This window comes from Lissotriton helveticus, chromosome 4_1, assembly GCF_964261635.1.
Source record: "Lissotriton helveticus chromosome 4_1, aLisHel1.1, whole genome shotgun sequence".
In the NCBI taxonomy this organism is placed as follows: Eukaryota; Metazoa; Chordata; class Amphibia; order Caudata; family Salamandridae; genus Lissotriton; species Lissotriton helveticus.
In genome coordinates this window covers 1,575,381,286-1,575,453,374 of record NC_136063.1, presented here as the reverse complement: position 1 = coordinate 1,575,453,374, position 72,089 = coordinate 1,575,381,286, and the positions used below count along the sequence as shown (strand labels likewise).

Here is a 72,089-nt window from a genome sequence, read left to right as displayed (position 1 = left end):
AGCTGGAGTCCCCTGGAGGTTCCTTGCTTGTCTGTGTAATGCAAACAGAAAATGGCAATATTGGAGAGTTAAAGTAAGCATGGTTCATGAGGAGTCAGAGGGCAGAGAAAAGGCTGGCAGACTGGTGTACCATTTAGAGGCAATCTTGCATCAGTCCCATAACTCATATAACCAGGCAGCTAATTAGCTATATCTGCCAGGGTAATCACCCAAACAACAGAACAGTTTAGATGTGCCCATCATGTGACATGTCCAGACCCCAATCCCTTAATTAGAATTTGCCACTTGAGCAACTGGTCTGCACTTTTCTTATCCACACACCTGTCTACAGTTCACAGGGATAGGTCTATTTGAGACTTCTTGTTTGCTGTAGAAGTAGATAGGCTTTGGTCCTTCTTCTGGCTGTTGTCAATAGTGTTTTAAGATTTCATCCAAAAGGAGACTGACCTGTTGAATAATAAAATGAAAAGAAATTGAATATTAGTCTGGTCTAGGTAACCCTAACCCTGAGTGGTCTCAAAAGAACCTAGAGATGATGGACTTAAGCTATCAAAAAGACAACTAAGTGAAGAAAACTATTGCAGTGACATGTAGAAGACGAGCATTGATCCAAAATGATCACCCAAATACTACACCTCGATTTTAGTTTATTCATTGGTGCACATTACCTATTCCAAGAGTGGTGTCCATTTCCCTCTTTGTCTCTCTTTCCCATGGAAACAATGCACAACACGACACAGTCTTATGGCAGACCAGCATGGAAATGAAATGTTAGGTAAGGAATAGGGTCGGGAGGCATCTTATTATTCTTATTTAATGGAGGCTTCTATTGTGGACTTATACTAGTGCTCATTTCAAAGTCTACAGTGGAACTGAAGGTCAAATTATCCTTTCTTACCCCTCACCGCTCAGTCAACCCTGGCAAAATATTTACTGTGTCTAATTTAATTATCAGTGCCATACACTCTGGTTCATTTAAGTTTATTTACAATAGCTCCCTGGGGTAAATCATAAAACGAATGTGTGGGGACCCCCCCCACCCTCCACTAATAAAACTAAATTTTAAAATAAGGCCGGTAAATGGGGTTCCAGGGGCTGAAATCGACCCAGGGCAGAAATAGGTCTGGGGAGGGGGCAGGCACAGCACCACTCTCCAAATAAAAATATATTTTTAAAAAATGCAGGGCCCAGGGGAAGTTGTTGGAGGCCCGCCCCCTGTCTGAAACACTCTGCATAACTGGTTGGGGGATGAAGTCCCTTTGGCTGCTGAGAGTTCTTGGGGGCCAATAACCCCTCCTATTACCTCCAGCAAGTCCCACACAGCGGGATTGCTGCAAGCTCATCCGAGGCCACACCCCCTCTCTCCACCATCTACAAATGCACAACCGGGCGCACTACTGGTTGGGGGATGGAGTCCTTTGGATGCTGATGCTCCTTGGGGGTCAAGAACCACTGGTGTTACCTCCAGTAGGTTCCACACAATAGGTTTGCTAAGATTTTGTCGGCGGTCTCACATCCTTTCTCTACCACACTTTTGTGTTTACACTTTAAATTCAAGTTTATTTTATCTTACATGGCATTTTGAATTCTGTCCCTAATTTCATCTTAATTTGATTCAAAAAGATTGCTAATATATATTATGAAATACATTTCCCAAAGGATGACGTGGACAAATTCTGCAAGTATTTCTTTCATGGTTATCCCTGTGTGACCTTTTTAAGGGAGTTTGTGCACATTGCTGTCATAATGAGGCCGTGACGAAGACCCGGCCGGGTTAAAAAGCTTTGCCAATAAAGTTATTTGAAACTGATATGCGGTGTGCAGGCTGCTGATCTTGTAATCTTTCGATATTCGCCTTCTCTGGTATTTCAAGTGGGGATCCACACTGACTATCCTGCGCTGTCCCCCTTGGTGGAAGCGGCCGGTTATATGTGGAGAATTTGATATATATATATATATATATATATATTCACTGAAAAAACCATAGGTTATAGACCATATATAGTTAGGAATTAGCATTTAAAAAACCTTATTTTACTCACACAAAACCATTGAAATTCCATATATAGTTAGTTGCACTAACTATATATCGCGCACCCGCAATCCACTGCTGATGATGTCACATATTACATCATTCATGACATGGTCAGTGACATCACTGATTACATCACTGATGACATCTCAAATGACATCACTGATGACATCACTGATGACATCTCAAATGACATCACTGATGACATCTCACTTGACATCAATGATCACATCACTGATGATATCATTCATGTCATAATACAATGCATCTCCTCACACTGTAATATAACCTCCGTTACACCCAGTGTTAAATAGAGAGTATCATTTTTGAAACCATTGACTCACCAATACTAGTTACTACATACGCACTCACTGATTCCTATGTCTACACACACATTCACTCATACAATCATTCATACATACAATCACTCATCTTTACAACACTATCATATGCACTCATACACCTATACAGACACTCACACTCTGCCACTCATCCATGGAGTTACTCACACACCTAGTCAGTCCTGAAAAGAATCAATCACACTTCCATTTTCTCATCTATACAGTTAAACACAGAACACCTTACATTTTTGAAACATATACTAACACATAGTTACTCTCTTATAGAATCACTGATACAAGTACACATTGATCTGCACAGAGTCACACACCTCCCAGCCAGCCATACACACACTCAGTCTCCCATACAAATACTTGTGCAACCAATCAATAACCCATATAGCTACTTATATAGCTACTGATCAACACATGCAGCAGCTTGCACAACAACAGACATACTGATGCACACTTTCAGACAGTTTAGTCACTAACCCGTGCATTCAGTAAGACGCATTTAATCACTCACTCATACAGTCAATCACGCACCTACTAAAACCTTCATTCAGACACTTATACATCCACTCATTCTTCAATATGTAAGACATATTTTAACTTTACAGAAACATAGTCACTGGATGTTGTCATCAGTGATGTCATCAGTGATGTCATTTGAGATGTCATCAGTGATGTAATCAGTGATGTCACTGACCATGTCATGAATGATGTAATATGTGACATCATCAGCAGTGGATTGCGGGTGCGCGATATATAGTTAGTGCAACTAACTATATATGGAATTTCAATGGTTTTGTGTGAGTAAAATAAGGTTTTTTAAATGCTAATTCCTAACTATATATGGTCTATAACCTATGGTTTTTTCAGTGAATTTTCAAGGTTTTGTAAATGCTAATTCCTAACTATATATGGTCTATAACCTATGGTTTTTTCTGTGAATTTCATTGGTTTTTTAACAGCTAATATCTGTAGCTGTAAAATGTATTCTTCTTTAAATCCAAAAATATATTTTATATGTTTATGAATAATTTTTTTTTTAAATATTTTTTTTTCTTCGTTCCCGCTTCGCGAATCGGGAAGCTTCCCGTTAGCTGACCTTGATGCCGCGAAATAGACCGCGAGCCGGTAAACGTTTCTTTACCGCAAGTGCCGCGTTAGAAAACAACATCGTGACGCCTCCCGTCCGCATGACGTTTCACGTTGTCGCGTGATACGTCATATGACGTGCTACGTTAGCGAACTGGTACGCGAAGCGAGTCGCAAAGCGCAGGTTTCTAGAAGCAAACCGGGAGGCCCTGCAAAGCGCTTAACGTAAACACAGCAAGTCATGTGACTTGGTAATAACACTTTTCATTGGTTCATTTCACTTTTGGTTTCCTAATGATGTAAGACTAGGTCATATAATCTAAAATGAACACTTTTGATTGGTTGAGAACTCTTGTTTTTCCCAAATGATGAAAATCCCTCCTTCTTTCCTCACTCTGACTTTCATCATTGTGAGAGAAAGACCCTTTGTGATCACTGAGCAATGGCTTCTTTAGTAGCTTCAGCTGGTGCTTCCCCACCACCTCCACCACATCCAAGGAAGAGTGGACCACCTGCTCAAGTTGTAATTCAACAAGAAGAAGAAGAAGAGGAACAGGAGGACGAGCACGAAGAGAGGCAGTTTTTGCCTGAGCAGCCCAGGACGTCTCACCGGAAAGAAAACTTCATTTGGCAATTTTTTAAAATTCCCAAAGGTCAGAAAAAAGTAAATGCAAGATACGTAACTTGCCTTATATGTCAAGATAGACTGTCCAGAGGGACCGACAAAAAATACAGTTTCGGAAACTACACAATGCATCGCCATATGACTAGGTGGCATCCTAACAACTACAGTGCTGCACAGTTTCGGAACGACCTAGATAATCTCCCTATTATGGCCAGAAGATCTGTTGTACCGGAAGTAACGGGACCAGAGGGCAGGGAGATGGTGCCAAATATACAAATGAGATTTGGTGATGTAAAACACATCTGCGCATTTTGCGATGGATTCATTTCCTACGGAGAAAAAAGCATCACTCTGATCAACAGAGCTATTGACTATCATATGCAAGTTTGTCCGAAACGCCCAAAATAATAAATACTTCTTTTTTTTGTTTTGTTGCTCCTGTTGAGCCCTTTACAATGAATCATTTTCATTGCCCCCTCCAAGAAAAACCCAAAAAAATATAAAACTGTTCCGAAAAATTCAAAAACAGTAAAAAAATGTTCAGAAAAATAAAAAAAAAAGTTCTTTTCAGAACTACCTCCCCGTTATTAAAAAATTGGTACAATATTTGGAACTGTGCCAACCTCTATTTCTCTTAGTTCGCTTCCCAGTTCGCTCGCGGGTACGCGAACCGGAAGCGACCCAAAAACAGTAAGTATAAGGGAAGGAAACAGACACTTATGTTAAAAGAAAGACAGCTATAAGGGAGTAAACTAGAGATACCATTACCCGTAATCCACTGCTGATGATGTCACATATTACATCATTCATGACATGCTCAGTGACATCATCAGCAGAGGATTGCGGGTTTTTTGGCAACATGCCTTATCCACGGTTTAATAACGCTGCCTTTTGCTTTATATAAGTTTTCAAATTGTATGAAATATATACCAATAGGTCGTTATGAACCTTTAGGTAGTGCTTTTCTTCATGAGGTCTGGTCGCTTCCATACACATACAGATGTTTCAAAGATGATCAAGAAGTTTATCTGAATGGAGAGGAATGCACTGAGACGCCAGATCATTCACTAATGTGTAGGCACATACATTTACACGGTTCATGCAACAAACACCGACCAAATATGGCTTGCGTGTTGCAAGGCACGCCAGTTCCTGCTATCATCCCCACGTTCAAGTTGTTGGAAAATGGTAGTTATTTGATGCTCAATAATGAAGATTGTTCTGAGTTAATTAAAAGTATTCCTTTTATCGTAACAGTAAGTGAACGGGTTATTTGCTGCAGAAATGTTCTATTTCCTCCCACACATGAACATAGGGAGTTTTCAATCTGGCCACAAATACCAACCTTGAGACACGTTTCAACGGCATGGCAAGAATAAGAGCTCTTTTGTCTCAGAGAGAGGTGGCCTTGAGTTCGGCCCGTGAAACTTTCGTACTTCACATAGCGAACACCCATACAGAGGTGCAAAACCTTTTTCAATTAACATTTGCCTTTCAATTTCAGCAACATGTTTCCGACTATCTTTAACGCATCCTCCACAAAGTCCCTGGTGCACTTTTTTAAAGTTGTTACCAGTGGTCTCGTCACTTCATTTGAGAAAATCTTTGGAGTCATCCCTGCTTCCTTTCATTGTATTTTCTGCACTCTGGTTCGTGGATTGGCATTTTTACTTGCATTACCAGCGGACGCTCTTGTGCTTTTTTACATTTTTAAATATGGATGTCCCTCCTATGCAACCTCCGACCCTGCAGCTGCTGACACTGTTCCGCAATCGCATGCTAGAATATTATGGCACAATGCCGTTGGCGATATTAAGCACGGCATATGGATTATCTTTTCGGTTCTCCTACTTCACCTGTGTCCAGCCTGTATTTCACTGCCTGACCTGTGATTTCGATTGGGCCATTGATTTGTGTCTCTGCGGACCGGTTTCTCCTGACGTCGACTTTAATCAGCTGATGACTCCTATCATTACTCACGAGTTGGTTTGTCCTGGCGAAAGGATTATGGCTGTGGCATTGATGCATGGACTACTTGGTCCCTGGAATTTACTGGCGGCAGCACAGTCTTTCTTGGAACAGAGCTTTCTTGAAAACCCACCGAGCTGTCCTCTGATGGTGATAGAGGATCCGGTGCTGGGAGAGCACGTATGTTCTTTTCCGCTTTTAAATTGGATGGCTGAACTGTTTTCGGATGAAGACGGTGACTTCCTATTGGAGGCTGTTGCAGCTTATTTTGCATACACAGTTATGTCATAGACCTTTTTCATGTTTGATATGCTGAGTACTAGCATTTCATTGACAATTCATTGACTTATTTGTCAAGTTTGTATTATTTACCTTGCCTATTGGCTTAAGACTCGATAAAGTACTTGGCTGTTTTATTTTTCTTTAGCATTAAATTTTCCTAGTTTTTAATGCTTTACCTTGCGGACCGTCCACATATAAACTTGCAATCTGCTCTCATGAGATGGCACTTCTATTATCTTATTCAGTTCGTTTCCGGATCATAAGGAGGTGTCATCTAGGTCCTGGATATCTTTACACCGTGTTAAGTTAGCATGGGCTCATTACCGGTTTAAACGCCATTTTTCCTTTTTTGCAACTTCTGCACACGACACTTAGTTGTTGCTTTAGCTTTCCACCTAGTAGTTCATCGTGGTTTACATGAGAATAATATGTTATTGGTCTACTATCTGCTTTACTTGTTAAACTATATCTGTACAGCGAGTGCTAAAGTTTCAAGAACAACACGATACAGAATTGTTATGAGGTCTGATCTCCACGACTTCATACTCATAACATAAGTGCAACTTCTGCCAATTCTGGGCATGAGGCGGGTTTTATATTGCTTTGCCGAACACACATACACAACAGTTGATGCGGTTCACATGAAGAGAGAGCTGGTGTATGCTGATGTGATTCCTTCAAATCTAAGACACTAAAGTATGGGCACGCCCTAAACCAACACAAAGAGACCTTCTTAGCAAATAATATAATATGTGTATTAGGGAGGGTGAGATATAAGCAGCCGCAGGCCGTGGAGGGAGTTACGGTGAAGCAGGGAGGCGGGGAGGGGGAGAAGCAGGGTGGAGCCCTCTCTACCTTGCCCCTCCCCCTCCCCGCCTCCCTGCCCCACCGTAACTCCCTCCACGGCCCGCGGCTGCTTATAAGTGTTGCTAACTCTTATTCATTTACAGCATGTTAACATACTGTCACCATTCGCTTTTTATGTACTAGTAACTATGCTGGTAATTTTGCTACTGATAATATGTGTACTTGTATTCTCCACCCTGCTTCTCCCCCTCCCCGCCTCCCTGCCTCAACGTAACTCCCTCCACGGCCCGCGGCTGCTTATAAGTGTTGCTAACTCTTATTCATTTACAGCATGTTAACATACTATCACCATTCACTTTTTATGTACTAGTAACTATGCTGGTAATTTTGCTACTGATAATATGTGTACTTTTATTATCTAAGGTACTACGCCTGAGAAGACGGCATTAGTAAATAAACATTTCAAATACACATCTGTTCTTCTTAACTCCATGTTCTGGTTTCTAAGAAATCTATAACGACCGACTGTTCATGAGTTCCACGTATCCTGAGGTACTATAAGTTCATATTCTGGATTGTCTAAACATTGAGAGTTTGTTATATCCAATGTGACACTGTACCTAGCTTGCTAAGGAGTTTTTGATTACTAACGTGAGTTTTGGGACACCCTAATTCGCCGAGGTTCCAATCCTCTGTCCACAGTTCTGTGTGAGAACAGAAACCCTGCGACAGGGGCACCCCCGACCCTTGCTGGAGCTTCATCACACTTGCGATACAACTCCAGCAATGCGCCACCTTTACGGCACAGATACATCACGCATCTGTGCTGTTTTTGCCCCATGATGCGCCGCATTGTAAATGCAGCACACCATAGGTGACGGAACAGCGGCACAGAATGACTAACACATCCCTGGTGATGCGCCAGTCATCATAAATGTATCCCTATGCTTCTTATCTTGTTAGAGATGAACCGCCATATGTATCATCAAAGTTTTTTGCATTTCCTAAATAGCGAACTTTAAGGAATAAATAGCGATTCTTTACCATTCCTAGTTTGCGATGAGCTATTTGCTAATTAGCCGAATGTAGCCCAATGAAGCCCAATGTAGCCCAAAGATGGCCGCCAGACACACAAAAAAACAAATGTAGCCCAAATATCAGCCAGATGTAGCCCAACTATAGCCCAGTGACAGAATGACCAATCAGCTTCGCAAACCTCCGTTACGCGAAGCGGAGCGCTGTCACAGATATATATCTTTTTTTGAACGTTAATTTCTCAAAATCCACTGGAGCACATATATTGAGACCTAGCAAAGGCACATCGGGCTACCAGTCCCTAATATTTTGCCAAGTTTCGTGCAAATCCATTCAGCCGTTCAATTATTATTATTATTTTTTTTTTTTGCCCCGCGGGGCCCTTTTAAAACCTCCACATCAAACCTAGGGGGTCAGCGAGGATCTACTATGCCCCCTTATAGTTATTTCCCCCTTTGTTTTGACCTCCTCTTGTCTCTCGATCCTACCGAGAGACAAGATGGCGGCCGCTACGGACTGTTTGGAATGTTGACAGACGCCGGAGAACCAATCAGCTTCGCTTCACAAAGCTCCGTTGCGCGAAAAGTCCGCGAACCAGTGCGCTGCCCAGTCCGCGCTTACAGATATATATCTTTTTTTAAACATTAATTTCTCAAAATCCACTGGAGCACATATATTGAGACCTACAAAAGGCACATCGGGCTACCAGTCCCTACAATTTTGCCAAGTTTCGTGCAAATCCATTCAGCCGTTCGGGCTAAAAGTGAGGCCAACCGCCCTATGGAAAACTCAATGTTAAAAACACGTTTTGGGACCCCCCTTTTTTCTCGGCCCCCACTGGACGAACCCCCCCCAAATTTTCAAGGGCTGCTCAGAAACAAAATGTGCCATTTTCCTGAAAATTTCAGCCAATTCCGTCCACAAACGCCAAAGTTATTAGACATAGAATTTTCAAAAAACCCATAGAGAAAAAATCCTAACTATATATACCTACTGGCGACCGCCAGTAGGTAATATATATATATATATATATATATATATATATATATATATATATTTCTTTTTGTTTGTTTGTTTGCTGACTTGCCGCCGTGAACCTGAACAAAGGGGGCATCTGCTGATGGTTGACACAGCAACTCCTACACGCATGCACAAATCCTTTCCTCAGTATGATCAAGAAGCTGACACTGCAGGCAAATGAATCCAAGACTGCGAGTAGTAATCCATTGAAAGTAGTGTATTCACATGCTACTGAACGTAACTATCACACGTCTTTCTGCAGCCTTGATCACCCATGGTGATGACGGGTGGAGTCACATTACAATGCGGAATTGAATTCCAAAGCTCCAAGTGGATTGAATATGGAGGATGACCTCTACACACACCTGTAGTCTACATATCTCTATCAATACACAAGTGAGGAGGATACAGTAATTGTATTAGTATTAGTGATGGTTTGACACAATGCACCCATGATTTGGGCAAGCCCTACCAGGCGATCTTGCCAATATTCTCCTATGTTGTTGCAACAGTGTGCATGCCAACTGCAATCAAGCAAGAATATCCTTTTTGTATCTGAAGTGATGAGGGGGTAAGCCCACTTGATACTATACAAATGCTTTGAGTTTGAAAAATCATGTTTTTTGTTTAAATGATGGATCCCATACACAGAAAATTATAATTACCCCACTTGGGAATGATAAGAATATGAGGCACACTGTTAGATATTAATGCATAGGTAAGCCCACGTGGGCTAGATTTCAATAACAAATGCTATTGAAATTTACTGGGTTATATAATCAGACACGTGTGATGCATCATGTTAACATGTAATGTAACCATGACTACTAGGACAACAGATGTGCAGCCAATCCTTTTTGAGTATTTTTATAGTGCACTATAGTCACTTTGTATACAATTATAATGAATTTGTAGCTCGAATGTTTGACTGCTCACAAAGGCACTGCAATGGCGGTCCTGAGACAGGTTTGAAAGGCTACTTCTGTGGATGGTATAATCGGTGCTGCAGCCCACAAGTGGTACTTAATTTATAGGCCCTGAGTATATGGTAAATGACTTACAGGGGACTTACTAGTAAATTAAATTGGCCAAACAGGTATACACCAGTGGGACCTTGTTTAGAGGAGAGAGCCCATGCACTTTAGCACTTGTCAGCAGTGGTTAAGTGCTCAGAGTCCTACCGCCCACAAAAACCAGTTCAGAAAAAGAGGACAAGGAAGGAAAAATGTTTGGGGTGACCCTTCAGAGAACTCAATTGCCTTGAACGTAAATTGAAAATATCTTTAGTTCTTTAAGAGCAAATGGATTGCTATATTTCAGTCAGTGGATATAAAAAACAGCCAAAGGGCTTCTCAGTCTCACTCGCAAGTAAGCAATTCTGCCAGTGAACTCTTCAAGAAGAAGAAGTAGAAGTAGTAGTAAACAATCATAAGAGATCATTACTTTCAAACCTCTTACCCACAGTTGTGAAAATGACTGATGCTTTTCTGCACTAAAAATAAATAAAGGTGCTCTTGTACACATCCAGTCTTTCTGTCATCATCAGCTTCAATGCAGACATAGAGCACGTCCTTCCTATAGGTATCATCCTAGTGGTCATACACTTGCTAGTGTCAAACGTCACAACCAGTGACTCCTTTTTAATAAAATCCACTCCATTGAACGGCCTCCTCAATAAGTTATTGGCTTATGCCTCATGCTGATTGTTAGACCTGGCATTTTTACTGTGTTTTTATCAGTCTTTTTGCTTCTGACCTCTTGTTTTTAACTGTGTGCAGCATTTTGTTTTTGTAGGTTTTTAAACTCTGGGCATTTTACCATTGCTGCTCAGTGCTAAATAGTAAGTGCTCCCTATGTGAAATATTTCTGTAATTGGTTTCTCCATGATTGGCATTTTATTTATTTATTTATTTATTTATTTATTTGAAGGTTTTGTATAGCGCAGACAAGATCCTTGCAGATATCAGAGCGCTTTACAATCAGCGAAGCTCATAAGCTAGTTATACCTAACAATGAAAGAAGGGAAAAAAAAGAAATCACAAATAGCATAACAAATAAAAAGGAAGTTCTATGGAGGCAAGATCACGCATGACCTGAACAGTTCGTGTACAGCAGAGTGACTTAGGCTGACATAAAGGGAATTTTGCCATGAGAATTGCTCTAACTTCCTTTTTGAAAGAGAATGTAGAGGCATTCAGTCTGATTTCAGGTGAGAGAGTATTCCAGATCCTTGGCGCCATTCCCGAAAAGGTCCGTTTATATGATTTCATCTTTTTGAATCTTTGAGGTTTCAGTAGTAGGTTAACTGCACTCCTTGAGGATCTTGAACCTCCAGAGATTTTCAATTTCTGTGCGAGGTAACTGGGTGTGTTGTATTGTAAGGCCTTATGTGTCATGCAGGCTATTTTAAGTTGAATTCTTGCTTCCATTGGGAGCCAGTTTAAGGATTTTAAGTCTGGGGAAATGTGAAAGCTTCTTTTCGAGCCAGTGATGAGTCTTCCAGTGGCATTTAATGAAGCCCTCAGGGGAGCTGTCAAAGCTTTTGGAAGGCCACATAAAGAGGCACTTCCATATTCCACACGGGGAATACCCAGAGCTTGAACAGCAAGCCTGAAGTCATTGGCTGGAATGAAGGGTTTCAACTTCCTCAGAGTGTTTATTTGGACGTTTGCTCCTTTTGTAGCATTACTAATATGTTTCTGCATGGTGAGATTGCTGTCTAGAGTTATTCCCAAGGATTTCGCAGAGTCAACAATGGTTGGTTGAACGTTGAGTGCAGTGAGATGTTGGATCAGGCCTTGCATAGTGGGAATTTTGTCGGGAGGAGATATAAGGAGGAATTAGTTTTTTTTAGCATTTAGTTTGAGATGGTTTTCTGCCAGCCAAGTCTGGGTGTGCGTGAGGGTGGTGTTAAGCCGTTTAATGTCTTCTAGGGTGTTGATCTTAAGATAAAGCTCAGTATCATCTGCGTGCATATGAAATTGCACATTGGAAGCCTGAATAATTTCAGTGAGCGGCTCCATGAACAGGTTGAACAGAGACAGGGATAATGAGGAGCCTTGCCGGACACCCACCCTTACCGGTACTGGTTTGGAGCAGGTGTTGTTGACCAAGAAATTTTGTGTACGGTTATGAAGAAAAGAGGTAAACCAATTTAACACTGATCCTGATAGACCCATTCTAAGTTTGAGAAGGTCTAGTAGGTTCTCATGTTTGACCGTGTCGAAGGCTGAAGAGAGGTCTAGAAGGATGAGTAGGCATGATCCGTTCTGATCAAGGATTTGAAGCGCATCGACGATAATGTGTGTCATAGCTGATTCCGTGCTATGATCACCTCTGAAGTCTGATTGGTGGTTGTTAAGAAGGTCAAAGTGATCAATGTGTTTCGTCAATTGGTGGTGTACACATTTCTCAAGTAATTTGGCCAAGGTAGGAATGTTAAATATAGGCCGGTAGTTTTTAAGATCCGTGGAGTCCGCTGTTGGTTTCTTTAGGATGGGTGAAACCTGTCCGACTTTGAGGGAGTCTAGAATGCGGCCATGTAGAAGTGAACTATTGATGATTGTGGTCCATAGAGGTAGAAGCTAAGGGGTTAAGTCTTTAACAGCCTTGGCCGGGAGTGGATCGATGAGGTGGTTGGAAGGCTTTAGGGCATTGAGAATCTTGCCTAAGGCCTCTTCAGTGTAGGTATCGAAGGAAGACCAGGTTGCTTCGTTCTTAAGGTTAAGCTTTACGGGGATTTGGGGTGGGGAGGATGGAAGTGGAGGGGAGGTTGGTGAATGCGGCACCGAATACAATAATAGATTGTTTAGTAGATCCTTCTCGATGTTATCAGTCTTCTGAGTGAAGAAAGCGGAAAATTCTTCACAATTGGGAAGTGGTTGGGCTGCATCTCGTGGCCGTTTGTATGCTTCTTTAGATTGAGTTTTGATTAACTCGAAACGTTTTTTGGGGCGATTTCTAGCTTTGTCTAGTTGGTTACTAAAGAAGCCTGCTTTAGTGCGCTTGATCTTTTTGTAATCGGCGTTTCTCTTTTTCCTTAGTAATTTAAGGTGATTAGCCGATGGGACTGATCTCCAATTACGTTCGAGGGATCTGCGAGACCATCTATCCTCGTTAAGTAGGTCAGTGTACCAAGGCTTAGAGTCTTTTGTGGAAACTCTCTTTAGTTGAAGGGGGGCTACCTCATTAATAATCTCAGCCATGGAGTTGAGGTAGTGTTTAGTGAGATCGTGAACGTCTGAAGTGTCCGCAGGTGGCCCGAAGAGGGTTGTAGCTTGAGGAGGGTAGTGTGTTGGGTTTGAGTCTTTTCAGGTCTCGTTTCCAAATCTTAGGTTTTGTGGACTGAAACGAGTTGAATTTAACTGTTTCCTTGACGAAGAAGGTGATGATATGGTGGTCCGACCAGTCGCAGGGTTGGATCGACTCCAACTGAATGATGTCACTTTTGGAGATTATTAGATCCAAGATTGAGCCTTTATTATGAGTTGGGGTATTGCAGATTTGGGTGAGGGCTAGATCGTTGAGGAAGATTTTGAGGCTGTTGACCACTGCGTCGTTGTCGTCATTCCAATGGAGATTAAAATCGCCAAGGAATATTTGGGTATTTTCCCACCCGTGGTCAGTTGTAATCATATCCATGAGGTGTTCGGTGAAGATGAGGTTGTCGCCTGGTGGCTGATATATTATGTAAAGCGAGCAAGCTGGTTTGCCGTTGCTGCTAATGTCAAGGCAAATGTATACGCAAGAGGGGAAAGCCGGGGATATGGATCTGTTCACAGTGATGTTGCTACGATGTATACAGGTGATACCTCCCCCTATCTTATCGATTCTGTCCAGTCTGATGATGTCTTAGTTAGGGGGAGCTAGAATGTCCATGAGTGGGGTGGAGGATTCTGTTAGCCAGGTTTCAGTTAACATTTACAGGTCCAGTTCCTGTGAGATGATGAGGTCAGCCATCTCCTCAGCATGTCTGTAGGCGGATCGGCAGTTGAGGAGAGTGCATTTAAGACGGGGTGTGATGAGGTAAAAGGAGGGGTTCTGGGTGAGTGGGCAATTCTGTGGTTGTAATCGATGACCCCTCTATTGTTGAGTCTTGCGGTTCTGAATGGATTGACAGACAAGGATGCGTGTTGGCACCCCTGCTTTTTATTATATATATATCAATGGGCTGAACACCTCTCTGAAAATGACTCCTAAAGATGTCCCATATGTTAATAAAGAGCCCATCCCGGTACTTCTTTACGCAGAAGATGCAGTTCTCATAGGCCGTACCCCAAATTCTTGGCGTCTTCTTGTCCAAAATGTTAATAATTATATGGAAGAGCTAGACCTTCTGGTAAATTTTAAAAAATCCTTTCTTATGAGTAGTGGCCCAGGGAAGCGTGAAATAGGAACGATCACAATAGATGGTCAAAAACTGACCACGGTGAACTCATTTGTCTACTTAGGGTTGGCCTTTGCTGTGAACGGCTCCTGGAGCGAGCATTTAGCTCACGCCAGGAGCAAGTTCTCAAAGGCCACCAATTCAATTTTAAGCTTACCCCGCCCTAAGACCTCGGTCGCTCTTATAGCAGTACAGAAACTATACAAGCTACAATGCGCCCCGGTGGCAACATACGGCGCAGAGATTTGGGGAACTGTCAATTGCTCAGCAATCCAGCAAGAAGAGAACAGGTTTTGCAGGAAATTACTGAGCACCCCAATCTCAACCCCCCAATAGATATGTCACAAGGAGCTCAATATCAATTTTATAACTGATTTTATTTCGAGCACGGCCAGCACTTATGTGGGTATCAGTGTGGAAGAATGAAGCTGCACTTCTGACACAACAGATTATTAAGGATTGTCTACAGTGTGACAAAGGCCTAGAAATCCCATGGCTAAGCGGTGTCCTTGTTAGTTTGCGTAGTATAAATAAAAAAAGTCTTTTCCTGGACCCCATATCAGCTGAATCAGTCCCTAAAAAAGAACTTCGGAACGCTCTGTATTCACTATACAACAACAAGCGGAACAGTATTGTTACTAACCCTGGGCATAGTGTGCGGAGTGGGGCTCCGCGGAGCTACCCGATGTGGGCACACAACTACGCCCACCCGCGCACTCCGCGTAGGCCCACTCCGCGCCGCCCGCCTCCCTCCCGCCCTCCCTAAATACATCAATAAAAGTATAAAAAGCTATTAAAAACACTTACCTTGTCTGCCGTGTCCCCGGGGCTCCCTCTCGCCGTCCCGCGATTCGCGCCGCCACCGACCCGGATACTAATGCGCATGCGCGGGCGGCCGCGCAAGCGCATTCCTCATGAGAAATGCGCATGCGCGGCCGCCCGCGCATGCGCATTAGGACCCGAAATGGCGGCGAGAATCGCGGGACGGCGAGAGGGAGCCCCGGGGACGCGGCAGACAAGGTAAGTGTTTTTAATAGCTTTTCATACTTTTATTGATGTATTTAGGGAGGGCGGGAGGGAGGCGGGTGGCGGCCGGCTACGCACCGCCTGCGGAGCGCACGTAGTGCCGCCTGGCTACGCCCGCTGCGCAAAATGCGTAGGAGACGGCACTCCGTGCACTCCGTGCACGGAGTGTAGCTGGCCGCCCACCCTCAATTGTTACCCGTTTCGCATGTACTTGACCTTACCAATGAGCCGCTGGGAGAGGAGCATCTTGTTACGATTAAGAGCAGGCACAATCCGATTTGTACTCTGTTTCCCACTGGGCTATAGCAAAAATTTTAATCAAACCTTGTGCCCTTGTGATGATAGGAGTGATCAAACCATTATGCATTTGATATTTTTCTGTAAATACTATTTTAAATATTCTAAACAGTTGCTTTACCAATATTTTAAAAAGCGAAGACCAATTACTCTGGAGGCAGCATATCGCCGCATGTTAGACTTAGACAATGTTGAATTGATTTTCCGCACTGCCACTTTTCTTAAAACTGCAATAAGGGCGCGTAGGTCTATGATGGACTCTTGATATTTATGCAATCTGTAAACTGTTTCAATTAATTAGTTGTATATATCAATATAATGATCGTTCTTGCACTAGCCACTTAGGATGTACATATATGGAATTTTACTTTTTAAATCATTATGACGTAGTTATATATTTGCACTAGCTATTTTGGATATATATACATGGAATCTTTATCTTTTTTAATCATTGTGATGTATTTATATTCTGTGCTTTTATGGCTACTATTGTATCCGAATAAAGTTGAACTGACTGACTGACTGAATGGATTGAGGGGGATAGTAGGTATGGACATCTGAGTATTAGTTGGGCCTATCGTGGGAGAAGGATCATAGGAATGCAGGACAGCTAGCAGATCGCTCTCTGTAAAGTGATTGATGCTTCGCATTGGGCGCGAAGGTGTGTTGTGGTGGGGAACTGTTTTCCAGTTGGGAGGAGTGGGTTTAGGGGTGCGAGTAGAGTGATGTGGGCGCTCGATCGAGTTAGCGGTTCTGAAGGGAATATTACACAAAGGTTGTCTCCATAGCACCTCCTTAAAGGATTGGAGTTCCTTTTTATTCCATTTGGTGGAGAGCAGACATTATTTCCTCAAGACTAAGGTCGGTGAGGTTGTAATTAGTTTTGGGGGCCTTGTTATGTATGTGCATGGCTGCAGAGGTGCAGGTGTGGAAATAGTTGGAGTTAGTGCAGTGCTCGGGCTCGGATGAGTGGAGGGTGTGGCAGGTTGAGTTGAGGGGGAGGCTGGATGTTGTGTGGGAGCGGGAGGGGTTGTTGGGAGAGGGAGGTGCTCGGAGGGTAAAGTGTTATCAATGAGGTGCTGTGGTGTCAAGATAAGAGATATCCCATGCCCTCGGAGGGGGTGGCAGTGGTGGGGTGAATACTTGACGATAGTAGCACTATGAGGTCCGGATGTCGAAACGGGAGAAATGCTGCTGTTAGGGGGAGGGGAGCAATGGTCTTGTGCTGAGGGGGTTCAGAATCAGTAAGAGGGCCAGATGCCGTATTGACTGTGCTGGGAGGAAGAAGGTGTGGGATAGTCGAGGTGTTGTGAGATGTGTTGTCGGCGGGTGAAAAATGGGTGGAGATGCCGTGAGATTCCGAGGCCAGAGATGGGCTAGGTGGGCTAGAGGCTAGGATGTCAGGCGTGCTTGGTGGTTTTGGTGTAAGGAAGTGAGGTGTATTAGCAGGGGGAGAAATGGGAGGAATCGTAGGATTCTGAAGATGGGGAGGAAAGGGTGGTAGAGGGATGTAAGGTGAGCTAGGTGGTTTTAGAAGGGTGCGGTGTGTTGTATTCGCAGGAAGGGTAGATTGGGTGGAGGTGTCGAAGGAATCCAATGTCGGTGGAGGACAGGGTGGTTGCAGGGGGAGGCTGTCTGTCATTCTGGGTAGATGATGTAGCCAAATGCGTGCTGGCTCTGGAGAGGATTGGATGACTAATTGTGGTTTAGACAGAAGTTTTTTGATGGTGGGGAAGATGTTGTCCAGGAGATTCAGATTGCTGTCTGTTGCTTGGATAAGAATAGTACCGTTATTGTATATGGTGATAGTTGCAGTCGCATGGAAAAACTGTGAGGAGCAAATACATAAAACAATACCATGTGCGGTTTTCCTCGAGGAAGAGATCGAGTGAGGTAAGGAAAGCTTTCCTCCATTGTGCTCTTCTCTTAGTGTGAAAAATGAGATCAGAGGTAGTGATCCCGTTGTATGTCGAGAAATAGGGATCAGCAAAGAGAGTTTCGGGGTGCAGTTTTATGAAGTTGTGCTTAAAGTGTTTAGCTGATTTTTTAGTGAGGTAGAAGGGTAAATGATGTTGTAGGAGTGTGTTCCTGCGGGTTCTATACTGAGAGCAACCCAGTAAATGAAGAGGTATGAAATGAGAGGCGACGAGGGTGTAGAGCGTGGTGAGTGGCGAGGAGTGCTTGGGGGAGTGACAAAACGATTAGGGGTAAGCTAAATGGTCAAGGGCGGAGACGTGGGTGGGATCCCAAGAGACTTGTAGGTGGCACCTGCCATTCTGGTGTGAAGTTACAGGTGTGGGAAAAGATCAGGGAAGGGAAGGGGCCCAGGCAAGGAGATCGAGAAATTAGGAAAATAGTGCAGGCAGAAAGAATAGAGAGTCTGTTTAGAGGTGCTGCACCGCGGGTGCTCAGTGTGGAGTGAGAGATGGGGGAAAAGATCAGGGAAGGGAAAGAGCTCAGACAAGGAGATCGAGAAATGAGGAGAATAATGTAGGCAGAATGAATGGAGAGTCTGTTTAGAGGTGCTGCACCGCAGGCGTACAGTGGGGAAAAAAAGACAGTCTAAGATGGCTGATTCATAGGTAGAGTTCTTAGTGAACACCTATGAAGTCCTTTGTCTGTTTCCAAAAAGATTGGGAGCAAGCAGAGTAGTCTTTTTTCGCTGACCATTAGGGCTGGTGGGGGTTCTATGTGCTACCTCGTGTAGTCCTATTTTACTGACCGTAGGGCTATAATGGGAAAGTAGTCCTGTTTCCATTTCTGTATAGATTTCTTGTAGACAGAGAGGGTGCAGTGAGACCATCCTTAAACATACTGGTGGGTTGGAGAGGGCCCCTTGTCCAGGCTATTTACGACCTCGGCCATTTTGAGGGAGTAAAGTCTAGGCCATTTCCATCTTAAAATAAGTGAAAGAATAAGCACAAAAAAGAAAGAAAAGTGATTTAATTTACTAATAAGTCCCTAGTAAAGTGTACCAGGTGTGCCCTTGCCTGTATTTCAAATGCTACTAGTGGGCCTGCAGCACTGATTGTGCCACCCACATGAGTAGTCGTGCAACCATGTCTCAACTTTTCCACTGCAGCGTCTGTATGTGCAGTTTTAAACTGCCATGTTGTGGTAAATAAATAAATAATACCCTATTTTTGACTAAGCATATATCATAGCAGGTAGCTCAATAAATAAGAGTCAAGATTCGAGGTAGTAGGAGTTTCTGCAGGTTTATTACAGCATAAGGACAGGATCGGGACAACCTGCATAGGATGACCCAGCAGCTGCTGGGGCCGGGTCTGGGATGAGCGCGCTAACTTTTAATAACAATACATCAACTTATATACATAGCGCAAACACATAGCATTACATTGCAGTAGGCGTAACAGTGGGTGGAGCAGAAGGCGTGACGCGTAGCAGTCGCGAGAGATAACAGTAAAAGTAGGTGTAACTGGGAGTATACATGGACATGTGATGCAAACGTAACAGAATATGTCATGAATGGGCGGAATCATTGGAGGGGGCTACCTAAGGAGCCGGGACCTCTAACCTAATGGTGCGCGTAAACTGGCAATGACGTGTTACTAGGAGGAGCTGGGGACTATGAACTCTGTGCTAGGAGCAGAGACTAGAGTCTGGAGGGTCGGAGCGACATGTACCTAAACCCTATCTGGTATCTGATGTTTAGGGAACATGTTGATATAAACTAGAAGTCATGAGGGGAAAAGCTAACTTGATTCTAAGACTGGACCATGCATTATTCTACATGTAGTGCGTGATGAAGAACATTAAATGACCATTAATACAGTATTTCTCTAACGTGGAGCCGAATAGGCTAGACAATGACGGAAACTATTGATGCAGTTCAGTAGCTTAGGAATGCAGAGAAGAAGGACTGAACTGATAGCTGGAATCATAACATACTCTTGGCAGACTCAGAGGCAGAGCCAAGCTGCACCGGGCACTGCGAGGCAGGAAGTAAGTGAAGGGTCGAGGATACAGGTGGGGGCTGTATCGCTCCTCAGCGAGGCTTTCAGGAGACAGGAGCTGAATCTAGGGTCCGGGCCCTTTTGAGGCCTGGAAACGGGGACTTTATAATGAAATAACGTGCACACTGAGAAACGTGGCAATATAACTTTACATAGGCCTGATATTCGTAGTATTCACGAGGACTGGAAACTGACATACCAGAGGTGGACACAACTGTAATTGCGTCATTAACCAGACATGGGGAATAACATATGCATATTGGTCATGCACACATAACCTATGATGGATGAGGCGTAGGGACACAGAACATGGCAAAATTTACTTTTCCACATTCCCTCCTTGTCACTACGTTTCCATCAGGAAACATCAATATTCATGATACCATCTATCATTTCATACAGTACCATTTGCTCGTCTCGAATTGTCTTGGAACGGGATTTAGAACGGGGTTTGGGACTAGGAATACAAGAGGTAGCACACATGCTGCAAATCGCAGGGCCACATTGTATACAGAGGCAGCAGCTGAATATGATCGCTACTGCAATACCTAGAAAGGACAGGACTTTCCATCCCCATGCGGAAATTATATTCCAGAACCAACCGGACCATGTCCAGGTGCCTGGATCTTGGTGTAACAGATGGGCAATTTTATGGAGTCTGGTTATAGCTGAATAAACAGACGGCGCGTTATTTGGAATGAAAATGCAGCAACTAGATCCGATGACTCTACAGGCCCCGCCCCTATCGGCCAGTATGACGTCAAGGACGAGACGATTTTGCAAAACGACAAATCTCATAGCAGATTGTTCTTCGGTTAGGTTACCTAGAGCAGAGGCAGTCTCATTTACTACAGCTTCAAGGGTTCTTGTTAACCTACGGATCAGTTTACTATTCTGGACAGGTCCTACAAAGAAGAAGAAACCTTTATTGAAATCTGTATACTGTTCTAGAGTAGTTTCAGTATAATCGACAATTGGGGACTCCCTTCTATGTCTAGTGTGTACTAGATGTGTGTTTCTGTGATAATCAGATGGGGCTAGGAAAACAGGTGGCAGTAGGAAGGCAATGTAACAGGTTCCCTCCCAATCGAGGGGCAGACGGACATATGCGGTCTGACCACAAATAAAATAAGAATGACGTGAAGCTTTGAAAACAGATTTCCCACTGTCACTATACTGGATAACAGTAGTACATTCACTATGTCCTACATGTACAGAACCATAACTACGGACACATAATTCGCCTTTGACAGGTAGTACTGAAATAGCAGGTAAGTCTGGAGTAGTATCAGACTGAACATTCAGGACCATAAAATTCGACGAATAATTACCTAAATTATATACTTCATTTTCTAGATCTAAACCTGTTCTGTGGGGGAAACCTTGCTTGTCTGAAAAACATGTACTGTTAAGAAAAAACATATCTGTTGAGGATGGCGTTAACGTGGACCATGCTCCACACGAACCATTATGTGAGAATGGATAAGGAAAGAGTGGCAGAACTCCCTTCGGTGTCTGGAAAGGGGGGAGTCGACCACACACCCAACAATTAGTGGCATTGCTGGTCTGGTGTGAGTAATGTAACATACGGATAAATGTGTTGTTGCGCATAGCGAGGCGGTATGAATATTCGTGAGGAGGCAGATCACTAAACGTGTGCTCTGCTGTAGCATTAGCAGACATATTTACATGAGGAACTGGAAAATACAGATAGAACGCATAGCTGGTGCAGGAAATCAAGATGCTGATGAATAATACGAAACTCAGAAAAACGATACATTGAATTGAACTTCGACTGACTCTCTCACTATGGGGGTCTATTTTATACATGTCAGAAACAGTCTAACCGTTTCACCTAGGGGAGGACTTATACAATCAAACTGACTGACTTATTAGACCTGAGCTTTTGCTTATACTCCTGCTGCGGAGTTTTCTCTAACCAGGGAGGGGTTGTAGTAATGTCTTTTGCGGGACAGTCCTTTAAAACAATGTTCTGGCAATCTTTCGAATCCTGGGAAATGTTTTTAGAAACGGATTTCAATCCTTTAAAAAGTTTAATATGAGAAAGGTGGATCCATCCTTTTCTGCCTTCCAACTTGACGGCTGTACGGGTGGTGAGGAGGACCTGACGGGGCTCCTTCCAACGAGGCTCCAGCGGACTTGATCGGTCAAAATTCCGGACCATCACTAGGGAACCTGGAACGATTTCATGCGGTGCCACCTCGGTATTGTCTGGAAATGCGGCAGCAACCTGTGAACGACATGAGTTGAGGGCAGACATCAAGGAAGCTAGGTAATCTGTCAGCATATTACATGAAACATCGGTAATACTTCGGGGTCTAGGAGTACCCCACATATTAGGGGGGCGGCCGAATACGACCTCATACGGGGACAGACCTGATCTGGAATGTGCGACCATGCGCATATAAAACAAAGCAACTGGCAGAGCTACTAGCCAGTCCACACCTTTTTCTTTACAAACTTTGGCAATACGGATTTTCAGGGTTTGATTATGTCTCTCGACTAGACCGGCTGCTTCAGGATGGCGTACACAATGAAACTTCCACTGGTACCCTAACAACAGGGAAACGTGCTTCATCAGTTCAGAGGAGAATGGCTGGCCGTTATCAGAATATACGACTCTAGGGAGTCCGTATCTAGGGAAGAATTCACGAACCAACTGCTTGGCAGTGGTCGCGGCCGTGTAATCTGGGACTGGATATGCTTCTGTCCACCTGGACAAAGCGCATACAACTACAAGGACATACTTGAAACCTCGACATCGCTCCATTTGAATATAATCCATCTGGAGGACCTCAAAAGGGTGGTCAGGGGGCTGGAAACCACCTTGTTCCACCGGGACACTTTTACCTGGATTAAACTGACAACATATCATACAGGTACGGACTTTCTGCTTGGCTGCAGCTCGTAAATGCTTGTTGAACCAAATGTTCTGGATACTGTCTAACATAGCTTTTTCTCCTAAATGTGCTGGACTATGTGCGGTATTGATAATGACTTGAACCATAGAGTCGGGGAGAAACCATGTGGCTCTACCCTTCGTTAACCATCCTTGATCTGTCTGGACCCCTCCTTGTTCAGACCATTTCTTGAATTCGTCGGGAGTAGCATGTAACTGGATATCTATGACATCTTGTGTAGGGTCCTTAACTGTCATGCATGTAGTCGGATCTGGAGTATGTGTCTGATTAACTGGAATGTCTAGAGTCTGTGCTGTAAGCTTGGCTGTGCGGTCTGCTAGATCATTACCTTGGGAAATAATGTCAGTAACTTTCGTATGTGCTTTGCATTTCATGATGGCAATGGATGTCGGTAAATGTATGGCATCTAACAGGGCTTGAATAAGGAGACCATGCTGAATCTTGGTTCCATGAGAAGTCATAAAACCTCTCTCCTGCCAGAGCACTCCGAAGTCGTGTACAACTCCGAATGCGTAACGTGAATCTGTGTAAACATTAACTTTCAGGTTCTTGGCATGTATACAGGCTTGTGTCAGAGCGACTAGCTCTGCTGCTTGAGCGGACAGGGTATCAATACGGTGTGTTTCAATAACTTCGGTGTCGGTAGTCACTGCATACGCGGCGACTAGTTCTCCTGTACTAGTTCTCATACATGAACCATCCACATAAAGTGTCAGGTCGGGATCTGGTAACGGAATGTCTGTCAAGTCTTGTCTTGGCTTTGTCGTAATGTTAACTACTTCCACACAGTCATGTGTGGCTGGATTTGAATTAACTGATGGTAACAGTGTAGCAGGATTCAGGACGTTGCAGCGTCTAATTTCTATGTGTGGCTGGAACAGTGTCAATTCATAACCTGTTAAACGTGCAATTGTCAAGTGCTGAGTTTGTGTTCGGTTCAAAAGAACTTCTACGGAGTGTGGAACTTGTACTGTCAGGGAGTGTCCTAAAACTATGGAATCACTTTGTCTGATAGCTAGTGCTGTGGCTGCAACTGACTTGAGGCACGCAGGCAACGCCTGGGCGACTGGGTCTAATGTGCTCGAAAAATAAGCACAGGGCTTGTATTGTCCTGCTTGATCTTGTGTGAGAACAGATAATGCTGTACCTTCGCGTTCAGTAACAAAAAGTGTAAAAGGCTTACTGTAGTTCGGTGTAGCTAGAACTGGAGCTTGGCATAAAGCTTTCTTTAACTCGTTGAAACTCAGTGTATGTTCAGATGTCCAAGGGAGGACAGTCGATACGGCTGCCTCCTGTGTCGTTAACTGTATCAGTGGCTTGGCTAGAAATGCATACTGGGGGATCCATTGTCTACAATAAGAAGTAAGGCCAATAAAGGCACGTACCTCCTTCTGGGTTCTGGGCTGGGGAAGACTCGCTATTAACTGGATACGGTCTGGTGTCAACTGCCTACCCCTCTTGGACAGCAAGTGTCCTAAGTATACCACTTGCTGGACACAGAATTGAAGCTTCGAAGGTGACACCTTGTGCCCCATCTCGGCTAGAAAATACAAAACTGTAAGTGATGCTCGCTCGCAGTCACGTTCAGAACGGGCTGTGATCAGTAGATCATCGACATACTGGAGTAGGGCAGTGTCAGTTGGCATGTGAATGTTGTCTAGTTGTCTCTTGAGTGCTTGACTGTAAATACTAGGGCTTTCTGTGAAACCTTGAGGAGCGCGTGTAAACATATAGCTCCTTCCATTTAAACAAAATCCGAAAAGAAACTGGCTGTCTGGATGAATTGGGACACTGAAAAATGCATTCTTGAGGTCTATGACAGTGAAAAACGTGGCTTCGGAATCAATGGCTGTTAACAGGGAAGAAATGTCTGGGACAACTGGGTACTGAGGAATAATACATTTGTTAAGCTCTCGTAAATCAATCACTAATCGATATACTGGAGGTGCATTAGGATCAGTACGTTTCATGACTGGAATGATCGGAGAATTGCATACATTGGAGTCAGTTTCTACAACTACTCCCTGAACCATGAGCTCGTCAATAATTTTGGATAAGGCTGCTACAGCCTCAGGTGGCAATCTGTACTGTCTGATTCGGGGTAACACTACACCTGGTTTGAGAGTCACACGATGGGGTGTGATTTGCATGTAACCTACATCAGTTGGACCTTGCGCCCATAAATGCTGCGGAACTTTAGACAATCTTGAATCAAAATCTCGTAATACATAGTGACCCTTGAAGTCACGTAGGAACAGACGTATTCCCTCTGGGGAACAGCAAATAACTGCACCTAATTCTTTCAGTGTCTTAATGCCTAATAGATTTTCTGGACATGACTTAGTAAGTAACAGATCAGTAGTACGGGACAATGGACCTACTTCTAGAGTAACTGGCTTTGATATCTCGTTAACGATAGGTTTTCCTGAAAATCCAAGGGAAACATTTCTTGAGCCTGAGAGCGGAGCCCCTGGAACTTCGGCATGACTAATTGTGGTCCTACTTGCCCCTGTATCGATCAAAAACTTTCTGTCTTTCCCTAATACTTGACTGTGAACATAGGGACCTTCTTGATCTACAGGTATCTCGATGAGAGGCAAGCCTACCTCCCTCTCTAGGCTGTTTCATGAATATGGCTGGTACTCTGGATACTCAGACTGTGCATACTGGTACATCTGCGATGTAACGTGCTGTGTTGCAGCAATAGGCTGCGGTGCTGTAACTGTCTGTGGTGCATTCTGTGACTGAGGAATCTGTGAAACTTGTTCTTGTCTAGGCGGACGTGGTCTTTCTTTAGTCTTACCAGTAGCTATGTTATGTTTCAGAACTGCACACTCGTTTATAAAATGACCTGGCTGTTTACAATAATTGCAGTTCCCTTTAACGGGAGCGGCAGGATGACTGGCTTGATTCGGACCCCTCTTCTGACTGTCTTGAGGAATAGATTGTGCAACTAGCACTTTCATTTTCGTGTCTTTCATACGTTTTCTTTCGTGTTCTTGCTCTTCCCTGATTCTATTCTGGTGATACTGGAGCATCTGGAGCATCTGGGACGGGGTGTTTGCTTGCCAGGTGCTTTCGACTTTCAGAACTCGGTTTTTAATTTGTGGACTTGAATTCTCGACTAATTTAGTAACGAAAAGGTGAGGGTATGACTCACTACTTGTCTTGAGACCACTGTTAATACTGAAACATTTCTCAAATCTAGAATAAAAATCACTAATATCTTCATCTTGTTTCTGTTTACAGGCTGAGATTGCATCCCAGTCTTCCTTCCTAGTTGTCAATAATCTGGGTAAAACTTGAATCAATAATTCTGGTAATTCTTTACATTTATCTCCAAGACCGGTACCTGGTACCCGTGCCTTGTCTTCTGCTTCTAGGACTGCCCAATCGATCTTTTTCTCTCCCACCTCCCATTCCTTTTCCTTTAGCTTTTCATACACCCCTGCGGGTAGCAGGACCTTTAACATTTTAACGATATCTGGGTAAGTGTATTCTCCCATACGGAGCATGTCTTTTAATTCTCTATGGAACCCTGCTGGATCTTTGTCATGACAGGGAATTAATTTCTTCATTTCAAGAAGTTCCATCTTTGAAATCGGAGTGTATACAAACACTCGTTGCATTTCGCCACCCGCCCCTTGGACTGGGTGGACTTCTCGTAACGGATTCTGTCTGTCTATGTAGAATGATTTGCTTTCTGGGGGTGAAACATGAACAAAATGCGGATTCAGAAACGTTCTATACTTGTGACGCTGTTCTAGAATGACACTAACTAAATCGGTACCTAGACCTCTCCATCTATACTGGAGTAACTCGTTCAGGATATCGTGTAACGGACCTGGATCAGAGTGTTGACCCTCATACAGAGTAATGAGGTACTGGATCATATACATACCCACCAGTCGTTGCTCGGCTGGGGGCAGTTTCAGAAACATTTGTGCCACTATTTCGTCTGGAAAAGTGGTAGAATCAGTAATCCATCGGACTGCTGATCGGGCTAGTTCTTGTTCGTGCATAGTACTTAATTCACTGTAACCGACTCGTGATTTCAGAATGTGATCGGTAGCTTGGAATACTTGTTCTAGAGAACCTTGTTCTGGTGCTGGATGATGAACAATAGACTTGTGTTCTAGACGTAAATGGCGATCTGGAAATCTAGATTTTCCTACATACGCTATTCTGGCGGGATTCTCGTTCTCTTCCTCTTCAGGATCAGAGATACTTTCTTTCTCGCTTACTAGTGCTGCTTTACGCTGTTCGTGTATCTTTATTATTTCTTTACGGATTTTCTTGTACATACTCTCCATAGCACTGACGGTCTTGTGCTTACCCTCGGCTATATTATCACTCCACCTTGTCAGAATTTTCATCTCGGCGGAATCTTTAGACGGGTAATCTTGTTCTCTTATTAGACAATTGATCAGGAACTTTAATATCATGAGCTGGATCTCGGCTTTCCTTTGAGACATAATCTCGCCAATACTTTCTGGATCATCCCCTGTATGGATGAAACGATATATTCTGTCTAGATCTTCTTTCATATTCGGTAAGGTGACTAGATACTCGGTCACTCTCCTTACACGTAAGGAATATAAAACCATATTATATTCGCCTGGAACTGGATCATAGACACATTCGTTAAGGGTTTGCCTGATTTCTGTAACAGACTGATGTTTAGGCGTGCGCTGTAACGCTTGAGCATGTAATTCGAGTAATGTTAAACGCTTGTGTGGCGGCGGGGTTTGAGGAAGACCTCCTCCTGCGGCCCCTAGACTAGAATCGTCGACTGACATTCTTCGTCCTGGCAGGGTCGGTAATTGTAATTGTAACGTGGGCTGGACTTGTATGGCGGGCTGGACCGGGGAAGCTGTTAAGGGCACCCCAGTGTCTGGAGGAGCATGAACTACCTGGCTTACAGGGACTGGCGGAGCGCGAACAGGATTTGCATATTCGGGGACTGTGTCGTCCAGATAGGACGAAATAAAAATATCAGCTGCGGTCGGTTTGTGACGTAGCTTGGTCGGAACTAATGGTGGCGGGAAATTACTAGATGCCTCTGGGGTCGCTTTTGGCAAACCTTCGGCAAGAAGAGGATACATACCCTTAATGAGGGCATGCCTCTGTCTGTCTGACTGTTCGGCTTTGACTTGTTCACCTGTCTCGATTAATTCTCTTTCTTGGGCTCGTTCCTGGGATTCTCTACTTAACTCTGACTTTCTGACTTCTTTCTCGGTCCTTCTATGGGCTTCCTTACGCCATAACTCGATGGCATCTTTCTGTGACTGTCTGGCTTTCTTTTTCCATAATGCTTCTTCTACTCGCATGATACATTCGGCATCCCATGTACCCGATACGGGCCATCTATACTTTTCGTCTAACTGTTTGGTATACTCTACCCATAAATCTAGATACAATATGGCGCTTATGCCATGTTTCTGATACATAAAATGACCTGGACTGTCCCTGGGCGGGACAGGAACTGCTTCCTCTAATAAACCCTTTCTAGTTTTTAACTGACGTAACTTGGAAAAGAGCGGCATTGTAAACTTGAATCGGAACACAATACAATACACGAAAAACAATAACAATTGGGAAAACAATTCAGGCATACCACGACATTGGAAATACATTGAACAACATTATAAATGACAGGTCGAACAGAATATTACCTGGAATACTGAGAACAGAAACAGAACAGAATTTCTCGAGAACGGAACAGACTAGAGTTACTGGATGCACTGCTATAACAGTACGGAACCTACCGGTCCCATAAAGGGACGCATCAAGACCCGTATCCACCTAGGTGAACACTTCGTTTGTGAGTCTGGGCACCACCAACCCACGGACCAGGAGTCAATTTAGATTGGTCCTGTCTAGATACTACCCCAGCAATGGTACTCACCGGGCAGCAAGAACGGAAAGGCCTCTGACTGGACTGGACGACGGACGACGAACTTCGGACTTCAGTTACGGGTGGGCCTCCGGATACCTCGGACCTTGGACTCTTGGCTTGGGCTCTGGTCGGGACTCGCCGCGTTCCTCCACCGTCTCGTTCGGATGCTGGACCGCCTCCTCCGTCTCCTCCGTGGGCCTGAGGGATACTTGAGGCAGAAATATCTGCACGTGGCCGGTATGGTTCCGTCACGGCTGCAGAGGGTCAGGGGGTCGGCGTGGCTTCACCGACGCGTGGGGAAAGGGCAAGTCCCTATTCGGGCGCCATTATGTGGTAAATAAATAAATAATACCCTATTTTTGACTAAGCATATATCATAGCAGGTAGCTCAATAAATAAGAGTCAAGATTCGAGGTAGTAGGAGTTTCTGCAGGTTTATTACAGCATAAGGACAGGATCGGGACAACCTGCATAGGATGACCCAGCAGCTGCTGGGGCCGGGTCTGGGATGAGCGCGCTAACTTTTAATAACAATACATCAACTTATATACATAGCGCAAACACATAGCATTACATTGCAGTAGGCGTAACAGTGGGTGGAGCAGAAGGCGTGACGCGTAGCAGTCACGAGAGATAACAGTAAAAGTAGGTGTAACTGGGAGTATACATGGACATGTGATGCAAACGTAACAGAATATGTCATGAATGGGCGGAATCATTGGAGGGGGCTACCTAAGGAGCCGGGACCTCTAACCTAATGGTGCGCGTAAACTGGCAATGACGTGTTACTAGGAGGAGCTGGGGACTATGAACTCTGTGCTAGGAGCAGAGACTAGAGTCTGGAGGGTCGGAGCGACATGTACCTAAACCCTATCTGGTATCTGATGTTTAGGGAACATGTTGATATAAACTAGAAGTCATGAGGGGAAAAGCTAACTTGATTCTAAGACTGGACCATGCATTATTCTACATGTAGTGCGTGATGAAGAACATTAAATGACCATTAATACAGTATTTCTCTAACGTGGAGCCGAATAGGCTAGACAATGACGGAAACTATTGATGCAGTTCAGTAGCTTAGGAATGCAGAGAAGAAGGACTGAACTGATAGCTGGAATCATAACATACTCTTGGCAGACTCAGAGGCAGAGCCAAGCTGCACCGGGCACTGCGAGGCAGGAAGTAAGTGAAGGGTCGAGGATACAGGTGGGGGCTGTATCGCTCCTCAGCGAGGCTTTCAGGAGACAGGAGCTGAATCTAGGGTCCGGGCCCTTTTGAGGCCTGGAAACGGGGACTTTATAATGAAATAACGTGCACACTGAGAAACGTGGCAATATAACTTTACATAGGCCTGATATTCGTAGTATTCACGAGGACTGGAAACTGACATACCAGAGGTGGACACAACTGTAATTGCGTCATTAATCAGACATGGGGAATAACATATGCATATTGGTCATGCACACATAACCTATGATGGATGAGGCGTAGGGACACAGAACATGGCAAAATTTACTTTTCCACAATGTCAACCCTGCAATTGCATCCACTTCCCAAAGTGGGCTGGTACTTCGTTGTGCACCATGTTATTTTTCACATCATCGTTCATTAGTGATTATTCACATGTTCTTTTTTTAAGATAAGCTTTTGTAGAAACATGGTTTGGGTATTTTTCATGTTTAATTTCCGTACCGCACTGACGATCACATGGTTTGGTTAATTAATGGTTTGCACTTGGCGTGTTTTCACAGTGTTTAAATATGAAGTTCATGTTGAGGACATGTTTCACTGGATTCGTGACCAGCAGTCAGCCATTCAGTCATTTTTTAGCACTGAGATATGGAAGATTTATGTTTTATACTCATAGCAGAGTAAGTGTGTTACAGAGCTTATGATGAGCTACGCACAATTATTTTCGTGATTTCTGTTTCAGTTTAACATGGGGCTTGCCATTGGTTAACAATGGTACAGAATGCAGAATTAGGCACCGTGGATAATGTCTTCAGCACATTCACGCTATAGATTGCGTGCTTAATGAGATTTAATGTTTTCATTCTAAGTTTGTATCTGTTAAGATTGTCTACAATGCTTATGGACTTTCCTTATTTTTTAGTTACCCCTGAAGAATGCTGTAGTGCTCAAAATGCATTGGGTGATTATCCTCATGGTTAACCAGAATGTACTGTTGATTCCATCGCGCTTTAGGATAAAGCCTGGATAAGCATGTCTTAAGCATTTGAACCTTGGAATAACGTCACCTCCTTTGTGAATTCGAAAGGTACTGAAAAATATGGAATAAATATTGTTTACTTGGACTAACTATGGTTGCATGTTTCATGACCTAAGTGACTCTATGGTATTGCTGTGCAGTTTGTAACTCATTAATACATTTGTGACAAAATGCATCCACTTCCCAGGCCCAAACCTTCCCTTTAACTACATGGAAGGCACCCCTAAGATAGGTCCAAGGTAGCACCATGGGCACGGTATGGTATATTTGAAAGGTAGGATGTGTCGCTGTCTGAGGTTCATTAATACAGTTATTATGTGGATAAGTAGAGCATGAGGAGTAGAGACCTCTTGCAATTGTTTTAGTCTTTCCGAACTCAAAAGAAGATTTAGCTTACTGAGCATTATTTGTTTTATTTGTGTGCTGGTTAATCAGAAATGCTTATTTCACCCTTCAAATTAGCCTTTTTTTTACATTTACAAATTGTAATTGGGTCTTTAAAAAACATAAGTGTTTGCTCCGACATAGCTTTTCCTGGGTAATAAACCACAGATGCAGTGGGATTGTGCATACTGTATGTCTCAGAAAGAAATGTGGGTAGTCCAGATGAAAGTAGAAATCTTCTCAGAACTATACAATAATCTTGGAGGAATATTGTGTACCATGATGCCATGCATATGCTTAGCCAACATCAAGCAGTACTTCGGACCAAAAAAAATAATACATCTATAAACTTCCTGCACCTTACTCCCCAATAATAAAATGTAATTAAATATTCAGTTAAATACTTTTAGTAGTACATTTTACTTACAAATCTAACTAATCAAATGCCAGTTGAACTCCTTAAATAGTCCAGGGCCTATTAACACACTGGAGGATTTACTATTCTTGCATATGACGACTTTAGGTACTCTGCTCACGAGTAGTGCTTTCAAGCAGAGACTTTGATGTTTCTTTTACAACTCACCATGTTCTCAGTGCATTATCACCTCAAACCCATATCATTTTCCCTCAGGCCTCTTGGCGGAGGCTGTAGCTTACCTTCCAGGTTTTTGAAGGTGACATTTTTTCTAAACCTATCCCCCTTAGGTGTGGAGTCCCACAGGGCTCATCCTTGAGCCCGACCCCTTTTAATGTCTATATGCATCCACTGGCGTATATCGTTTCCCCCTTTGGGATTCATATAGTTACATATGCCGATGGCACACAGTTGATTGTGTCATTGACCGAGGCTGACCATACGCCCTCTAATCTACACGCTTGTCTTGAGGAAGTGGATGAGCCTGTCCCACTTAAAACTCAACGGTGATAAAACGAAGCTCCTGCTGCTTGGCAAACAGTTACATTTTAAATCTAATAACATATGGCCAGTCTGTATGGACCCGGTACACACCACAAAAACTGAGATAAAACGTCTGGGTGTCTGGTTGGATCAAGATCTTACATTTAAAGTCCAAGCCAGGAAGACCGCTGCTCCATGTTATGGCATGTTAAAAATTATCCGCAAAGTTCTGCCCCTCCTACCGGACCAAGCAAAAAAACGCTGGTCCAGGCTCTCATCCTCTCTAGGATAGATTATGGTAACGCCTTCTACCTGGGCGCCACGAAAGCAGTCATCACAAAACTGCAGATTGTACAAAAGTTTGCTGCAAGACTGCTCATGGGAACCCATAATCAATGCTCGGCAAAGCCGGCATTACACGCCCTCCACTGTTTACCGGTGCAGGAGAGAATTAATTTAAAGCACTTTGCGTTGCTCATAAGTCTTTGTGAGGAAATGGACCTCTTATTATCAAATCCATGATTTGCCCTTACAAGGCAAACAGAAGTCTTCGCTCAGATGAGCTGTACTTAGCAGTGGTACCCAGGATTAAAAAGGTCAGAAGTGATGGCCGGCGTTTTTCATATAATGCCTCAAAACTATGGAATGGCCTGCCGCTTCATCTACGTAGAGAATCTAACCATCTATCATTCCGGAAACAACTAAAGACCTGGCTCTTTCCGTAGAAGTCCTGTCCAACTCTAGTAACCACTACAGCGCTGGGATGCTCCTGGGTAGCCATGCGCTATATAAAAATCTTTCCATTCCATTCCTTTGAAGTGATTTTGGTATATTTGCCAAACACCAGATGTCCGAAGATGGTTGAATAATAATATGTAATGAGGGTGGACAAGGCAAGTCATGCTCTTTACCTAGAAATTAACAATACTGACTTGTAATATTGCAATCAGGCTTTAAAGACAAAACACCCAAAGCCACACCTTATTTAGCAACAGCTTATAAAGATTAACAGTGTATGCAAACAATGTTACCTGAAGAGCACTATGGAAGTGGTCCAAAATTAATCACTTTTTGCTGAATTCAGAAATGATGGAAGGACTTCTGCATCCAGGCTGATCACAACTGATGTCAATGTAGGTCTATGGTGATCGAAACCTCTTGTTGAGGAAGACAAAGGGGTTTCATTAAAAATGATTTGATCTTTCACACCTGCTCTACTTGAATGGTTCCTATCCTTCCAAAACCCTCCAGGATTATGGCCTACCTACTTTGATCTCTTTTCTAATTGCACAATTTAATGCAAGTATGTCTATGGAAGACCTCTGCATGTCTAAGGTAGAACATTCTAAAATGCTTTCACAGCACTAAGACATTAAGAATACTTCAAATAACTCAGTTGCTTTAAAACACATCAATTCCATTACATCTTCAGGCTTGGGACGACCAATTCCCCTAGGGCCTCTAACTTGCAAGAATAGTGTACACAGCCTTCCTTTCATGGTGGGCAAAGGCATAGTCAATTATAATCTTTCTTGTGGAAAGCTTCTTCCACCTAAACCAATATGACACTTATGTCTTAGCCATTCCTCAGCCCTTCTTCTGATCAACAGTGCCCACCAAGAGAGAATTCATCCTAACCATTCAGTTGCTACGCTTCTTGTCTTCAACTTTTGCTCTTTCTATAGTATCTGAGCATCCTCTAACATTTGTTAAAAAATGTTCATAAGTATTGAACAGCTGCCATGAGCATGTTCATGCACTAAAATTGATTGCTCGAGTGCTGTGAGGATGCAATGGAAACACCTGAATTAACTAATGGACATGCTGATTAATCTAGGACCATAATTCGGGGGTATTACGCCACTAGCAGTGCCTGAGAGATAGTATTGGCAGTGTATTCAACGGTGCTGTCTTGTTGTACAATAATTTGTGGCCTACAGTCTTCCTAGGTGGATGTATGTCAGAAGTTTAGCACAAAAATATCTGCTACAAAAATTAGTGTGCCCAGAATACTGACTACTAAAATATTGTGAAGGTGAGTATATGCAGATAAGCATAGATTATCTATATTTAATTTGACTACGACATACCTTTAAACTATATATATTCTCACCGTACATATGTATCATGTGTATCCATACTTACCACCATAGACTTCCCACAGGTTGTGTAGATTTATAGTTTGGGTGTCTGTACTAAATATTTTTTAGTTGGTACTTTTGAATGATCAGTTTAAGAAAGCCGACAATGCAATTGAGAAACTTTATTATTTTGTTCCTCCAAAGTTTTAAATTCTTTGTTTTTTATTATGCAGAGATTATGCAGAGATTTCTTTGCCTTAATCCTTCTGTGAGGAATAGTTCTTATTTTCTAATTCTCCCCTACTTCCCGTGGAGTAAATATTTAAGAACCATGAACCTTTGCCAGTTAGGTGTATGGTGCAATGATCTTCATCATGTACTAATTTAGGTTTTAGATTGACTCCACTTCAGTTCTTACAGATAAAGGTGTTTTTTGCCTTCTGATAACTTGGTATACCTGGAAATGTAGTGCCCCCTACTGTTTGATTAGCTATGCCATTTAATCATTTTTTCAAACCTTTTTTATTGTCTGCTCTGCATAGTTGTTTATCAGTTTACCAGTTTTTTCTGTGCACTCATAAAAATATTGTACATATATAGTAACACGGCCATTGAAATAATTACAATATCTCTTAAATTGCATTAACAGGCTGTTATATTATTTCCTTACCAAACCAGTTGTGTTCTAATTGTGTTCTCTTATTTAGTTACTATGACCTTGAAAAGAAATGCCATTATAGTGAGCAATGAAAATAAAATGACAGTTATGCACATTTTTAAAGGGCTGTTCAAACCATGTACCCATATCAACTGATTTGGGATAGATAGGTTCATGCATTGCCGTTCCAGTGAATCATACAATAATATTGGTACCTGAAAATAAAAACAGGCACTGTGGTTAGTCATTGCCTCATAGTGCTTGGGAGTCGATATGGTGCAAGCTTCTAATCAAACTAAACAGCACCAGTTCTCTTTGATCTGAGTGGGTCCTGTGGTGTGGTTGAGAGTAATTAAACACCAACAGCAATAGGTGTATCTGAAATTATACCTGATATTCCGTTCAGGGATGACTGGGTTGTCAGTTGTTTAGAAACAACAACCTGAAGGTACTGTTGATACAACCTATCACAAGGATTAGAGATTGAGCACCAGATTTAATAAGCTCTTGTGTTGTCCTTGCATTATACAAGTCAACATAGGGAAATGCAAGTGGTTAAGTGACATTTACAAAGCCACCCAAATCGATATTTGCGTGACTATGCATCACTTTCATCAGTAAAGTAACTCAAAGCCGTGCCTTGTGCTGCCTTGCATTATCATAATCAGAGAGACATTAGATGGATAGAGCATGGCCGTTCCCAGGCATCCACCCATCTATTTTGATGAAAACGCAGATTTACTACTGGGTTTGTGACAAAATGGAGTGCCTACCCAACACTGGCATAATAGGGAGAAATATTTATATTTCTTCTCTTTGCTTCCTCTTTGCATGCGCTCAAACAGGATCATGCCTCTAAGGATAGTTTGAAGGTTTCCCATTCTTGCACAACATCTATCCTTTCCACAATGCAGGCACCCGTGTGGCATGATGCAAGATAGCCTGCATTGGGGATAATGTACCAACAAAAGGACGGATCAGAGGTGCCCCATATCTTTGTAAATATGGCACATTTGTCCTCTCTCCCTTTCACGCAATGCAACACAAAAAGTTCCGCTGTTTACAAAATCGTGTCCTTCATTGTTATTCATAGCTAAGTGGCTAAACGTTGCACTTACAAAACTCAATATAAATACATATTTCACAATATTTCATTGTTATAGCGTTTGAAAACACGAAGCATTTACAGCAGTGGTGTAAAACATTTGAGGGGGCCACTCTGCAAAGTACATGGAGCCCCCCACCCAGCCAGGAGTTCCCAGACCAGGGTCCGTGTACAGTGTCTGAGGGGACCCCCTGGAGTCCAGGCGCCCTAGCACCATGGGAGCTGCGGGGACTAATGTTACACCACTGGTTTACAATGAGAGAATGGGTTACTCATTTCATTTTTTTAACAGCATGGTGATGTCAACTAAAGGATGTGAAAACTGAATCTGTCTTTTAATATTCAGACATCATGATACCTGTGCCATCAAACTGCAGGTCACTTTCTGGTGCCATCTCACACACATCCACAAACGTACCCCTCAACAAAAGAATAAAAAGGAACGGCAGCACAGTGATCAGTGAAACTTAATTTATTGATTTCACTCGTAGTTCATTTTGTCAATGTTTGAGAAAGGGCAATAGAACAGAAAGAACAAGGTACAGTTGTAGCTGACCAAAAACTGCTTGCGCTTGTGAAAATATTATTGTCAGTGCAGAGTCATTCTCTCTTGTAATTGCAGTAAAATGTAGATGTCTCCCAACACCCCAGGCACCTTGTCGAAGTGCACGGAGTTATTCCTGGCAATGTTTAAAGGAAAAACAAAAAAAACCCTAACAGATATTCTTTTCAACATGAAGACAATAAAGCAATCAGGAACTGATGAATACTGCCCACTAAACTGTACAAAGGATAGCTAAACTCAGCATGCCTTCCGAATATAAAAAAAACCTATCAGTTGGAATGCTGCGAAAATAAATAATTTCTACTATTAACAATGCAAACATATCAAATGTATCTCTTTCGACGTAATGTAAATAAAAAAAATAACAGAAATTTTACACAATAAATATTAAGAAACAATTTACATAGTTGTAACACACTCATAAATTAACAACTTTAATTACATTTAAAGGAACAGAGATTGATTAAAGCAGTGTATGTGGAACGGAAGCAAACTAAAGGAGGGAATCATGTTTCTTAACATCTTGGCTTGGATTCAAGATGAGGAGTTAAACCAAAAGCAAAATACATTTTCAAGGCATTTACATGCAAGAGAAAAACGTCAATGATATTTTCAAAGAAGATTGTTCCACTGTCTATGTTTGTGAACATGAATGTTAATCCTAACCTGTATTGAGAAAGAGAGAGAGAGAGAGAGAGAAAGAGAAAGAAAGAAAGAAAGAAAGAAAGAAAGAAAGAAAGAAAGAAAGAAAGAAAGAAAGAAAGAAAGAAAGAAAGAAAGAAATGGACTTGGAGCTCGAAAAGTAAATAATAACTTGCTGCTGTTGGACCCTCTCCAGCTACTAAGTGCATCCTGTGTAACAAAGACTGCGAGGCGAGTGAAGGGTTATAGTGTTGTCCCACTTCAAATAGATTCTACCAACCTTACTTGACATGTCCACATTTTATGTTTATAGGGATCTGTGTGATGCAAAGTAATACCACATCACTAACTGAAGTCAAACGACTTTACCCTATTTGTAAGCCCTGCTTTGTTGTCGATTCATCTAAACTTTGCTGTAACTTGATCTTGTAAGTATTCATTTACAGCCTATAATCCCAACCACCCAACTCCAACGAGCCAATGATGGCCTGAAAACATATACTCTGACAATAGGCAAGAAACCAAAAGCTGTGAAAAAACTGACATATTGTGCAGAAGCTTTATTTAGCAGGCACTGAGTCTCACTGCATTCACGACTGTCCCAAAGCCTTGGTGCAGCACTCCAGAATGGTCTGTATTACAGTACCGCAAAGGCCAACTGACAGGCAATAAAAACATCCAATGCATAAGTTAAAATTGTACTTGTCAGTGGGCAGAGACAGTATGAACGATTGGTAGCATGTACTTGCAATTATTTGTCTGTCTAGATACCTGACAAATTGTTGCTATTTCCCAAAAATAGACGTCCTTGAAAACGTATTAAATATGGTAGGACTTTCTAATACCATTTGAAGGAGATACAAGTGTAAGTAAACTGTATATTTTTGTTTTGCTTCTGCTGGAACAACAGTTGGTCCTTATTAACATACCACTTTCTGTTGTATTGAACAAGTTTCCTTTTCCCTCTGTTTTATAAGCTTTAACCACAAATCAAAACCCTATGCTTTGCCCATAGCTGTACAAGTTGAAGATTTCCAAATTTGTAAGCAGAGTACCGACAGAATTAAAGCTGTAAAGCAGTGGAAAAGCTCTGACTGTCTTCAAATTTCAACAATCAAGTAAACCTTTTTTATTGCCCATCTGCTCTCTACTATTGTTTGTAAGTAACAGGAAGTCCCGCTTCTTTAAACTACTGAGTCACTCTACAAACAACTTGTTCTATGGTACTAGATAAAAGGCACCCAAACTGAGTTTTAAAAGTGCATGTTCCCATGTGCTTAAAGGATATCTCTTTCTCCGGCCTCTGTCATTTTGGATGCAGAGGATAAGTAAGCCTGTAAATTGTAGATGATTGAATGTCATCCGGTTCTTCTTTTGTGGAATTCAGAACAGTTGTACCAACATGCATTAATTTTTGTCTTGCTAAACTCCACACTTAATGGCAAGGAATGTATTCCACCAAGTGTCCAGCACTGGCATATGTTTTAAGAAAGTGCATAATGTACATATCCACATATATAAAAAGGTGGTAGGTGATAACCTTTAAATAAGATGTTTCAGTGACATCTTACGCACTGGGAGAAGCCCTCACGTGCCTGTGAGTTGGCAATAATTCATGGGTAGAGATGGTCACCGTTCATTAATGGCCAATAGCAAAAAAGGTAGTACTCTCTATTGGTCAGATTTGGGAATCTATTGTACCTTCCTCCTAAGACAACACAATGGCATGCTTCCTCCATAACCTTTGTCAATAGAAACCTGATTTATGGACTATCAGTCGAAGCAGCAATTACATAATGGCACAGCCTGAAACCATAAGTGCAGACATTGCCCACAGTCATACATGGAAGTGGAGGATATTGAGCTAAGGACAACTAGTGGTTTTACTGCATCTAATTGTAACATTATTTGCCCACCTCCCTGATGTCAGCATGGTTGATGGGACATTTCTTACCTGATTCAGTCAGGGAGTGGAGAAGACAATTGCAGTTAAAACAATATACTAATGGACGTTAAACACATATATGGGCTAACACATATGCCTGTGTTAAACTTGTAGCATGTAAGTCGAAGCATTTTGAATGTATTTTTCTTATTTCATCATATGGAATCTCAGTGTGTTCCAAAGCAGGTTTATGATACATAGCGGTAGTAACTACTTGGAGTTTAAGGAAGTGTCAGGGCAGTTTTTTAAGGGGAAAACTAATGAAGAAAGGCATCCTCCTCAGCATTTTGCAAGAAGCAGGAATTTTACTTCTGTTAAAAGATTTAACCAAGGTGAAGCATTCTACTAGAAAAGTATCTTGGTCAGGGAGGATCTTGAAGTAAACCAAGAGAATGTGTCAGGTCCTACTATATTGGTCTACCTAGCATGCTTTGTGGAATTTCTTCGAAAGCAAACAACCAACCCTGTTGGCGCAATAACTTTGAGTGCAAGGGGCAAAGCATGTTTGTCACATTCTACTTAGTGTTCTACTATGCAGGCTTTGTCAATATAAGGCTGGCCATCATGCATTTGCATTTTCAGTCAATACATGGGACAAACATCATATACTAAAACAGTGAGTAATTTGAAAGAGAAAATTTAAACATTTAAGTTTTTTGTTCATAGTGCTAATTTTTTACTTGAGGCCAGTTGTGCTAGCAAGTCTGAAAAAGTGTACTTTCATTCAAAGTTCATAATGAATAACTTAATATGTATGCTTTGCAAGCGAAGTTGTCTAGAATAAATTAGAAAACATAGTAAGAAGAGTGTACCTTGGTAATAACATAACATTGAAAAGAGATGTTTTGCATCTCATTTGAAACATAAACATGTGCATGAAAGAATACAGATATACAAATACATTTAGGCTGAAAAACGGGAAAAATGAAGTACTTTCCATCTTCTACCTTTTTACTGGAATGTCTAACACCACTACAAGATGAGTAAGGCCCAAACATGACTATTGCCAATTTTAGCCCTACTGATTGAAACGTTTGTTGCTTGAATCTGACAATCTGATATCAGAGACAGAAATGATTACCAGCCTTATAGTCAAAGAGCAATATTTTGTACATGAACATTCCAATATGACATTCTAAAAATAAGAGAGAAGTGTCAGACAAGTTTAGTCTGTTGTCTCTGAGTATGCAGTCAACTGCATTTTCCATTCAGAATGGGATGAAGCATGTTGTGATGCGCTTCAAAGTGGAAATAGAGAAGCAAGTGTTTACCAGCCGCTGTCTGTGCAGGTAACTGCAGTGGGGCGGTGGGGCGAGTAAGGGGGGATTTACTGCGGCTGGTGTTTACTTTTCTGCAAACAACCACCTATCTTTTAGTTATGCCTCTTGTTCAATAGTATACAACCACCGAACAGAGCACAGACTGTGCATCCAGAAAATAGTGTAGTTTTATGGGTGAAAAGAAGTCAACTTAATCTAGTTAATCTACACTCATCTCTTGCATCATCATTGCATATCCATTGGCCTTTCAACCCGCCGTCACACTCTGACACTGAACTTGTTGAATGCATATCAAAATTCAAATGGACTGTTCAAGGCTCACACATCTTTGGTGTATGCATCTAATCTTTAAGGTAAAAAATAATAATATTAACATTAACAATAATAATAGTCATAAAAATAGCTATTTTGTTGTGTGCTGTAGAAATTCTTGAATAGCTCACGTTAAGTGCAGCTTTTTAGACCCTGCCCTCCCCCCATGCCCCTTGAAAATACTTGTTAAATAAGAATTAGAACAGCTCAAACACCATTGTAGTGCAAATAGTAAACGATCAAAACATTTTTTTCTTTACAAAATATAGAAATGCTTGGCTCCAGTATCTGGGCGAAATACATTCCTTTCAAGTATCACTCTTCAAAGAAAATCACAATTAAACGTCTTACTTCCAATAAAAAAATGTCTTTCTTTTTTCTCAGGTAAACAGTTTCAAACAGATAGGTTGCATAGTTCTAAGATCTTTAAGCACCTTAGTGAAATGTAACTTTGTATTATTTCGATTTTTTTTGTTTCCAAAAGTAGTGCAGAAGAGGAGTCATGAATGCCTGCACAAAAATACTATTTACCAAAATATACTATATATAGATATATTTATATTTCTATATCTGTACATGTATACATATATATATGTATACGTACATACATTAATGAAAATGTATATATATGCATATACCTCTATATGTATGTGTGTGAGTATATATATACATATATATACATACATGTACATGTGTGTGCATATGTATATATATATATATATGCATATATATACCTATACTTCAATATACATAAAGAGATTGTGTGCACATACAAACAGATATAGACAATTTGTTTCTCTAAATTGGAATGTTCCACTGATTAGCAACCGGAGAATTCTGTAGTTATCTGGACAACATCTAATATTGTTGCAGATGTGGCAAGATTTTATCCTTCTTCCTTTGTCTTTAGTTTTGTCTTGTGACCTCTTTGAAGTCAAAATTGTTTTCTCAAAGTTATTTGCACTTTGCTTTGTTCAATTTTGTTCTTACAATGTCTATGAACAGCCACATTCTTCCACAACCATGTTCTGGATGTCCTTCTTGATGATATTTTGCCCATCGTCATAGTAAAGCATGGACATGGCCCTAAGCTTTGTGGGGACACAGCAGGACTTGACACTGGTGAAAGGGCTGTAGCCCCTCATGCGGTACTGGTTAATTACAGCGGCATGAAAAGAGGGTCCAGATCCTGAGGTCCCTGTGATGTACATGGGGCAATCCCCCTCACAGTAATTGGCAGTGTAACCAGGAGGTGCGATGACCCAGTCTGACCATCCAATGTCCTTGAAGCTCACATAGAACTGCTTTTTGCAACAAATGCTAACCTTCCCATCACATTCTAAACCGCGCTTCCTCCTTCTGTGAGGGTGTTCTTCTGATTGTCTGGCCATGATCATTAAAAAAGGCCTGTGTGATTGTTCCCTCTCTTCATCCCCTGCACCACCATTTGCTACCTTCACTTCCTCTTCCTTCTTTTTCTTCTTCCCCAGCAGTGTTGGTGTAGCACCGGTCTCTTGGCACTGATCACATGCTATCCGGATGTCTAGGGATGTTTTGCCTTGATCTAGCAGGTGCTGTATGCTTTTAGCAATATTAAAAGTGTGCCAACCACTTCTCTTGGTGTCCAGTGGTTTTTCCGCAATCAGAACCTCCTTTTTTTCTCTCTCTTGTCCGCGTTCCTCATCTTGTCCACGTTGTTGCTGCTGGTATAGACGAATAGTCAACTTGGTCCTGCTGCGGTTCGACTTGTTGAGTTTGACGAAGAGCCAGAACTCTGCCTGTTCAACCAGAGACAGGTCACTGCCTTCCTTTGAAATCTCAAAGTGTAGCACTTTCTTGGACGGTCCTGTGAGTCAAACAAGAAAAAGAAGAATACACTGAAGTTAAACTTTTACGACTTTGGAGAACTTTAAATAAGAGCAAAATGAAAACATATTTTTTTATTACATTGAATTTTATTTGCAATGTGCCAATGTGTCCAATTCTAAAAGGACCTCAGTGATGAGAATGGCATTGCTAAACTTGTGTGCACGTCAGTGGCCTATTATCCTGTTAGAAACAAGTTCAACGATTAAAATCCTAATTACCGTGCTTTACTGCTAGGGATATATAGTATGCTGGATACAATCATAGAGCCACTTTCGAATTCAAACAGCAATGCCTTTGTTTGTATTGTTTTAATATGGGAAATACCACCAAGATATCCTGCTGGGCTCTGTGGATTTCTAAAGAACATTTTGTTGGACCGCACCACACTCCACTCAGACATGCTCTGGAAAACTGCTTTAATGAAAACAACAGGCCCAAACCACTAAGTTGAACAATACCTTGGAATGGACGTGCCTGCCACGACACTACAAAGCTCAGCCTTTCTTTGTTTGATCCTTTAGGGCTCTCATGTATTTCCAGCTAGCCTGGTTCAGCAAACAGCCCATGGTGTGGGTATGTTAGTTAATTCCTTCCAACATGCAGTGCTTATGGAGTTAGCACCGGAAGTGGCCATAACATGTCCGGTGACTACCGTTGTAAATATGTTCAGAGCCCGTGTGTTTAGAAATGCACACGAATACACGCATTCAGAAAGATACACTCGTGCATAGGCACGCAAAAGCAGCTCACACGAATACCCCACTCAAAGTAATGGGAAAACATGGTTAAACCATAGGCAATAATGGAGGACCCGGGGAAAACCACAGACAAACATGGCCTCCCACAAACTCTGCCAGGCCCTGCAAAGGCCACATTTGAGACAGGACTTTGGGCTTAGGAAGAACATGAAAAGTTGAACGTGGGCCTCAGCAAGGGAATAATCAGTACCCACATTGCACAAGTGATGCCAACAAAGTTGCTTTTAGCAAGGTCGACGGCTTTCCGTGACCACGAAATGTAGCGTTGAGGCAGCAAAAACAAACTGCACATATTTCCTCAAATCCTAAGTGGCGTTAACTTGATTTAACGCCGTGAGTACAGTGTCCCAGTCTTTGCTATCTGCTCCGAGGCGAACAGAGCAACATTGTACACGCTCCTGTTAATCGAAAGACAAGCATCGTAACATCCTGGCCATTATTTCAAGGTTTCCAGGCATTCTGGACGGCGTATATTGTTTTCCCCCTCTTCCCTGCTGCAAAGGAATGACACACGGTCATTCTGCTCTTAATTTAACACGCATCCCATGTAATTATAGTGCCCTGATGGGAAATATGCTGATGAATGACACCGCGCCAGAGAGCGGCTTATTAAAGGATGCTCTGGGCTGCAAATAAACGTGTTGGCATGAGGGGAGCAGTCGTGAGCCTGGTGATGAGGGGGAGTCCTCGAATAAAGACTTCATGTTCCTGGCAGAGGCAGAAATGAGTAATCTGCTCTGCTGGATGACGTGAACACGCGAGCGCAGATAGGGATGTATTATATCAAGTGCTACTTTGTTGGAATCGATTGTCGCAAAAAAAGGCGCTGCAGGTTTCTTTACAAAGAAGAAATAGATAACTAAGAATGCTAAATGATTTAACTTTTAAGATTACTGGTGTTTTGGGGAGCAGTAAAATCACAGGTTGCAGGCACTGAGAGTGTGTGTGTTTGGAACAGGGACCAAAAGAAGCCATCAAAAAATGGGCAATGTTTACTTGCAATGCACCAGGTGAGCACAGTGATGGGGAGATCTCAGCAAACCTATTTTGAGGAAATGTAGCAAATTCTGCATTATTAGGTCTGAATGGGTGGAGCAGACATCTTTCATACCTATGGTTAGCAATGCTTTAAAAAATACTTATCACTAGCTTTGGTACCATCCATGGGAGTAGCTCTCTGCTTGGTGTCTGGTTCTGCCTCCTAAGGAATGCTTTCATTGCAGAATATGAGAGACTATTTTACATGCAAAAGTACAGAGAGTCATTACATATTAAGCTAGTTGATCAATAATGGACTGTGCACAGAAACCAATATTTTTTATTATTATTTATATTTTTTGCCTTCAATCGCAGCAGATTTTTTTTTTTAAACGCAAGTGAGGCAAAGTGGCCTTGCCAATGCTTGCTCCTTCAGGGTCTGTCATGAAATCCATGAGCGTGTTCTGCTACAGCAGAAACCTGACCCACACCTTGACAGCCCAGTGGTAAGTCAACCACCTACACCGGGATCCAGGGAGTGTGTCAGCTGGAAAATGAGGCTGAAAAAAATGCAAGAGTGGTAGTAAAGGGTTTGTTGCAGCTTTGAGAGCCGGGCCAATATCTGCATTGCAGCCCCTGGCACCCCATGCAGAGAGAGCGACCGGGAAAGAGCGCATCTGAATGTGAAATAAAAAGACAATTGTTGGTGAACATCAATCCCGTCAGATCTGAGGCTGTGAAGGTCACTTGAAAGGTGATACTGCGTCAGTCGGGCTGCTGTTCGCACTGCACGATGGATGAGTTTTTGGTGAGTGCCGAACTCCACAAGCTCTCTATTGTCTGCCCTCCCTCAGCAGAGCCCAGCTCCCGAGCCATTAAGCTCCCCTGTGTGTCATGGATAGCCTGACAGGTCGCAGGTATCTTCTAATTTAGAGTAGCCCGAGGGCTCGGGCTTATGTTTTGTGGTTTTGGGCAAAGCGAGAGTGTGAAAGAATATATTTCGAGCGCCATTGTTGAAAAAGGCACATTGCTCCTGTTATCTGTTTACTGTGCACAATTTCTGGCCATCTTAGTACTGAGCCCGAATAATGAAACCAGGTGCCTGGGTAATTAATATGTGTAAATATATTCCATGCTTATATTTCCACAGTTGGAATGAACCTAGGGAGAGAGATGGGCCTAGCCCCACTCAAGAAGGTTAGCACATTAATTACTAAAAGTCGAATTTTGTGGATAACATTTGTGTCAAGTGGTCATTACAAAGACTAATAATGGCAGAATGCTACACTGCTCTGTAAAATGTGGTAGCTAACTTTATCTTGCCATTATTGACTACAACACAGTCAGCGTGGTACAATCCCCTATACTATAGTCTCATGCTTGCAGTACATAAGATTCTCCCAGGGTTTTTTAGGGTGTAGCGCAGCACACCAAATAGGAAAGTGTGCGGTTTTGTGGTTAAGCTGTTAGTTGAGACTCCCATCTCACTGTGCTTTACTTCCTTATGTGACAGAACATTTTGCGGAGTGTGAAGAAAGTGACTAAAAACAAACAGGATTGTTTTCAGCCTATGGTACAAGCTGATAATTCACCTACCCCTGTGTTTCTCCTTCAAAATCTAAGCTCTAATGTAGTTGGTGATTGATTGTTATAGCTGCACCCGTCAATTGTTATCCTTGCACCCCCCACATGCAGCCAAATTGTACACTACCACTTCTGGTAATAATGTGGAAAGCCACTTCCTCTGAGTCTCCAAACGGCACTTCTTGGCCTGGAGTGGGCCGTTGAGCATATGCACATAGCCTCTGCCCTGTGGAGTGCTCATACGGTCTGCTACCCTCAAATTGCAAGTGATGTTCAAAACTCATCTTTATGCATAAGACAGTATGTAAACTGGGGCCATTGCATCTATTCAGTAAAACCCAGGTCTGCTTCCAAGCCTCCAAGTTCAGTTACTAGGCTACTGAAGAGTATAGTTCATTTTAAGTCTGCCCAAATAGTTGGGTGAATTTGAGAATTTAACACTTCACCGAAAGTCTGAATATCTCTAAATTTGCTACATGGTGTGTGGTTAACTGTGCCCATCCCCGGAGCTGAGGACCCATCCAACGGGAATAGAACAACAGAATGCAGGTATGTGGGTTTTCAAGCTGCCATATATTGCTAAGTGATTGGAAAACACAATAGCCTCCTCCTGGAAGCATCATTTCCCTTCCTCCTTTCCTCCTCTCAGAGGTGAAGATCAACCCTGAAACTTCCAGCAGCAAGGAAAGGAACTTGAGTGTGGTGACATCATCTAAAAAGGAATGTAGAGAAACATGGCTGCTGAGAAGCTGGAGCACCTCTACTGAGCTAGCAAATCTGAATCTCATCGGGGGTTCTCCCACCTCTCGCCTCCACCAGCCTCTTGAGGACTTACTGAGGAGGGTGTTGTTCATCCGCAAGGGAGTCTTGCCGTTCATTGGGCCTCACTAGGTGTCATGCATCAGCTTTGACTGGGCCAAGTTGCCTGCAGACATCAGCTAGATGGCTGAAGACCATTGGCTATACTGACTATGAGAGGGATGAGGTAAGCCCTGACTGTTGAGAAGCTCCATTTATTTGGAAATTAAGGCACTGAGTATGGAGAGGGGACTGGGACTCCACACCCCAAGATGAAGTTGACCTCACGTGGTAGGCTGGAGGTATGTTTGTCTTGTTACCAGGAGGCGTCAGTGATGGCCTTTTTCCCTTGCTTGTGGTGCTATTTTTTGGGCTGCCTGAATCCCAATAGCATGAGAGCAGCCCCCTGGCGGGATGCATGCTGACATCTTGTTCCCCCGCGACACTCCCTTTTCTTCACATGGAGGCCACTCTGTAGTGGCCTGATAGCCCTGACAATAACTGGAGTGTTAACCCTTTGCAACCAAATTGACCCACTCTTCGCATGAGGGCAGCCATATTTGAAGTAAAAATGGTGCCATCATTTTTCTTTAGTTTGATGGCCTTCACTAATCTGCAAAACTGAAGACTATAACTTTCTATAGGCATTGATGATATGCGTGTCCTTTGTTTCAACGTATGTAACTGTGTAAATTGTTCTTGTAGAACAAAAACTATACAACTTTAATTGTATTAACTGCTTGTATGGGACGCTTCCTGTAAAGCATTCAGATACTTTTTTTTGTTTTTGTTCACACTATATAAAATCATAACTAAATAAATAAATTACGGATACTACTCCAACCCCCTGCTAACAAGAGTAAAAGTTCTACTTCCATAAATGACCCCTTTCTTTCAGTTCTTTATTTCTTTTAAAAGAATCATCAGCTCTCACTTAGCCAATCTGACAAACCAGAAAAAGGTTGAATAGTCCCTTGAAGCTTGCAAGCTCGAGTTTGTGGCAAGCACACCCAAACAGTGACTCATAAAAATTGATTTTTTTTCCTCAATGACCACAATCGTATTGCTGCCTTCAACTGCAGCCCAGGTCATTCCTGCAAATCATGCTGCGCAAGGGGTTGTTTCTGTAAAAACTACTTATTATGTAGATTTTTTTACATCGTCAGATGCCAAGGTGCAACATGCAACACCTCTCTCATACGCATAATAATAACAGACGGGGCTAATGACAGGGTGCACTTAGATCAGTTCTTCGTAAGAAAATTAGCATGTTGACTGATGCTTGGGCCACAAACCCTCTGCACCTCATAATTATGCCTTGGGTTGCTCATTAAAGGTAGTCTTTTTTAGCTGGTCACTTCAAAACTGGTGTTTAAGCTCGAGTTTCTGTTTGGTAAATGCTCCTATATCTGTTTACTAGACCCTTGTCTTATTTGTGTAGGCCCAATAACTGACCAATTGGAGCTTCTATTGCGAATTAGGTGACAACATGGCGGTGTGGATATTTTTGCTGCGCTATTTTTATTACTATTTACATTATTGCAGATTCCATGTTGTGTCTGAAGAATTAAAAAGTGTTGCCCAAAGTTTTTCTTAGAAGTCCACCAATGGTGCTACCGAATGACAGGGATATGAAATACCTGGGAAGCCTAGTATTGCATCTTTCTTTCATCACTTTATAACTTCCTGTCTCTTATCCTCACTCTTTGGGCTTTTTTTCCATACTTTCCTTCTTTTATCATTGTTATTTCTCTTTTCCTTGTCCACTTCTCCCTTTTCTGTCCTTCTCACTCTTGCTCTGTGTCAAAGTCTGACGATCAACCATAATCCCTGGACCCACCACTGGCAACCACTGGTACAAATTAACCAGTGCGCGGAAGTGATTATTGATGATTACAAATATTGTAAGGATTGTTGGTGCAGAACTAACTGACTTACACTGTAAATTGACAAACGAGAGGGCTGTATTTTTATTTTCATTGCATAAGTGTGCTAAATGTATTGATCACCATAAAAGAACAGTTTAGAGCAAACACCATTGCTGATGCATCTTAAAATATAAACTTGGTTAAAGAATAACTGGAGCTACTCAGATGGAATTTGTATTTACTGTGTCACTTCGGAGAGATACGGGCCTGGGCAATCTTTGATGGAGTAATATCCCGAGGCCCTACACAAGTAATCTTGGAATGATATTTATAACTTGCTTATTGCCTTGTTATACTTCAGATTCATTCATTAGTGCAGAGTAGAGTTCTGTGAATTCACAATTTATGCTACTCCGTAATGTTTTCAAATTTGGGATGAATTAAACGAAATTATCGTAATTGTGCAAACTGCAAACCCAGAGAATGGTGTTAACTACACGATGTGGCATAATAGTATAATTTAGGAAATTTCGGTTCAAAGGCATAATACAAAATGACCGAAACTATGTGAGTTTAAGCGCATAACAGATATTGTGACAGGGCCTACTCCATAGACCTTTCATGCAGGAGGTGCTCCATTATGGTGCACTGTCTATGCCAACGTCTTCCATACGGAGAAGGATTCTAGCAGGTCTACTGAAACTCTAGTGATCATGGTTGATAACTTCTAGTGATCTGTGCAAGGACCTGGACTGATATATTTTACAGCTAACATTGAATGCGAGGTCAGGCTAGAGGTGGATGCTCTTTATGACCAGGCGGTAATGATTCAACTCAGGCGGTGGCTCAGGAGAAACTTGCTTGTGGAGCAAGGACTTTGCCTTCTTCTTCCTCCGCGCCTTACATATGGTGGGAGCGTTGTCTACTTGGAATGCATAAAGATAACCTATCAGTTCTATGGATTCATGTCACACTGGAGCTAAATCCTGCCATATCTTTCATGATATTCAGCGGCTCATCAATGGAGACTATATACTTTTAAAAGACAGACTTCAGGTGTGAAAGTCATCTGTTTTTTCCGGCAAGCCAACAATGTTGGAAAGTCCCCACTGATTGCATAAAATGTGGATTTGTATACATTGGAAGCATTTTCATGTTGGGCATCATGAACCGAAGAGTGAGCACAGGCCCTGAAGGTAGGAATCAGGTACACTCACTGCCTGCCAGAGTGTCCCAGGGACTGAGGTGCCATTCTCAAGAGAGCGGGGTTGGGGGTACTCCTAGTAACACCCGCTGTTGCTCCACACTCACGAGTCAGGGTACCCTTTGGTGACATTTCCTACCCTCACTCATGCCTGCTGGACTGACTTTACTGGCACATTTCTTCCTCTAATCCCATTAGTCTGAATTCATTTAGAAATTTTTAAGAAATTCCCACATAGCGCATCTTTTTGGTCCCACTTCTGGTCATCAGCATCTGGTATTTCTATAAGAAGAATACCCAGAGGTCTAATTCTCCTCGTGGTTGGATCAAAAATAGATTACCTTTCTTTCTTTTTTTCTATCCCTTGGCTCCTAATATATAATTTAAAACACACCGAGAAGATAATGCGCTGTGACATTGACGACCATTAGGAGGGAACTGTAATGCTGGCTTACATCCTGGAAGCAACCCCATGTAAACATGGATTGATAGTTATTTTTAATATGCTCTTCCCTGTCAATTGTAGCTATTTACAATGAACACCAGTGTTATTTGTCCACAGTCCCTGTCCGATATCTCATGTTGTAAAATGTAATGTTATCTTACTGGCATTTTCATATAGCACATTCTGAAATTAGTATGGCTGGCTACGATCGAACGGTTCGAAAGCATCTGGGAATCTGACCATTTCAGTATTTTGTGTGCTGCAAGCAACATTTTCAGATGACCTTAGCATCCTGGACATTCTATGTTTAAAACGTGGTCTCGGTGAAAATAAGTTTTACAAATGATAATAGCTTGATAATGTTTTAATTAGAAATAGTACCTCTTTCGGGCTCGTGAAATAATATGACAAGGTAGGAGAGGGGGCTCGCATTGGGTAAGAAGTAAACTGCGTTTGAAGTTCCAGTACAGAAAGAAACTTTGAGGAAGCTGGTGCGTAGTGCCCTCTAGTGGTCAGAGAAACATTACTTTACATTCTGAAAACCATGAAGGCAGATGAGGATTGGCCGTCTTTGATGTTTGTGATTCGGCCCTTGGAGGGGAATCCCCACCGTGCATCAAGTAGTAGATTGTAAAATGTTTTCAGCAGTAAATGTTGTTTTGTGTTGGCACGGGCTTATTCTGGTACCTATGTAGGATCTGTGGATTTGTGTAAATAGCATTTCCCTAAAATATAGATGAAATGCTAGAAACAGACTTTAAGCAATTACATGGAACAAATATTGAAGTTACCCTAATTAAAAATAAGTCAACTTATATTTTTTTCATTAACAAATCCTGACGTGGGTACAAATCTGAGGTGGGTATCTTTCAAATGGAACATATATAATACTGAATTTCTGTCAAAGTAGTACCCTGTTTGTGAATGCTTGCTTTTTATGGTTTTTGATCCATGGTGGCAGTACCACTGCGCTTATGAGAACAGTAATACATACAGAGGAAAAGGGGGGAACAAAAGCATGGTTTCAGACGCCTGCATTACCCTCTGCGTCTCCCCACAAACACCATGACCGGTGGGCGTCAGTGAAAACCTATTCACTGCATAGTTTTCTTCACTATCTATGCCCGGCCTCGTTATATCTCAGGTGATGGCCACGCCTTACAGGATAGCTGGGGAGCACCAGAGCTGATGGTGCTGTCACCCAGAGAGGTGCCAATGAGGACTTCATGCTCATAACACACAAGGTCTGAGATGCTGGGCTTTCTGAAAAAAGATTAATAAGGAACCACTCAACGTGACCGGCGGTGCACTGCCTTTGTGAGACTTCAAAGTTAGCATTAAGAACTTTGCAGATTAGCCTAGACTGGAGCCCCTGGGCCTTAATTGGCGATCTCAGGCTGACGTGCACTGCGAGGGCAACTCTTCGTACTTGATTAGGCCGCAGCGAGGCGTGCAGTAACACTTTCAACTCAAGCCAGGGCCATCGATCGGGAGCTGCAAGAGACTCCCGCTGAACACCTCTAGGAATTCAGCTGACCTGCTAGAGGAGCGTGTCCTCGTTTGACTTCAGAAACCAGTCACCCACCTACCTACCCTTCCTTCCTTCTTTCCTTCCTTCCGCCCTCCCTCCCAAACAGCATGGTGCTTGACCTATTTCTGCTCAATATGTCTGACTGGTCAGAACTCAAACCCTTAAATCGCCATGAACAGGTCTGCAGAGTTCCCTGCCTCTCTCCTCGCCATTGTGAACTGGTTCAAGCCCGAGGCTGGAACTCATTCTGATGGTTCCTCCGTGCACCTCCAGGTGAGGCGCTCTCGCGTGCTTGCCGTTTTACTTCTGTGTTGGTTTTGCACAGAACTAGAGGGACGGCACCCAACACCCGCTGCAAGTGCTAGGCTGGTGTTGACAGATGCGCGCCTTCTCATTCACGTGAAGTGAACCCTGAGGCTACGGCTTGGCTGGGCTCGGGGGCTGGGCTCCCGGTGATTGGCAGCAGTGAAACGCTGAGTATCTGTAATGGATCCACCACTCATCGACTGCCTGTTGGAAAACAGAGAACAGCCCGGCCTTGTACAAAGGCGAAGAACAATTGGCTGAGGTACTCGTATGCGCTCTGTGTGCGGCTCCCTCAGAGCATTTCTTATTGGCAGAACACATGAATTCAGTATCTTGATTGGTCTCACCCTCAACAAAAGAGGCAATGTATCTTTTTATCACAGCCAATGGCATTGAATACAGTCGACGTGTTTATGGACTAAACCCTATGACTCTATGAAGAGATATACAGGTAATTTTCCGGATTATAATTGACTAGCACACACTTTTATGCTACAATCCCTCATCTTGTAAAGCTCTTTCTGTCTAGTTCCAAAGAAGCATCAATCTAACGGGATCTCTCGTGTCAATGACAAATGGCATAATGTGACATTCCTGACATAACTCAGGCCTGGAGAGCAGTGTAGACCAAATAATTGCTATCACCAATAGGAGCTGTGTCAAAATAGCACCTTTACCAACCCCATTCATAGCTCGCAATGTGACAGAGGAGCATGGCCTAAAATGCAACTCCTGGAATGATGTCAGACTAAGTTCTTGTACACAGTGGAATACATTATGCAACTTCACCTACCTAGCATTGGCTGGTGATTTCATGGTTCATGATTCTGAAGCTAAAAATGAACACAACTCCATGCTTTCATGTGATAGGTAAAGCACTGTTAATATAATTATAGCTCATAATGCACAGTGAAAATATACTGATATATTTGAAGGTCAGAGGTCAGCTAAGACAAAAAGAATAGGTTTGCCTCATTACAAAATGTTTTAAAAACCAGCTGTCTGAAGTTAACCTTTTGGATTCTACTAGAATTAACCACCTAGCTCTTCAATCGCACTAAATCTTGATGCAGAAGCCCTGAAGCCTAAAGTTCCCTGCCTATAGATTGTATATGTTTCTCCACAGCTCTTGCTAGTTATTACTTTACTTACTGCAAATTCACTCTACCGTTTTTCTCAACACACAGCTGTGTTCCACTTTTCTTCTTTTAAATTCTACCCATATTTCGTTTTTCTTTAATTTATAATTGCATCATTCAAATGGTAACTTTTTTCACCCATTTAACATTAGAAGGCTTTTGGAAACTGTTGGTATAAACTGCCACCTTAATGTCATTTTTGAACCCAGATCATAAAAATAAATATTTGGTATCTAATGTAAATTGAGGAGTTTGACTTGGTGAGAGGAGGCAAAGAACATATTTTGAGCCTGTTCAGTTTGCTTTACCTATCCATTGTGGTTTTTAGTTATGTAATTAAGCTAAACTCCCTGAGATATGGACAGGCAAACAAGTAAGGACCCCTCCATACCTGTTTCTGGGATGCTCTGGTTTGCACTTTTCTGTAGTCGCTTCACACATGGTCAAAATTGACAAAGAAACATGTATACAATGTGTTGGGTGCTTAAATTTAAGTGAAACTGTATAGTTACTTTTCTGAGCATTTCTGGATCTACTTGAATAAGGGGTAAATTATGCTTTAGAGGGGGGGGGGCGCGGAGGTGTGCCTTCACTCAGCTACTTATCATTTATGATTGCATTTTACTTTTGTTAATTAAAGCAACGTGACTCATTGCAATTAAAGTAATGCGAAACTTGGACCTTGAAAATACATATTTTATGCACTTTAAGTCATAGGACAGAAAGCAACCATTAATGTGGGCCTCGGACATTATACACATCGCATTATCACCCATGTCAAGATCAGGCCTTTAATACTTGAACAAATCTGCCTACTGCCTCACTGGACCACATGACATTGTGAATAAAAGCCCCAGCAGCAAGGTTTAGACGTGGGTTGAACTGCAGAGCCCCCTAGCCCAACTGCCCGTATGCTTGAAGGAGAGGTTCAACCATAGGGGCACCAAGTGGCCCTGCGCCCTGTGTGCCACTAGCGCCCTTGGCTCGGCTTCCGCACTAGGCCTCCAACTGCGAGACAAGTCTAGTTACAGCCACATTAAAGCTGCCTTGAGGCATACACCATGACTCATGCAGCTAAGGCACAGACGAGATGCTGGAACAAAGTTTGGTTCTTTTCTGACCCTCCTTCTTTTCGGTCGATGATTGGTGGGCTTCACTCAGAGGTATCATGAATGGACCAATGAGGGGTGAAATAAGATAACAAGACAGCTATTGCTTTACCGAAAGCAGCGGCTTAGTAACTACGCTCTGGGGTCTAGTGGAGGCAATGAGAAAGAACCACACAAATGCCCAGGGTTCAGTGGGTCACTTCAGGTGTCTGGTCTCCAGCGCCACTACACCTGCTGCACCATTTACAGCTACACCTCTGATAGAAAAGGCCCGTTGATTTATGAAAGAGACAATCAAAGAGCCGGAAGTCCATGTCCGCACAATGTTTAACACTAGGGAATATTCTTTTTCGATGCAATCCCAATTTTGCTAGCAGTGTTCTCCGCAGAGAGAAAATGTGACATGCCCAGGGTCACACAATTTCGTCAACAGAGAAACTCTAACCATGACATAAACTGCTTAGTGACTAGACCACCCTAGCCCTCTTTTGAATATACACATAACATAATTACAGACTGCCTTTTATGTGTAGACAGAGCCTTGGTATTCTGAATGTGAAAGAAAAGAGCAGGTCACCCAGCGCTAATAATGTTGATACTTCGAAGTGCGGCCAGCGCATTTCTCCATTGATTGATGTTACACTGCACTTATTGAGAACTCAACCCAAAGCAAATAAATCAGATACAAGGGGAGCTAGTCAAACAACCTATGGGAACAATCGTAGTATCCCAAACTTCTGAGTGCTTAACGAAATAGACATCGGGTGTGGTGCTTGTAGAAACGCATGACTTTGTAGCGCTAAGAACAATTTCTTCTCCTATAACACTCGAGACAAGGACACGCTGCTGTGTTAGGCTAATATTCCAACCACGAATCGGCAGCTCCACAGATTCATGCAGGACCGTTCACCCTCTGAGCTGCCGCACCAGCTTGCATCACCTCCTCCTCCCAGAAACTTTCAAAACTATCGCAGCCTGTACAAGGCATGGATCACAACAATCGCTCCCAAGCTATTTGTGTCTCGTTTGGCTCATTTCGCCGCTCTGTCATACAGGAGAGGGCAGCAGAACTCACGCACGAGTGAGCAAGTCAGGAGTGAGTAATGTGGTGTTCACAACCGTCCAGATCTAGGGGGCACTTGATCTGTCATCCTAATGCAGTCGGCAGTTTGTCTGTACCTTTCTGTCCACCCATCTGGGCCCCTCTCTGGTTTGTCTTTCTTCGTGTCGGTATGGTTGTGCCTGTCTTCCTGAATATCAGTCACCATATATGTTTGTCTCTGTCTGTCTGTCTGTGTGACGGATAGCTGTCTTGCTGAATTCTTAAACATATGACTGTCTGTCCGTACCTCTGGCAGTGTTTGTTATTCATTGTCTATATATTTGTCCGTCGGTCTGACTGACTCAGTTTGTCTGATTTGGTCTGTGTTCACGTGTATGCCTAGTTTTCTCTCTTGACTGTACCTCGGCATGTCTGAATTTGTCTGACTGCCTTCCAGTCTGTCTCGCTCTGTGTCCGTGCGTCTGCCTCTGAACCCACGTTCTGTATTGATTGTGTCTCCTGTCCAGGTGAAATTTCTCAGAAACATGGCCCCAAAATATTGCTGTGCAAATAGCGGGAGGCTCTGCCTAATGAATAACTGTGCGCGTGTCTGGAGAGGCTCAGGCCAGGCGGTGACGGCGCGCGCTGCGCACTTCCGGAGTTCAATGCGGAGGGAGTCTCGCTCAGGGAGCACAGGGGAGGCAGCAGGTGGCCGCGAGCCCCGGGCCCGGCTGCTGCTGACTGCACCCGGCGGGAGAGGGCTGCACCGGCGCGGGGGGGGGGGGGGGGGGGGGGAGAGAGAGAGAGGGCCACAGAGGACCAGGCGGGCAGAGGGTGGACGGAGGAGGGCGTCACACAGCCCCCACAGAGACAAAAACCACGACACACATCCCCAGTCAGGCAGGACAACTGGCCGCGCCCCTGACAGTGCCACGGAGAGGCGGCACGGGGGAGAGCTGGCAACTGTAACACGGCAGAAGCGCCGGACCTGCAGGAGAGCTCAGGAGGCGAGCAGCACAGCTCCTGTTTATCACACAGCAACGCCCCCCCCTCCCCCGCCCACAACAGCTCCCCATAGCAGCACAGCGTCCCCTGACACGGCGCGAGGCGGCCTAGGGGAGCTCTGGGTGCTGCTTAACTAGCGTCAGGAACCACTGGGCTGCAGGGGGACTCGGGGAGGTGAGCGTCACACAGCTCCCGGTGACAGCACAGCCTCCTACACAGCTCCCCGAGAGAGCGGCATTGAACGAGGAGGTGTGTGTGTGTGTGTGGGGGCGGGGGTGTTAAGGAAAGCCCGCCAGAAACTCCAGAACTGTAACGGGGGATCCGGGGGGCGAGAGCGTCACACACCTCTCAGTGACAGCATTTTCTCCTACATAGCTCCCCCCGAGATACCACGGCGCCCACAGACAAGGAGCGAGGCGGACCACGGGGGCTCTGGATACGGAAACGCCGCCCAAACCCCCGGGGCTGCAGGGGGAGTCACGGACGAGAGCACCACATGGCTCTCGGTAACAGCACAGCCTCCGACACAGCTCCCTGAGACAGCACAGCCCCCTCCGACAAGGACCCAGAGCAGGGAAGATAACCTCACACAGCTCCTGGTGACAGCCTGCCCCCCCCCCCCCTGCCCGCACCACAAAACACACAACTAGAACAGAGTGAGACCGCGCGGAGACCGCCGAGTACAGTAACACCGACAGAATGTCCGAAGAGCTGGGAATGTCAGTGACCCCCCCCCCCCCGCACACACACACACTTCTGACAATAATACAACGCGAGGCGTTGGGTGGGGGTTACGGTGGTCGTTGGGAGCTATAGCATTGTCGCGACCGCCTGAGGTGGATGGGGTGGGGTGACAGGTAGCCGTACAGCTCCTCTTGTCAGTACAGTACCCCCTCCCCACAACGGAACAGGGCGAGCCGAGGGAACCCTGGGAATCTACCGCCGTCAGGAATGTCCGAGCCGAGACTCTGCCCGGCTCACACGACAGCCGCTCTGATGCAACAGGTCTTCCCGGCTGGAACTGCTGCCCTGCGTGTTTCTGCCTCTGCAGCTAACTTTAAACAAGGCATGCCTTGCTTTCACAGGCTGCAGCCGGGAGTGGCCGCCCTGTAAATCCGCTGTGTGGAGCAGAGACCCACCTCCAGTGCCCTGTCACGCGCCAGACGACGTACTACATACAGCAAGCCCTGGGATGGGGCTGGATCCCCCCTTAACCTCGCAGGACTCGCCAGCCGCTGCTGTGCGCACAGCGTTTCACAGAGGAACTCGCAGCACACGTTGAACTTCGTGTTTATGAATGAAAGCACACCCTGTCAAACGGTATTTCTGTTTTGGCAGAGAGCACTTTGGGGACTACGCTTACACGGAGGACCTGCACTGTTCACTCCATTGGAGCGCAAGATTGACTTCCAGCCACCCTGTGCCGTCCTGTATTATATTTGTCTGTGCAGTGCGTCAGGATGCAAAATATGCAAACGTGCGACGCTGTAGCGCCATATGAAGGGTGCTGTTGATGGGCACCTCTAGTCTGAAGCGATAGGATTTTAACAAATCACCCTTGCTGCATTAAACTACCTGCTGCCACCCGCTTTTCAGCGCCGCCTGACTTAATCGGCTGCCTCAGCGCACATATCCGAGAGATGCCACTACAGCTGCTGCTTAGCGCGACCTATGTATTTGCACAACTACATAACTCTAAAATGTAAGATGCCTATGGGGTGGCGCTCTACTTGATCAGTTCTGCTATCCACATTGCAAAGCGTATGTGTGCACATCACCTGCCCGTCTTTAGGGTAAAAAGGGTCAAGAGTGTTCCTACCTCAGCTCCTGTCAGCCACCGCGTCCTCGCCGGCACTGTCGCCCTCCCCGTCCACGCCTGTCCTGTCAGCCTCCCCCTTCACGCCGGGTCCCAAGCCTGCTCCTGAATGTGGCACAGTGCATGCGCTCGCACCCGGCCGGGACCAGGGGGCTGCGGTTTCGCGCGAAGCGGCCACCTACCTGCCTCTGCGAAGGTGATGATCTCCGAGGTCTGCTCCAGCAGCTCGCTCCTCTCCGCCCGGCGCCCGACGTCGTCCTCTATCTCCACGTAGCCGTCCTGGCCCACCTTGCCCACGTGCAGCTTCTTGATGGCGTTGAGCAGGGCCGCCTTGGGCACGGGCTGGGTGATGTTGGGCCGGCTCCGCATGTGCAGCATGCTCAGGATGTGCTTCTTGACAGCCTCCACCATGTCCGCCTGCGAGGAGGGAGCCGCCTTCTCCAGCCTGCCCAGGGCGCAGGACGGGCAGTCGGTGACCGAGCCCTGCCCCTCAGTCCCCGGGGTGGGGGAAGCCCTCGTCGCAATCCAGCAGAGCCCCAGCAGCAATCCTCTCAGCAGAAGCACGCGCAGCATCCTGGCAGCAGCCTGTGGTGAGCCTCTGGCTAAAAAGTGCCTCGCTTTTGGTGTACCTCCTCGCCCCACAAACAAGCACAGGTTTCTCTTTTTCCTTCCTCTCCGGCTAAAGGCGGAATATGGTGAAAAGTTTGCAGTGAAGTTTCTGCAGAGCAGGCTCTCTCCCTCTCAGAAAGAAATAAGTGCTCTTCGGATACGTTGCTGTCAGAGTGAGATCTGACTCTGTCACGGGGACTTCAGAGAGAGGGAGAGAGCGAGGGGACGACTTGGCCTGAAGTGAGTGAGTGAATGGGAGAGGGAAGGAGTTTTGTCTATGAGTAAACCTATGATTAGGGAGGGGGAGGTTCAGCCCATATTCTGACAGGCTGCTCTCCGTATGCACACTTTTACCAACACACAGACTCATGCTCTCTCACCCCACCCCTCCCCGCGACCCTCCTTTCCCTGCTAACCCCTCGCTCCTTCCCTCCTAATCTTTTACTGAGCACTTTGTTACTAGTTCATACTGACTGCCGCCTTGTCTGTCTGCTCGCCCTGTGCGTGTGCTCACTAATTCCATTTCAGCAACTGAGTAAAACAATTATTCACGTTAGGTCTCTGTACATAGAACGCTTCTGCACTTGGAGTCGCATGCTGCTTTCAATTTAATTTTATTCTTAGTTGAATTATGATGAAACTTTCCCCTTTTACTTATACACGTTGTCTCTGTTTTTTTTCTTTCTCTTTTGCTTCACTCTACATGCATTTCTCCCTATTCCCTCTCTCTTTGGCTTCTCATTCCTCCACCCTCTCTCGCACCCTTTTTTACTCCTTTCCTTTCTTTTTGCTGTCTCTTTCTCCATCTCTCTCAGTTTCACTCCACCTCACTGACTCTTTCTTTACCCCCTTCTTCTCAGTCTCTATACCCCGTCATATCCACTCCATTCAGTTTCTGTGCCCCTCCCTCTCAGTTGTCCACTCTCCTTTCACCTCTCTCTGTTTAACCTTTTCTCTATAGCTTCCTCTTCTTTTATCACTCTCTCTCTTTTCTCTAGATCTTTCACATACTCCTTCCCTCGACATTCCCTCTCTCTAGTTCCATTTGCCTCTCCCCGATGCTCCCCCTGTCTCCCTTTCCCTCTGCCAACTGTCTGCACATCTCTATAAGCGTTCCTCTCTCTCCCTCAACCCACACCTTCCTCTGTGTTTTACACTCTCTTTTTCCTTCTTTTGGTCTCTCTCCTTCCAGCCTAACTCCACATGAGAAAACTCCTTCTTTCATTCTTTCTCCTCCACTCTCTCTCTCACGCCTCTTTATTATTCATTGTTAAAGCTCCCTCTCATCTCTTAGTCCTTAGTCTCCTCCCTAAGTCCCCACTTCCTCTTCTACTCCTTCCTCCTCTCTTTACCTGTTTCTCCTCCCCTTCTCTCTCTGCCACTCTCTTTCTCTTCCCTCCACCTCCAGGTTTCCTATTTCTACTCCCCTCCCCACTGATCTCTCCTTCTTCTACTTCTTCCTTATCTCCTCATTCCGCTCTAGATTACATCTCTCTCCAAGCTCTACATTCCCCTGACGTACTTTTCTCTCTTTTTCCCCTCGTTTGATCTCTCCCCTTCTACCCCTCCCTCCTCACTGTCCCTGCCTCTCTATCCAAATCCCCATTTGTTTAATCTCTGTCTTCTCCACTATCGGTTTGGTTCACTTTCCTGCACTCTCTTGGCCTCTCTCTCGCAGCATTACCTCTTCTATATTTCCACACCTCTGTAACCTACATGGTTTCCTCTCGCTGTTCCTCCTTCCCATCTTTCCCTCTTTGACCCGCCGTTTTCCTTTCTCTCCCTCCTCCCCTCTATTTTTCTCGTAATTCCGATATTCCATCTTTATATTTGTGTTTCAGTTTCTTTGTCATTCATTTGATAACGCCCTCTATCTTTCTCTCCCGCTGACTCATTTACTTACTCCCAATTTCTGTCTTTCTGCCTTTCTCATTCCATTATCTATTGGGATACTTTACACACACACTGTCTAGGGCCGGAATTGGTCGTGGAATTCGTTGCACATACTCTATGCTGTCTATCTTTAACTGTCCCGGTTGCCCCCATACGATCCAGACTCTCCTTGGGTTACACAAGTTTATCTTCCCTTTGGGCATAGAATGAACAGCCATATGTGTGATGAGTGTACAGTGGGGGTTTAGCTTCCCTTGAAAAAAGCATGTTTAACAGAGAGGGGCACACGCTCTCTAAAATGACTCATGCTTCATACAATCCATGTCACCAGAAGGGAGTAGAAAGCTTTGGATACTTGGCAGCGCCTTAAGAAGTGACTCTAGTTTAAAATACAACAGACAGGGCCTGCTATTAAGTTCAGCGCCTCACGCACAGGCACAGTTGAGAGGCTTCATGCTATGAAAGTGCACCGGGGTGCCCTGCAGTCTGGTGTGCTCCAGGGCTGGAAGTGATCTGTTTGCTTTTGGCAGTGTTCAAAAACAGGCAAGAAAGAGATTGACACATCGAAGCAGGAAAGTTTCGAAATAAACCGAGCATCAAGTGCAGTTTAACGAAAGATGTCAGATGAGAACAAAGAGAAGTCAGCAGTAGGCCGCGGAAAAGAAAGCAAAGCCACCACCCTTCCATTTCCCCCATGCACCTATTTATACCGAAGTATGAAACAATTAACACAGGGAAAGAATGACCACTTTTCTCCTACAAGTGAACATGGCCTTTAAACTAGCCGTCTTTTCTGGTGGTCTAACACCCTCAGACAAAACTGTAATTTTTTGCCTTAGTTTTTCATAACACCCAAGATCAAACAAATACCAAAATGCCAAACAGACACATCTGAGCGTGGTAGATCTCCCTAAGCGGGATACAATTTGTAATTTCACTCATACATAGATTCAAAAGGAGCAATCCGAATTTTCTGCACCGCAAATTCAAAGATCCATAGAGGTACATTCATTAACCCGTTGGCTGCTCTCAACGTTCCGCGCCAGTGCGAAACGCTCTAAGAAACGGGCGGGCCGTGTCGTCCAACGGACGTGCGCAGCACTACCGAGGTAGTGCTCGCGATGGCCGTTGGCCAAAAGCAGCAGCCAACGGGTTAAACAGTAGTATCAGATGCCCCCCCCACCCCACACACACACAGGGTCCGTTTGAAGGTCACAGCGAAACTGCTGTGCAGAGTCAATGCCGGTGCCTTTCAAGGCACCACACGTAGGATGGGGGCAATTTAGTGAGAGGGAGGTGGGTTGTCAGGAAGAGGGTGGGATGGGAGAGCACTAGGGGGTCTGGGTTACAGGGTCACACAGGAGTAGGTGCTAGGCCAGGCAGGTGGAGGGGAGGAAGTGTGGGAAGAGGGGTTGGGTGGCTTGGGGGGCGGAGGGGGCAGAAGTAAAAAAAAATGGAGATGACTAGTGTAATAGTGTAGTTATAGATGGGCCTTTCGTTTGGGTCTTTTGCCGCACTATTGTTTCATGTCAGATGTATCAGCTTAAAGTTACCGCCCTGAATATCTATGTGCTTAATAATCCCAGACAGAGAAAAGCAGCCAATAATAATACATCTCTTTTGCTCCTTCAAGAGACCCATCTTAAAAGTTCTAATAAAGTAAAGGCCCAAATTTGGACCCCTTTCAAAATGGTCACAGTATCATTAGTGTCTGCGGCGTTCCAATTTTAGCTTCCAATAAACTTTAAGTGCTTGTTAATAAGAACTTCCATGATAGAGGTGGTAGATGGGCGGCTGTTATCGTAAAAGTGCACTCACCACTTTTTACACTAGTTTCATACTATGGACCAATCAAAGAAAACTCTGAACCACTTTACCGGTTGACATTGTTGTTGGTCGACTTCCCTAACGCAATTATTATTGGTGGTGATTTTAATTCACTGCAATACACCTCCTTTGACACTTCTAGGATGGGGGTGGAGGGCTACCCCAAAAAATCTATGTCAACCCAAGCCCTCCAGCATTTGAAGCATGATTTAGGACTGACTGACTTGTAGAGATGAGTCAACCCATCACTTCAGCTATATACTCATTTTTCTAAAAGGTTTCAGTCAGCATCAGGAATCAGTTTCTTTCTAACATCTAAATCGGGAGTTGATGGGCACTGTAATTTTGTACTCAATTGTTTTGATGATCACATGACTCTTATTCTTGATTTATTTTTGCACCCTACACGATTAGCAGTGCCTAGTTGGAGACTAGATCAACCTTTGCTACTGGACGAAGAGTTTTGTATATTAATTGAGGAGAAGGCCCTGTTTTTTTAACAAAACATGGACGTGGCCTAACTCGATTTGGTTTGGAAAGCAGGTGAGGCCATGCCTCGAGGTGAAGTGATTTGATTAGAAACCCTTAAAAAGAAACATCAGACTGAAGAGTTTCTCTCCAGACAGGATAAGCTGTCAATGGCAAAAGCCACACTGATTAGGGCAACCAACTAAGAACATTTTTGCTAATGGGGAAAGACCAAGCAGACCCTTACTCTTTTAATACTCGAAAAGGAGCTGTGAATTCCAAAGCTGTATGGCAACAACTCAGTGAAGAAGGTCAGTATACGTGGAAGATATTGGCATGGTGCTCAAAAACTGGAGCTATTGCTGCTCAGATTACCGAGCTGCATGACCCAGAGACTCTGGGCTTCACACAAGACCAGAAGAAACCAGAGCAGCTCTTCCAGAAATACTTTGAGGACATTCACACTGAAGTGTCAGAACCAATTGTTCAGGCTTTGGGTGAATATTTAGAGAAATGGTCCTCTTCAAGATTGTTTGTGGAGAAGGCACCCGGTCTTGTTCGACAAGTTATGCACGAAGCCATAACTGGGGTCATTAAGAGTATACATAGGGAAAATGCTGCTGGACACAATGGGTTCCCCCTGAATGGTACCAAATGTTTGTAGAGCAATTGAAGATCCCGATGACACAACTTCAATCATATTTCATCAAGGGGTAGCATTCCTGCCTCTTTTTTTGAATCAGAATATAACTCGTTTTTTAGGTCTCGCTGAGTCAGCGCGCATGCAGCATGCGATGCTCGGAGAGACATTTAGGAGGGCTTTGAGAAATGCTCCCAAAGGGGCCATCTTGCCAGAACGAGCACAGGCGCACGCGACGTGCACAGCACTTTTTCACATCATGACGTGCACGCACCACTGGCTTCACCACTCCCGTTTTTTTTTTATTATTAATTTTTGCGCGGGACACAACTCCATGCCGGGTCGCGCGGCCAATGCTTGTTATTATAATCAGTGCAACTGCGGCAGCGATTCATCGCTTCTGCAGCCGAGTTGCATGTAGAGCGCATAGTCATTCTCTCCTCCCACACCACTATTTACTCTTTAGGCCCTGCCCTTCTTCTCTATTATTTACCATCCTCCCCTCCATCACGCTCTCCCCGCCTCTTTTTCTGTGCCCTCTCGCTCTACGCAGTGTAGACATGACTGCTTGTATTAGTTACCTTGTTTGAAGCTGTGCAACTCAGAACGTGCTCATATTTCGTCAACGTCATTATTATTATTATTCTTAACCGCGCATACAAAGTGAACAATTAAGAACTTTATTTCAGACCCTTTCAGAGGGTTCCCGTACCCAGAGCGATAGAAACATTCCTAGCAGCGGCTCCTGGCTCTGCAGCTTCTATCTGCTAAAGCCAAGGTTCAGGTGTCTCTCTCTCTCTCTCTCTCTCTCTCTCTCTCTCTCTCTCTCTCTCTCTCTCTCTCTCTCTCTCTCTCTCTCTCTCACTCTCTCTCTCTCTCTCTCTCTCTCTCTTCTCCCCCCAACCCCCCCCAGCTTCATACACCGAAATGCTTTGTTCACTAGGAGGGATCGCTCGAGGCGCCTCTTCAGGTCACTGATCACGATCTGGCCCTCTCATTACCAGGAGCAGGAGTCGGCCTCTGCGCGCCCTCTTGATCAGCATGATGCCAGGTCCAATCAAAAAGGTAGAATACCAGTTTCACACGCAGTCGGGCACTCGCGACAGGGGGTACGTGCCTCATTACCACCCAGGGACCAATTCTCCATCAACAATCATACTTTTATAACTCTGAAATTCTGTTGCTTCACCCCTTGTTAGACTCCCTACATAGGAACTCGCCATCTTTTTAGGATCACCAGATTTTGAAATCCAAAAACCGTAGCATAGAAACAGGACTGCTATTTTTCATGAAGCGGAGGGCAGAAAATGGCTTAAGTAAAGTCAATAACATGTAAAGTAAACACGGACAGTGAGGTAATAGAGGGAATTAAATGCAACTTTTACATCCTGTATAATCTGTTAGCTAAATGCTTTGGCTAGGGGCTTCTCAGGAATGCTGCACTGGAACACATGAAAACTCCACTTCCTCTCTGTTCATTAGACCCTCTCTGAAAACCGTGATAAGCTGCAATTTGTGGTGAAAAACCGAGACTGTCCCAGCAAATTCTGAACACTGGATAACCTTAGTTATCACTTTTTGTGTCTGTGAATCTTTGCATAAGCGCTGCATGCACTGCCACACTTATTCAGTTCATCTTGGTGCAATTTGCACACATCCGTGAGTGGCGCTAGTCATCAGTTGATCCCGTTGCTGATTTCCTTCAGCCCTTTGGGGTGGGAACTGGTGACAATGAGCAGTGTGGCCCTTTTACCATGAGATCAGCACACGCCTGCTTGTTTGGAATCTTAACTCCAAGATGATCCCTTGCCGCAGCTCCAGTGCAAGAACTTTTATGGAATTAAGCAATTTGTCAGTTTGTCATTTGAGTGCTCTCCCTCTGCTAGCAGCAAGATCATTTTGTGGTGCATTGGAAAATGACCTGTGGTAACAAATTGCTGTTTGCTGCTGATTTATTGGCCATACAAACCTGATCAATTTAAAGCAATTATAACCAGGGATTTTCTTGCAATATGAAAACGTTATATATGCTAGGACTGACTGAAGTGCGACCTTTAGTTACCCAAAGTTTTCTGAATCTAGAGAAAAAAATTCTTCTATATTTCAGTTTGTGCACAGTCTATCAAAAAAAAGAAGAGAGGGAGAAAGAGAGAGAGAGAGATGTGACCGCTTGCTGTGGTCGATGTACAGTATTATTGGTGCTATCAGTCTCATTTAAGTCTGTCACTAGGGACTTTCAGCTGACATTATCGAAATGCTAATTCTGGGGTTGTTGGATCTGCCACCAGACTTCGACCCACTCTTACGAAGAGATGTTTTTACATATTCAAAATTCTGGCTGTGGCCAGTTATTTTGAGATAACATTTCACTTGTTAAACAATAGCTCTAGCTAAACACTTATAGAGTCCCAAAGGCGAGACCTATTGGGTATGCCAATGCTTGTTAAGGAAAGGGAAGGATTCCGCCAACTTAAATTCTTTTTCTCATATAAAATTTCTCAATACAGACTAGAACATTTTGGCCAAATTAATCACTTAATCACTGCAAGGATGGCAGTGTTCTACCCAAATTTATACACAAGGAACAAAACGGTTTTATGATCAGATGAGAGCTTTACGCCAAAACACATTTTTTGGTTGGAGCCGTCGATTATGTTTCACAGATAAAATCTATGCTGCCTTTATTTTTATAGACACGAAAAAAACTTTTGATGTGGACCACTGATCTTTTTGGTTCACAGTACTAGAAAATGTGGGACTTACAAGCCCGTTAATAAGAACCTTGAGAAATCTTTACAAAGGCGTCAGTGCCTCACCTATCATCAATTTTACAGGGGTACCAGAAATGGGTGCCCACTGTCACCCTTATTACTTTCTCTTTACATTGAGCCGTTGGCAATATTCATTATGATTAGAGTCTTTTTGGTGGTAGAGGCAATAGTCCCCGGTGTGCCAAAATATAAACTCTTTGCAGATTGCCTCTTAGTATATACTTGCTCCAAGCCACAAACAGTCAATGCTCTGTTCTAAACAATAAAAAATTTGCTGAAGCAGGAGCTATTGAATCAATAAATCAAAATCAAATTCCTGTTATTCAATTCCTTCCCAAAAACTCCCTCTAGAGACCTGGCTGCCACTTATAACAACAGTCCATAGAGATATCTGAGAATATGGGTTTCAAAAGACCTGCATGACATCTATAAGTTTAATATATATCCACTAATCACCACAATTCAATCACTTTAAAAAAGTAGTGGTCATTTGCCCATCTCTGCAATATGTAGAGCTGAAATTATCAAAATTAAGATACTCCCACTGTTGGTCTTTCAACTCTCCGTACTCCGTATCAGGATTTCTTAATTTATTTTAAGGTAATTGAGGGCTTGATTAGGTTATTTATTTAAAACAAACAACCCCCTTATTAGTATTGAAAACTAGGCCTGGCTAAAGACAAAGGGTGGTTGGTTGTCCTAAATTTGCCATATTATTACCAAGCTAATTTTTTTATTCTTACTTCCAGGCGGTTTAAATTAGGATATACAAAGCTGACAACATTTTTTTGGACAAAATTCTGGATATTTTCCTATCCCCCTGTTAAACTACAAACAGCCTGCTACCGCAAATTGGTATGGTATTGAATCTTGTGCATGCATTCCATGCATATTACCAAGCTACTCCATACCAGTGCTGCAAGGTTGTAGGACTAACCAAAGTAGGCTGCTGGGTCAGCAATGGTAATCTAGTTACTCGAGAATCTCTGCAATAGAACATAGAAGTTCAGTGAGAGTGGAACTAATTTGCTCATAATCAAGAACTTAGTGAATTAAAGAATATGGATAAGCAGGAATTGGAAAGATCCAGAAAAATTGTTCATCATATTTATAGAAAAGTCGAATTCTCACTCAAAGTTAGCCCCAGGCCACCTTTGTCCACACTCAAACCCCCCCCCCCCAGAAACTACAATTTATGATTCAACATTTACAAAGTGGCAAGAGAAATCGCTTCTCTGATTAGTTCTCATGACTGGGAAGAGTGTAGCCAATTTAATGCTACTCTATTACGAGGAGCTAGTTTCAAGCGCATGCAACTATTTGCCCAGTGGCAGGTTTACTATACGCTGTTGGTAAATAAAAGAAACCAAGTTATTTCATCTACTTGCCCAAGACTTGGCTGCATAAGATTTGAGCCATTTACAGATGTTTACCAAAGTTAAAACCACCAGATACATTGAATATTTTAAGGGTGGCTGAAGTCATCTAAGGCTATCCTCAAAGTGGGCGAGGAGGGCTTAGATCATCGCTATTTTGATTGCAAGATCTATAATTACAACCTATTGGAAATTAGCTATCTCTCCAAACTTTAATCAACGGAAAGGTAAACTGGGTGTTGCCTACAAAAAGAGAGAAAATGTGTGCTAAATGGGTTGGCTCGATTAATAAGTTCGATAAGACATAGGGATTTCTTGTTAAACTGGTTGCAGAGAAGGGAGCCTCGCGGCTATTATTTGAAAGTCTGTTGAAGGTCTTCAGTATGGAATGTTTCAAGTTCTTCTTTTTTATCCGAGACAGTGAAGAATTTGGGATGCCTGCGTCCCAAACAGGATATTTTTGTCTTTACGCTCCGCAGTTACATCGGTCTATGTATGATCACAAATGGATTTGTATTTCTGATCCTGCCAAAAATTATTAATAATAAAAAAAAAACCTGAGACGTCAGTAGTAGGTCAGGGTCCCCTCAGGTTTCTTCTGCCATATTGAAGTTTAAATTTCAAACTGCACTTATATCGATACTACAGTACGGTTAAAGTAAGTAGATGTGGAGTTAATTGTAAATCTATACTTCTCTATATATGCTTACCTTAATGATATGTTGCTAGTAGATATTGTGGACTTGTTCTATGTGCAGATTGATATTCTTGACCTCGATTCTGGAAAAACATTGACTATCCGGGTGGTGAGGGATGTCATTGTTTACAGTTATACATTATTATCAATAATTTACATTGCATACAGCTCTATCTGTTTCTACAGCCAACTACCTCTAAGTTACATACTCTTCCTCTTCTACTGTATACTGTACTGTCATTTACTAACTTGATTCATTACCAACACTCTCTGCATTGTGCAGCTCTTCACATCTGTGCCAGTTCTTTCAACTGTTGATTCAACCAGCGTCTATGACCTTGTACTAGTTATTATTTTAGTAGAACTATTTCCAAAATGTGTGCCCACAACTGAGAGGCTGCTTTTTGCTATATTGTGGAATACTGCATGATTCAAGCTTACTGTGCAATAAGTCATACCTGTAGAGATTTCTGAAGCCAAGTGGCTGCTCAAAAAACAAAGGCCCACAGGAAGAATGGTCCAGAGTGGTGATATGTGGCTTACCATAGTTCAAAGCGCCATACTAAAGGATCAAATAAAAATCTATTTTAGTCACGCAGCAGTGCCTCCTCGATAAGTGCCAAAGGGAAAAGGTCTTCCCCAAATATATTTTTATATTACTAGATAGCATTGAGTTATCTCTTTGGCGCCTGTAGGAAATGAGAGCTCTTACGTGGTTCCATGGTCTTATTGTTAGAACATGAGCTTAATGAAGATGCTAAGAGGCATATGTATGAAATTTGGATTTTGCAATTCTCGAAATGCAATTTTTAGCGAATTGCATTTTGAGAAACTCAAAACGCGATGTAAATAAAAAATCACTAATAATTAGCGATTCCCAAAAATTTGCAGAAATATACTGCGACCCTGCAAATAGCGATTCCTTAATTGCGAATTCGCAATTAAAGAATTGCAAAAATAGAGAATCTGCAATTCAGGTTCAGCTTGATGACATCAAACCCAGGAAGTGTGACTGCCCATGCTGCACCTGATTGCCTGAGGCTGTGTCAGAGGCTGGGAGGAGAGGCAGACAACTGAGTACTGCAACTATTCCTAATGGATCCCCAGGAGAAAGCGAAGGACAAGGAGGAGGCGGGGAGGAAAAGAAAGCAGAAGTTCAGCAAGAGGGAGCAGGAGGTGCTGATAGAGGAAATGGTACACAGCCATGAGTTGCTATTTGGAAAGAAGTCGCTCTGTGTGCCAGAGTCAAGAAAGAGAAAAATATGGCTGAACATCCAGGCAAAGGTAAATGCCATCAATGAGCGCTCTGATATCTGCAAAGATCTTGTTCGCGCTATATAAAACTTTGAAAATAAAATAAAATAAATAAATAAATAAATGTAACCCATCACTCTGTGGAGGACCTGCACAAGCGATGGTATGATATGCCCTCCAGGTTCAAGGACAAGGTGGCAACCAGGCTGGCAGAGGCTAAGACTGGTGGGGGAATTTCAACTGAAACAGAATCTACAACCCTCGAGGAGTTGGTGGAGTCCACCCTTCAGCCAGAGAGTGTCAGTGGTGCGGCTGACATTGACAGTTCTGGCCCTTCCAACACCAGACAAGGTAAGACACATGCCAAATAATGCCTCACACATCACCATCCCAATCCCTCACTCAGGAATGCACCAACTACAATGTACATATTCTACTCCAGTACACTTTTCCCAGCACACCCGTCAATGCATCATGGGAGATGTAGTCACATGCATCATACAGTGGAGCAATGAGACTCAGCAATGTAGAAGCTGTATGAGTAAATCAGTAAAGGCAAAAAACGCTAGACAGTACTTAACTAACACAAAATCAGAAAACTTTATTCAGTGAACAATGCTGAGCAGAACACAAAATTAAAATGTGCCTTTTCATTCACAGTACCACCTGAAACACAGGATGACAGTGCAGGAGCTGAGGAGGCCGCACATACAGAGGAGCAGACAGGACAAGAGGACACCGATGAAACCACACTGACAATACCTGTCCAAAGGAGACAGCGTATTGTGCCTCGACTGCCACTGTTAGAGGCAGAACCATAGTCCATAGGGGAAGATGCCCAGCGAGACCCGGGCCAGCGTGCAGGACAGGTCCAGGAACAGCCCACTCTCCAATAGCGGCTCGTGGTGGGAGTGCTGTGGGGTGGTGGTGAAGGGCGGGGAGGAGCAGTGTGGGGGGTAGTAAACTACGGAATACAGCAGAACGGAGGTTAGTAAAGAAATAAATATATAAAACAAATTTCGTTGGGTGCACTGCATCGCATTTGGCAATACAGTGCGCGCAATTAAATTCGTTTGATGTATTTATTTGTTTACTTTGTTCTGTTTGGCCGTATGCAGTAGTTTACTACGCCACACCCTGCTCCTCCTCCTCCCCGCAGCACTCCCTCCATGAGCCGCGATGGCCACTCTGCACCACAGGGAGGAAACATGTGTAAGATGCAGGCCAAGGGCGAACACCAGCGCTGCTGCTGATGAGGAACCCAGGGTGTTTGCTGGACTTGGGAGGCAGCATGGTCAAGATACAGCGCCTGCAAACAAGATCAATGAGGTCAATGCACTAGCAGCTGGTCTCAGTCAACCACAACCTGAGTAACATGAGGGAGGGCATCAGGGAAATGGCGGGCACAATCAAAGAACTGTGTGCCACAATGGAGCAAGACCAAGCAGCCAGACGCAGGGGGAGACAACATCTCTGCCGCCGTTTGGACACCTACAGCAAGGCGGTCAGCAACCTATGTACTGCCACGTCTTTGCTGTCACGCCGCTCAGTGACCATGCAAGTTGAGATGGCCCACTGCAGCCAGGATGTGACCAAAGGCCTGGTGCAGGTGCCAGCCGCATTGGAACAGCTGCAGACAGCTACCACAGGTGGCACAGGACTCCTGGGCTCAGGGGATAGCAAGGAGCTGTTAAGCAGGAGTAGCATCACCCCACCAGTTCCCAAAACCAGACGGCACAGTGGGAGGCAGGGCACAACACCTGATGAGTAAAGGGAGAGCAGTCAGCACCCTGAGCGTGCCCGAGCAGGCCGTTCCTGTAAAAAATAACCTGCCACCACTGAGGAAACCCAATGGGTGAAGCAACCCATTGCATGTGGACTTGGGTTTGGCCTTCATACATGCACTGTGGCCATAACATGTGCAACATCTTGTGACACAGATGAAATATCTGTCAGGCTGTGTGACTGAAATTATCCTGGTGCTAAAGGATTAATTAAACACAGTTGTGCACAAAAAACTTTTGCATTGTGTCATCATACTTACCTAGACATAGTTTTGTGTAATCTCATCACGTCTCTGTCGTCCGACAGCTGCCCCAACACCACCTGCTGGTCTGCAAGGCGGACCTGGGCCCTCATCCTCAGATGCATCTGTATCCGTAAGTTCTACTGGAATGCCTTTTTTCGTAGCTTTGTTGTGGAGCATGGCTCAAGTGGCCACAATCTTGAAGCAGGTTTCTGGGCGGTATTGTCGTGCTCCCACGCTT

The 72,089-nt window shown here is 43.7% G+C and overlaps 1 protein-coding gene across 1 annotated transcript; it reads right to left on the bottom strand.

The window, feature by feature from the left end:
• Positions 1-36,558: 36,558 nt before the first annotated feature.
• INHBA (inhibin subunit beta A) lies at positions 36,559-59,175 on the bottom strand. The gene is made up of 2 exons (XM_078688199.1): positions 58,470-59,175; positions 36,559-42,681 (listed from the first exon to the last, which is right to left on the bottom strand). The coding sequence occupies exons 1-2, from the start codon at positions 58,858-58,860 to the stop codon at positions 41,831-41,833; spliced, it is 1,242 nt and encodes a 413-aa protein (XP_078544325.1). The 5' UTR covers positions 58,861-59,175; the 3' UTR covers positions 36,559-41,830.
• Between the last annotated feature and the right edge of the window lie 12,914 nt (positions 59,176-72,089).

Coding starts and splice junctions, on each gene's coding strand:
- INHBA (XM_078688199.1), bottom strand. CDS start 58,860: ATGCTGCGCGTGCTTCTGCTGAGAGGATTGCTGCTGGGGCTCTGCTGG. Junction 42,682..58,469: donor CATCACCTTCGCAGAGGCAG/GTAGGTGGCCGC, acceptor TTTGACTCACAG/GACCGTCCAAGAAAGTGCTA.